The following is a 66,784-nucleotide window of genomic DNA, read 5'->3' as shown; positions in this document are numbered from 1 at the left end:
AGTCTGGGATCTGTGAGCTCCCACTTGCTCAGGTCAGCTGTTTCTGTGGGTTTCCCCAGCATGGCCTTAGCCCCTTTGCTCATTACTCCTCCCTCTCTACAATTGGATTCCAGGAGTTCTGCTCAGTGCTCAGCTGGCAGTGGAACCAGTATTTATCCCTAGTGCCACAAATAGGCTTTGGGAGCCCATTCCCTATGAAGGGATATTCTTTCAGCCTAGATACATGGGGTGGGGGGATTGGGGAGCTAGATCCTGCACCAAATGATGTGACAGACTTTGATGATCCTCATGGGAGGCCTCACCCTCCCTGAGGAGTGGATGAGGGGTGGGATGGGAGGATGGGAAGGAGAGGGAACTGGGATTGGTATGCAAAATAAGATTGTTTTTAATTTAAATAAGAATTACTTAAAAAAATGGCGTGCCAGTGAGTGTGTACTGGGTCACCAGCAGGGGGAGCCAGAGAATGTGTTCTGGCTCATCAGCAGGGGGAGCTAGAGAGTGTATACTGGGCCACCAGCAAGGGATCTTGAGGCCACAAGGTCTTGAGTCACTTGCTTTTTCTTCTCTGCTTGAGTTGGTCTTGCCACTCTTGTCCTTCTGCCCCTGTGACAGCTCCATGGCCTGAGTTACACAGACTGAGTTTAACATCAACGGCCAGAAACAAGGGCTAAGTAGGACCTTTGTGGAGGGAATGGGCTCTGAAAACGTCATAGTGCTGGCAGACCATGGGGAGAATCCCAGAATGTGCAGAAGGAATGGTGTCCATTCAGACCCAGTCTGAAGGAATCTGTCAGCCATACCAGCAGCTCACCCTCTTTCTGAGCCCCTGAGAGGAACCAGGTTTTCCCTGTGACTTCAGACGACCCCCCCCCCTGCTTTGGCTGAACTGTATGTACTGTGGAAAAGTCATACATTGAAGCCATAGCTTCTAACACCTCTGAGCAACTGTTTAGAAAGAAGGTCCTTTTCTTTGGAATTTGTTTTTTATTTTATGTGTTTGAGTGTTTTGCCTGCATGTAAGTATGAGTACTACATGCATGCCCGGTGCCCTCAGAAGTCAGAAGAGGACACCAAATTCCCCAGAACTGGAGTTACAGATAGTTATGAGCCACCATGTGTGTGATAGGAACGGAACCACTGATCCTCTGTAAGGACAAGTGCTCTTAACCATTGAGCCATGTATCCCTCCACCGAAGACGTCTTTGAAAAGACAATTAAATCACAATGAGGTTGTTATGATGGGGCTTAATCTAACTGGCTAAGGATTAAGAGGAGTTCAGGACATGGGCACACAGTATGACCACATAAGAACACTGTAAGCCAAGGAGAGACGCTTCAGGAAAGGCCAGCCCCGTGACTCTGCACCCTGGCTGGTGCTTTGTCATAGTGTCCTGAGCTAATGAACCACACCCTCAGCTGTTTGGGGCAGGGAACCCAGGAGCATGGAGCATGGCCCCCAGAAGCCACGGATATGCCTAACTGATGTGGTCAGCATTCCTCTAGTGAAAATGCAAGGGCAACAGGAGTGGTCTTTAGAAGGGAGACCGTATCTACATCTTATGCCGACGGCATGACTCTCAAAGCCTCCACTGCTTTCTCAGGCACAGTGCCCAGGGGGTTGTCACAGCTGAAAGGCTGGATGAGACCTTGGCACTGAGCTAGAAGATAGCTGGGACCACCTGACCACCCTGGCTCAGAGCCCCTATTGTTACTCCAAAGGCCTCATGGTCCTGGAAGCCCCGGGTGTGTTGTGAAAGCCTATGGTGTTACTCTGCTGTTCTTAGCTTTAGATTGGCCCTTGGTCTTTGGGACATCCAGATAGCTTGGTGTTGTCCCTTCCGCATCTCAAAGATGAGGTTGTGATCGGAACCATGCCCACCTCATGAATCTGGGGGTCATTTCACTGTGTCAGACCCAAAGCCAAGTCTGACCCTGGCATGTCTTGGCATGGAGGCCCTTTCCACACAACCTCTTTCTCTCCACAGGCTTATGTACCAGGGCCCAACAACATGGCTTCCATTGCCCATTGTTGAAAAGTGTCTTTTTGGTGGCAAGGCTGGTGACATCCTCTCATCTCAGGGGCTGTAACCAGGATACAAAATACTGGTTATCAGGACTTGGCAGTTTTCTGGGCCAGTGAGTCACCTAATTGTCCTCATACTTCCTGTGCAGGTGAGGGTGGCTCCTACCAGCCAAGGGATACAGATAATGGCTTGGCTGTCATTCTGCACCTGTGATCTTTGCTCTTCAACTTAGGGGTCTCCAGGGTTCCAAGGTCATTTGACCCCTTGGTTCTGGGTTCTGTGCCTTGCTCCTGGCCTAAGGCAGTTGTAACCAGGGCCCCTTCCTTCACTGTTGACTCTGTTGATCTAGCTTCAGCCTCTGGGTAGAGGGACAGGGATAAAATTGGTCAGTTTTGGTGCCTCTGACAACTGTTCCTTCACAGAAGCTGAGGCAGGCTCTGAACATGGACAATGGGAACTGCAGTCACAGGACGGGTGTGTGGCCAGTCCTGCAGGAGGAGACCTGAGACCAGTTTAGACCAGGTTAACAGAGGGAAGATAGGGCCTTCCTTCTGCCCTATCTGGTTGGCCATGGTGACCTTCCTGCCTTGCACTGGTCACTGCTGGATACACTGGCCCTCACTGGCCACTCTGCTTATATGCCACATCTTCACCTCAGAGGGGCTCCCATTTCATAGAAAGTCCTAGGGAAATTTGGACCATGGCCTTGTCAACAACCCTATGCTGCCCAGACTGTCCCCACTCTGTCAGGACAGAGGGCCCCAGTGCAGGCTGAACTTGAGTCTGCTTGCAGAGCCTGTACTGTGGTTCTCCTTCGTGGTGTGCCTTTGAGACCAGATCATGGGTGGCAGGCAGAGGCACAAGCTGTACTGGACAGCAGCACCCCAGAGACTCCTGTCTATGAGGCCAGAGCCTCAATAGAACCCAGATCTAAAACAGCAGAACTCAGGCAAACTACAGGACTTCAGAGCTTTGGCCAGGTGCAAGTGTGTGTGTGTAGCGGGCCATGCTCCAGGCCACAGAAGTTTTCCTAAGAATGGAGAGGGCTTCCTGTCCCCACTCCTGTGGTCAAGCCTTTGTGAAGGCTAGTGATAAGCTAGATCAGAGTCCAAAGGGAGGACCCAGGGTGCCTGTTTCACTCTTGGAGCCCACAAGTCCCTCTCCCGGGGCCAGTCATGCCCTTCTGACTTGAGAGAGGTGAGACCATCACCTACTCCACAGAGGACCAGTGGTACCCTCACACACAGATGGGGTGGAGAGTCACAAGGACTGGATATGTGTCCCACCTGCAGCAGCCAAAGAAGTATGGGGACAGCACGTTGCTTTCTTCCCTTGAAAGAAGTGTTCCAACCCCTCTGACACATTCTTCTTGTCTCTGCAAAGCTGATGCATCATGAGTTCTGATTTTGGCTCCCCCAGGTCTCCCTTTTGTTGGGGAGTGGCAGCAGGTTGTGGAGGTATCTTCTGTATTTTACATGCTACATGTCTGCAAGGTGTCGTGGCATGCTCTGCACTGACCCCTTCATCACATGGCTCTTTAACTCTCTGCTAAGCCCTCCTCAGCCTCAGAGACAAGGGGTCAGCTTTGTGTCTTGTGGTGAGCACAGTTAGGCTGATGTGTGATGAATGTGACATGTCTCTCACAGTCTCTCAAAGACTAAGGACTTTGGTCCTTAGTTTGTGGTGCTATTTTAGGATGTCGAGGAGCTTTAGGGACCTACCAGAAGTGACTCACTGTGGGTGGGTGTTGAGGTGAATCCTCTTCTGGCTCCTGCACGCTCTACTTCCCCAATATGTGAACAAGCTGAGCTGTGAGCCTGTGCCAGCACGAATGGAGCTATCCCAACTACCATACCTTCCCTGCCACAACGAGATATGTCCTTGAAACTGCAAAAAACCCAAAAAAACCAAAAACAAAAAAACCCCTCCTCACCCCTTAAGTTATTTCTGTCAGGCATTTTGTCACAACAATGAGAAAAAATAAACAATTCATCTGACTTTAGAATGCTAATATCAGCTTCTTTCCTTTCAGTACTTGAAAAACATTGTCTCTTGTCTCCACCAGCCATCGAGACCCTGAGTTGACCATGTTGATAGGTCTCTGAGGTGGTTGGTTTCAACTGTCAATGAAACACAACATAGGGTCACCTGAGAAAAGACTTTTAATGAGAGATTATCTAAACTGGATTGGCCTGTGGGCACGTCTGTGGGTGGTTGTCTTAATTGGTGTGGGAAGACTCAGCCCCCTGTGGGTGGCACCACTCCCTAGGTAGGGGATCATGAAGTTTATTGAGTGAGGAAATGAAGCTGAGCACAGGCAAGTGAGCACATGTGGATTCTCGACTCTTGACTGCGGATGTGACATGACCATCGGTTTGAAGTTCCTGCCTTGGTTTTCTCAGTTGTGGACTGTAACTTGAGATTATAAGTGGAAAAGAACCATTTCATCCCCTAAATCACTTTTTGTTAGGGTATTTCTTTTATCACAGCAACAGAAATGATGCTAGAATAGTCCCTCTGAGTTAAGTTGAGCCCAGTAGTTCACAGGCATCCGAGGTGCATGGCCTGGTGAGTATTCACACAGCTACACACTTGTGATCAGCTCCAGTGAGACCCAGAACATCCCCAGCACCAGATGCCTGCTGAGGTCACCCTGGTTCTTTTCCTTTTGTATTCCCTCTTTCCAGAATCTTAAGTGCAGGCCCCTGTGGTGTCATGACTGGGATCGTGCACACATGGTGGCCTTTGGAGCCGCCTCCCCATTCTTGTTGTTGCTGGTGGTGTCACACTGTTTGTCCATACCATAGTGATTTATTCTTTCAACTAGTGACACCCAAACTGTTTCCTTTCCCCACACTCGTACATTGGTGTGGGAATCCTCAGGACCCCAGAATGTGACTGTATTTGGAAATAGATCTTTATGGAGGTCCTAATCCTGTTTGTCTATGTGTTAACTCTTTTTTTTTTGTTCATTTGACATAAGCTAGAGTCATCTGAGATGAGGGAACCATAACTGAGAAAATGCCTCTATGAGATCAGATGTATGCAAGCCTGTGGAGTGTTTTATTAATTAGACATTTATCTAATTCATTTCTTAATTGGACCATTATGTGTGGTGTTCCCTCTCTCCCCGTAGTTGGTCCTGGGGTGCATAAGAAAGCAGGCAGAGTGAGCCATGAGCAAGCCAGTAAGCACTTTTCCATGACCTCTGAGTCTGCTCCTGCCTCCAGGCTCCTGCCTTGAGTTCTTCCCCTTACTTCCCTGGACTACAAGCTGTAAGATGAAATAAACCCCTTTCTCCCTAAGTTGCTTGTTTTGTCACAGCAATAGGAACCCTAAGACAGCCTGGTATCTTCATAGAAAGGGGAAATGATGCAATCATGTTCAAGGAGAGTGCATGGGAAGCGGAAGGCAGAGGACAGCTGTGTTTCCATGACAAGGATGGCTGGCAGCTACAAGAGCTGGCATAGGTTGGACATACTCCCTCACAGTCTTGGAAGGACCAACCCCACCCATCAGGAGCTCAGGTTCCTGCCTGTTGCCCGAGAGCATGCATTTCTATGGTTGAAGGCATGTGTCTGAGGCACTGTGTCCCATGGCCTTTGGAGATAGACATGCACAGTTCTTGGTTGTTACTGTCATGCTGGCTATAACATCCACATATGTGGTTTGGATGGAGCAGACTGCTTCCTCAAGGAAATCAGGAGTGAGGGGTAGGGTCCTATGCAGGCCAAATGCTTTTACGAGCAGCTGTGCACACACATTTGTACACACACATTTGTCTGGGCTGCTGGTAGGGGCCACTCTCCTGTGTCCTGGAGTCTCAGTGTGGTGTCAAGCATGGGTGTCTCTCATGCTTACATCTCTGAACCCCTCATTGGAGCACTTTTGCCCTTATTGTGGGAAAGTTATCTCCATTAGGACTTTAATATTCCATTAAAACCAGAAATGTAAAACTTCAGTAAAGGTGTAATGGAAGTTCCCATTGCCACTATTTGGGGAAAACCATGCTGTGTGAGGTTAACATATCTTTCCCAGAACCCTGTTCATCTTACAGAACTCCAGGAGAGACACAGCTCTTCTCTCAATTGCTTCTTCCTGCTGGACTCTGCCAGTGATGTTGGTGTGACTGGAGGGGATCAGCTGTCATGTCTTGGTCTATATTTCTGTGTCTCTTTCTTTGACTTTGTTTGTCTGTCTGCCTCTGTGTCTGTGTGCTCTGGCCTCTCAGATGCAGGAGATGCCAGGGTGGAAATCAGTTGTCTGTGATCTCACACTAATATCTACATGGAACCATGGGAGAGACAAACAGTGTGAGTCACATTTAAGGGAGTCACCAGGGTGATACCTGCATGGCTGGCACAGGAGCTCTCCATCTTTGGCTTCGCCTAGCACTATGTGCTCTTCTGGATGGTGGGTGAAACTGTAGTAATGGGCAGGATGTCAGATGTGCCACAGGCCCCTTCAGTGCCAAGTGTGCATGTCTCTCACACTTGCCTTGCAAGGGAATAACCTAGACACAAGATCTGTGTTGGGGGTTTTGGGCATAGGTCAGTGTCTTCAACCTATTTTTATCCCTTACAGACACTTCATGGGAAAATCCCCTCCCAGGCTAATCCCAGATTAGCACAAACAGCCTAGCCACTCACCCCTGCCAATGGCTCCGACTGCAAGATAATGATGTGTGGTGGCTGAGGAGCAAGGCTCCAGTCTGCAGTTGTCACTGGTCTGATCAGAGTCCTCTTGCCTCTCTTGGTGGGCAGCCCTGCAGGATCGGGGAGGGCTTACTGGACAGCCCCCAGGTATGGGCCTGGGTTGGACCTTGCCAGGGGAGCATAGGGTTGGGACTGGAGAAGGCGGGTGGTGAAATTCATGGAAGGAGGAAGATGGGCATCAGGGTGAGGGTCACTGGCTGTGCATCTGGGTTAGGCCAGATGAAGGGTCAATTAGTGAGGTGGAAGAGGGGCATGTTTCTGGGAGAATCTTCCAGAAGCTGAGAGAAGGTGAATGGCGGATGGGAGGTGTGCGTGTTGGCAGAAGAGGGCTAGAACCTGGAAGCTTTGAAAGGCTCTTCTGACTAGCACTTGGGAGACTTTCCAGGGGTGAAAGATACTGTGGGTCCAGGTTTGGTTCTAGGGGGCTAGAATCTTGAGACATGGAGGCTTGCTGGGTGGGCGCTTGGAGTTTTCAGGGAATGTGGGATCACCCCACCTCCATCATGCTGAGCATCTAGTGGTGATGGCACCATTACACATGACTTAATTAAAAGCTGACAAGTCTTACAGCTAAACACGGCAGCTGGTCTAGCCCTGAGTACAAACATGGTACATCCGTGTAACCTAACCCTGGTGTTTGTGGAAACACAGGCTCTCCCCTCCTTTCTGGACTGTCTCAGTCCCTAGAATTCTGATACTTCAAGTCACGTGCTGACAGCCTTTGGTTCTAAGAGTCCTTTCAGAATAAAAGAATGACAGTGTCCCTTAACACTAGCTCATAGCTGCTTTGCCAGGCTAGGAGAGGGTCTGTGTCACCAAATGTATTAACTAATCAAAGAGAATGAAAGGCAGCTGTGGGAGGCGACTGGGTTCAGGGCTTAAGAAGCCCCAAAGAGGATGTGAGTCTGTGGGTTCCACAGCAGGGTCACACACTCTGACCTGCACTGTGATTTCAGGTCCTTGGCTGGGGCCTGGCCATGGCTGTTAGGAGTCCTATCTTCAGGTTGTGATTCTGCTCCTATTTGGTTATAAATCCAGAGAGCACACCTTGGTAACTTGACTTAATGGTGTGGCAGTCACACAGGGTGACAAGTGGTGTGAGTGGACAAACAGCCTGGAGAGATGGATTTATGGCAAGCCAGGTGTGGTGTGTAGCCCAAGTGGCTCTGGAGTGAGCGCTGTAGACCACTGTGAGACAGCTGTAAACCATCAGCTCATGTAGCCTTTGACACGGCCCCAGCCAGAGCCCCAGAGGTGAGGGGTCAGTCTCGGCCCCCAGGTAGGCTCCTGTCTGTGGCCCAGGACCTGCCTCTGCTCGGGTGTCTCAGCTGGTCCACATTTCCTGCTGTCCATACTTGGCCTTCTTCTCTGACACTGAGGTGGACACAGTTATGTCCTCCACCTCCCAGGACCAGGAAGAGTCCCCTCCACCCTCCATTTCATTCTCACACTCCTCACCCCCTGTGGTCACTAGACTTGCTGGCCAGCTCCTCCTGTGAACTGAGGTCTGGTCTGACTCTCAAACCTATGTCCCCCCACACCTCAAGTTCAGGCACAGTCCTGGCAGTGCAGCATGTCTAGGGCAGGCAGATGTTAATGATACCAGAGTGTCCACAGGCAGTCAATCAGAGCCACCCAATCTCCAGCCCAGGAGACAGCTGAAGAGGACCCTATGTCTGGTCCACACTCTCTAGCCCGAGGGTGGTGGCCACTGTCCTCCCAGGCTTTGGCTGGCATTGCTAAGAGACTGTGAGTACTCTCTCTCTTTCCTGGGTTCAGAAGAGGCCTAAGATTCCCCAGAGGCTCTGGGTAAGGAACTGCGGCTGTGTACCATTTCTCCTGGAGTTCACTTCATGAAGGAACTGGATTGAGGAGGCCTCATGGCTGGTCCCGATGTCACTCTGGAGCGTGTCCATCAGTGGGGTCTTCTACTGCCCTCTGCTATCCCCTTACCTTCCCTCTTGGCCTGAAGTGGGATTAGGGGCTGAGCATGGCTGCAGAGTCACCTGGTCCACCTAGTGGCAGGTGTTATTCTTGTTCTGTCCTTGCTCTGAGCCAGCCTGTCTTTTGTCTGAGGAATAGGCTCTCCACCCAATGCTGGTTCTCATGCCCTAAGAGAAGATAACCCCAAAGTTTGTTTTCTGAAGGAGGAGGGTGGCAGGAGAAGATATTTTCCTTTATTTCTACAAATGAAAGTGTCTTTTGCTAGTATGCACGCCAAGATACATGGCTCATAGGCCCCGGAACCTGGCTGGCCTGTAGCCCATGACTCAGGCTTCCCTGGGGAACCTAGGACCACCCATCTCAGCCAGAAGAAATCCCATGCTAGCTCCAACAGCAGCCCATACACCTTTATCACCCCCGGGGTGCCTTCCGAGTACCTGATGAACTGCCAGCAACTAACAAGCCATGGCTTGATGGCATGAGCTAGTCTTCCTCCAGGGACCCCATGTTAAGCTGTTCAGACAGGGCTTGAACAGACCATAGCCTGGTCAGAAGGGTCTTTCCATGGTCAATGAACTTTGCAGGGGCTCAGTGGTCAGTGGCCCAAGGTTATGGCTTGACCAATATTTGCTGAATCAGAGGAAGAATGACTAGCCATCTGTACGTGTGTCCACTACAGGCCTACAGTGGCCTCTGGTGGAGTCCTTCTGTGGTGAAGAGTGGCCTGGACCAATAAGTCTCAGAGACCCTGTCTCATTCCCTATGCCCTCTCCTTATCCTTTTCCTCTCTCCTCCCCTCTTCCCTCTTCTCCCCTTTCCATCAGTTCTTTACTGGTCTCTTATTGGAAGTGCGTTTGGAACAATGTCAGGCAAGAGGATGATGTTTCTGTCTGTCTCCCAACTCAATCCTTCCACACCTTTGAAAAGTGGACATTTTTATCCTGTGCTGACTGTGGCCCAAATCCAGCCTCAGTCTTCACTTTGGGAACACAAGAAAACTCTGTAGATAAATGTGTGACAGTGTGACTGTCCTCAGTGCCACAGAATTATGCACTTAACATGGTCACGAGAATGTATTTCATACTTCTCCACATTACAGAGCATGCTATTAGAAAAAAAGGAGCCTGGGGCAGCAGCTTTCCATTGTACCCAGGTTTAAGCACACACTCCAGTGCCATAAATCCCGTTCACGAAGTTGTGCAACTGTCACCACCATCCATTTCCAGAACTTTCCATGTTTTTAAGTTGAAACCCTGTTCCTATCAAGCATGGATACTCCGGCGCCCAACACCCTGATTTTTTTCTGTTTCTATGATTCTGACAACAGGGACTTTCAAGATGTGGAATCCTTCTAGATTCAGTGCAGCATCCTTGGTGGTCATCCCTGGTGAACGTCCTTCTTCTAAAGACTGAGTAATGTCCTCCCATGGGGATGACCACATATGGGACAAGAGGATTGCTTTGCTTGTCCAGTTATCTGTTGGATACTTGGTTATCCACCTCATGGATCTTGGAAGTAAAGCCACATGAACTTGGGTGTGCAAAAAGCTGGCTTGTTAGAATTGTGTGTGTGTGTGTGTGTGTGTGTGTGTGTGTGTGTGTGTGTGTGTTGCCCACCAGGCAGGTAAGCTGACTAAGGCAGAATTCTCCAGATGTCTGTATCCAAGGCATCTGGAACAAACCAAAGCTCTGGTAGGGAAACTAAGCTGTCCTGACTCCAGTCATCCTGGCCCTGCTCATAAGCAGGATGGTGCAATCATCATCCCATGTGGCTAGTTCCCTGGCTCTTCTGCGTGCCATGCTGTGTATCGGGATCAGGGTCACGGCTCTAAGTGTCCAGTTTACTGCAGACCCCATTATCAGGTACATCTCGAAGGGAGGCATATGAGGTATATAATTGGTCCCCCACTTCTGAGGCCTGGCTGCTGAGGCCCTTGGCATCATAGGTCTGCATAAGGCTGGGATGAGGCATCCCCATGGTGATCGTAAACATTGATGCTGAATTGATAGGAGTTAAAATCCCCTAGGATACAAACCCCTGGGCATGTCTGTGAGGAGTTTCTAGATTAAATCAACTGAGGTGGGACAGCCTACTTGAATGTGGGGGGCACCACTCCAAGGGCTGGGGTCCTAGACTGAAAAAGGAGAAAGTGAGCTGAGCGCCAGTATTCATCTCTGTCTTTTTCCTAGCTGCAGATGCAATGTGACCAGCCACCTCATGCCCCTGCTGCTATGTCTTCTCCGCCATGATGGACTGTACACTTAAACTGTCAGCCCAGATGAACCTTTCCTCAAGTTGCTTTTGTCATAGCAATGGAAGAGCAATCATGTTCAGGAACCTCTGTCCAGCTTCCTGCCCTTTGCAGGATGAACATGCAGTGAGGACCCTTGTCAGCCTCATGCTCCACGTAGGGGAGCAGCCTGCAGAGCCACCCAGCGGTCCTCTCCCCTGTGCCCTAGCCCCTCAGATCTTGTTGTGCCTGCCCCGTTCACAGAGTGTACCTCCTCACAGCCTGGCTACATCTCACAGCCCCTTGTCGGGCCAGTGGGAGAGATGCCAGAACGAAAGTGACAGTTTTACAGATTCTAAGCCCAGGAACACTTCAAGTCTTCCACATGAAGGGAGAAAGGGGTGACTGAGGGGACAAGCCAGAACAACATGGAAAGACAAATGTCAAGCAGAACCCAAATCAAGTCAACGAGGTGTGTAATTTACCAAATGCCCTTAGGAGGTCGGAGGAGGGGAGGTGTGAGGCTGGGCAGGGACATGAGTATGACTGCGTACATGAGCATGTTCCTGAGTACAGGGGAGGCTGGGGTGTCTGGTTCCCCCACCTCATCCTCCCATTGTAGGCCTCAGAGGAGTGAGCCCAGACCTTCTGCCTCATGGTCCACTCCCTCAGTCAAGGCCACTATCCACCAGGCCCTCCTTCAGACAAAGGCTTCTTACATGGTCCGCCTGTGCCTGTCCAGGCACCAAGGGCACCAGGGCGGAGCTCAGATCAGAGGAGTCTCATGCATCATATATTCTCCCTACAGCAGCATAATATCCCACTCTCCATAGCATCTGAGGGGTAGGACGATGAAGTTTGTGGGCAGGGTTCATAGGACACTTTCAGGCTGTTAGGCTTGGAACAAGGTATAAGATAAGCTGTAGAATTCCAAAGAGTCCAGCACTGACCTTGTGCCTTTCTTCCAGCAGGCTGCTGAAGACAGAATACGACCTTGGACGGGGCAGGTCCCAGGGAGAGTCAGCCCTACCACTGGCAGCAATAGACCTTGATCCTGGTGGAGGCTGAGTAGTATCCACTATGCAAGCCATTGGTAGCCATGGAAACCCTCCTTCTCCAGCATGCTCTCTCTCTCTCTCTCTCTCTCTCTCTCTCTCTCTCTCTCTCTCTCTCTCTCTCTCTCTCTCTCTCTCTCCTGTTGCTACTGTCTCAAGTTCATGCTGGCTTGGGTGTGTGGGTGGTGGTGGTGGTGGTGATGGTGGTGGTGGTGGTGACACTCCCTGGCCTTGAGGGGACATCAGAGGACTTTATGGTGATACCTCAACATCATCGTTGTGGCTGGGGAAACCAAGGCCTAAAGACACCTAGCAAATCCTGGCAGAGCTGGACTCATACTCACCACCTCAGTGCCCTGCTTAAAGCCATTGGCCTGTTGTGGCTTGGCCAGGGAGCACAGACAGGTGAAAGTCTCAAGAAGGCATTCAAGACATTTTTGATTCCCTCTGGCAGATGGGTACCCCTAGGCTCAGCCACTGCCCTGAGTGGTGGGCCATCCCTACAGGTGTGGGGTGCAAGGAAAGGAGGGGTTAACCTGAGGTTTTCTCCCCCAGGGCAGCAGAGGGACCTGCCAGGCTCTGGCACTGGCCTTGATGGATATCTGGGAACACCACCCACCGACTTGTCCCCTTATCTACCCTCTATGTGTCTCCTCTTGGGTGCGGTTGCCTTGTGGTAGATAAGCTGCTTAGCTTGGCGTGTGCCCTTAGGCTTTATCGAGGCCAGGATGTTGTCTCAGGTGGAGTTGGGCAGGCCCAGGGGAAAGGTGTTCCCAGGCTACAGAGAGGCAGCACTGCCCAGCTCCCACCAAGAAGGGGGGGGGGTTGGGGAGGCCAGATCAGGGGCTGACTGCTGCAGGAGCCAAGGTGGATGGGAGCCAAGGTTGGCAGTTTCAGCTTTTGTTTTGTCCTCAGAGGCAGCTTTCCTCATCACATGTGCCCCCCCTGGGTGTGGAGCATGAAGGCCAGTGAGGAGGGGGACTAGCCTCAAACACTAGGATTTGTGGCTGGGTCTGGGCACCCGTGGGACCAAATACATCCCTGTGTTGCCTCAGATCAGTTCTTGAGACTGCATCCATGGTCAGGGAACTGGAATTGGGGGATATCACTGACTCTTTTCAGTCAGATCTCATCCCAAGACAGGTCTGAGCATCTTCCAGTGATCCATGACCAAACCCAAAGTAAAGCCAGCATGGAGACTGCACACGAGAAACACAGATGTGGGGATCAGGTAGCATCTGGCAGGCTGGACGCTTGGCTCATAGGTGTCAGGGATGGTGAGAGAAGGGCCAGATGAGGTGAGGGCCCAGCCTTGCCCCAGACAGCCTGGCTTCCCATCTGAGGCCTCCTATCACCAGGTTCTATCTCGTCACATCCTGCATGTCTCTTCTGAGCCTGTGCCCGGGACACACACCACACTCCCCCCCCTCATCTAACACGATGCCCCCCCCCAGGCCCCGCATTCGCTTATCTAAATGCTGTATGCACAAGACCCCTTCACAAAGCCCCTGTCGTCCCCCCCCCCCCCCCCGGCAGGAAATGCAGCCTCTAGAGTCTGTCCCTACCTACCCTTCATTCTCAAGCCAATGAGCAACAGCCACCTCCAGCTGGTGGGCCTGGGGCCCCATGGTTGGCTCCCAGCCCAAGTATTGTTCTAGAGCTGGGGGAAAGGCAAACAGCCCTTTGTGTGGGGCCTCCTCTTCTATTCCAAGCACTCTGGGGACAAGAGCTGGGGGCTGAGGAGCCCCACAGTCTAGACAACCTGGCCCCACCCAGTGGGCACCTGGGTGAAGCGGAAGCAGTCTGAGAGGAGCTTGGGTGTCCCTGAGATTGCGGGTCCCTAGTCCAGAGCAGGGAGGGCAAGGGTCCCAGAAGGAAGGTGCTTCTGTGCAGCCCTGTGCAGGGCTCTCAGCCTCTCTGGACCTCTGCAACCTGGGAGCTGCCAGAAGGGCCAGAGGAAGGACAGCTGAGGCCAAGCTGGGCTCTGTTGCCTGGCCTCTCTCTTCCTGAAGTGAGAGCCTCTGGGCCCTGTGTGGGCATCATGGTCTGGACAGGGATGGCCTGGGCTCTGCACAAGGTTCTTCTCTTCTTCCCTGCCTCCTTGTCCCCTCCCTCTGTCCCTGCCACTACCACTGTGGAGTCACCATATGTGACCCTGATTCCAGAAGGTCCATTCCAGAAACCTCAGCCAAGGCTTTCCAGCCTGAGGATTTCTCCATCACTCCCCCCACCCCCGTGGGATTCCACACACTTCTTCATTTATTCAGGCTTATGACCCCTGCCTGGGGAATATAAAGTGATGGGAAATTAGCACTTCTTACAATGCTCTTGGGCAGATTTGCAGTTGCCATTGGGTCTGCACTCTGCTATGGTGTCCAAAGGTCCTCGTGGTCCTCCATCAGCAGGGGAGAGGCCCAGTGAGCCCACAGCGTGCACACTGGGAGTACTGTTTGGCTCTTTAAACCACAGGTTTTTATGACAACCAAATGATGAACCACAGGCCCTAGGGAGAGCTACAGAGGCTATGGAGGCCATGCCCATGTGAGCAACACACACACACTTAGCTGTGGTGGGGCCCGTGAAAAGTGTCCAGGAGGAAGAAACAGGTTATCAAATAGAGCAAGGCAGGTGGAGAGCATGGCGGGCTCCCTGTGAGTAGGGAGGAAAGGGTGGAGATAGTGGGGGCTCCTTCAGCTTTGAGGAGTGGCTCACAAGAGATGGACACATCTGCCACTCATAGTCACACATTTAGACAGTGTGGGGACACCAGACCTTGAGCAGAAACCCACTTCCCCTTCGGCCTGGGAGCAGGCATCTATGTAATGTTTACTGAAAACAATTCAGTGCTTTAAAGCTTGATAGGGCTCAGATAAGGGCTGGCTCACTGAAATACCATGACTGTCACACCCCCTATGGCTAGATGCCTCTTCCTGTCCCTGCCCCCTGTGGTGTCTCCCCGATTCTGGGGCCGGAGATTAAACCACCAGCCAGGAGGGTGAGAAGTGGAAAGAATGGTATGTAAATGGATGGCAAAAGTCCTTAAAAAGGGAAGCTCTTTTTTCTTGGAGAGACTTCTCCAGAGATTTCGCCAGAGACTTCTCCTGAGACTTCTCCTGAGAGCTCTCCTAAGCGGACTGGGGTCTCCTCCTAAGCTGACTTGGGAAGCATAAAGTTTTCTTAAAGCAACCGACCGGTCTCTGTGTCATCTATCCCGACCACCTCGCTACATTCTTGGATGCAGGCCGCACAGCAGGTGCGACAAGACAGCATAGACAGGACCCTATGTTAAAGACCGGGGAGTGGAGACGTGGACAGTATCAGAGGGGATACAAACCAGCACAAGGAAGTAGATGAGTGTGAGCGTTCGACAGCACAGTGGCTGCTTTCTTCATTGCTGTGATAAAGTACCTGGTGTAACCAACCTGAGGGAGGTGGGACTGATTTCGGCTCATGTTTCCAGAGGGTCCATTAAGTCTATGGCCACTTGGACCATCACGACAGCAGAAGCTTGCAGCAGAGGAAGCTCTTGCTCTCATGGCAGACAGGAAGCAGAGGGGCAAAGGCAGTGACCTCCTTTCAACAGCTAGGCTCCAGCTAATGTTTCCAGATCTTCCCAAGGTGAAGTGCATGTGTTCAACACATGAGCCAGGGAGTAGGGCATTTCATATTAAACGATGGCAGCTGGCTCCCCTGAAGGAGCGTCTCCAGTTTCCAGGGAGAGGAAGAGCGCAAGCTAAAGGCCTCAAATGGTGCTGCCAGCTGGATCCGCGGGTTTAACGTGTGAGCCTGCAGCGGGAGGGGGTGGTTTCTCATTCAGACTGTGGTGCTTCTATCTACAGCCTGCAGACTCACGACAGGGAGAGCTCAGGATGATGGCAGCAGCTCGCTAGACTGAACAGACTGAGACCCAAGCACGACGCTGTGAGGCCTTGAGTTAGGAATCTGGGGGACGCCACAGAGAGGAGCTGTGGATCAAACACACTGACTCTTCATTCTGACTCACTTCTGCAGCTTAAAAACCTCCTTTCCATCTACTGAAATGTAAAACCAGTCAAGATCCTTGCTCTCATAGGGGTGAGTCTCCTGGGACTGTGTTTTGGTGGGACAGTGACCTCAGCATGTGGTCTTCCATGTCCCAGCCACGGGGCTGAGGTTAGCAGAGTGGGTTACCATCAGAAGAGAAGCAACAGGCCGGGAACAAACTCTGCTTTCTAGAGCTGAGGTGATGAGGAAAAGGGGGCACCTTAGAAAAAATAGAGAACTAGCCAGGCACAGTGGCTCATGTCTGTTTCCAGCTCTTGACAGGATGAGGTATTTCCACATGTTCAAGGCCAGTCTACACAGTAAGTACCAGGGCAGCCACGGCTATATAGCAAGACCTTGTGTCAATCCTCTCCCTTCAACCCCTACTCCCCAAATAAATAAGAACACAAACACACACCCAGAGAGAGAGGGGGGGAGGGAGAGGGAGAGGGAGAGAGAGAGAAGAGAGAGAGAGAGAGAGAGAGAGAGGGAGAGAGAGAGACACAGAGAGAGAGAGGGAGAGAGAGAGAGAGAGAGAGAGAGAGAGGGAGAGAGGGGGAGAGGGAGGGAGGGAGGGAGAATTGCTCTAGTACAGCCAAAGAAAACTGTAGAAAAAACAGTGCACAAAGGACAGTAGAAGCCGGTGGAGTTAAGAAACCCCAGCTGGGTTTTGTCTCAGTTAGGCACTTCCCTTTAGACAACTGAGATTTCAGCGAAGGCTGTATGGATACAAGGATCCCCCCTCTTCCCCCCACAGTATCAGCAATGAAGCACACATCTCTCCCTCTTGGCTTCACCTCACTGGTAACCAAGTCTCTGCAGTGTCAGTGGAGGCCTTGTGAAGATGTCTAGTCAGCAAGAATCAGACCCATGTGAGCAATGAGCAGAGACACCTTGGGCATTCAAGATACCTTCAGGGACTGTGAGCATCTGCTTCCTCCTGGTAAATCAGTGTTAAACGAAGCCAACTGAAAGAGTTTTAAGACCCAGAGTCTCCTAACAGAACCTGTAAAAATGCAGGCTTTGATGAAAATTCAGTACAAGAACCAGGAAGATCTCAGGCTGAAGTCAAAGATGATCTGGGGGGGCAAACCTGAGGCAACATAGTCTGATTATTCAGCCAAGACTGTAACATAGTCACTGTAAAAAGGCTTCCATGGGGCAACACAGAGGCAAGCTTAAAACACACACAGAGGCTCAACAGAGAACAGAGAATGCAAACAAAAATATGAAAAATACTAAGGGCTGGAGAGATGGCTCAGAGGTTAAGGGCATTGGCTGCTCCCCCAAAGGACTCCAGTTGGATTCCCAGCACACACATGGCATCTCAAAACCACTTGTAGCCCCAGTTCCAGGGGATCCAATGCCTTCTTCCGGCACAGTGCTCTCCAGGCACCAGACATGCAAGTGGTACACAGACATATATGCAGGCAAAACACACACACGCATAAAATAAAATAAAAAATATATATATTAAGGAGAACCAAATGGAGATGTTTTAGGACTGAAAACTCCAATAATGGAAAGGATAAAAAAAAAAGACAAAAGCTCAGCATATGCACACGCGTGTGTGTGTGTGTGTGTGTGTGTGTGTGTGTGTGTGTGTGTGTGGATGTGAAATGTACTTCGCAGGCTCATCTGTTTCAACCCTTGGTCTTCTACTGAGGGTATTGTTTGGGGAGGGTGTGGAACTTTTAGGAGCTGGGGCTTTGCTGGAAGAAGTGAGTCACTGAGGGATGGGCCTTGAGGGTTGTAACCCAGCCCTTGCTCTACCTAAGTCTCTCTGATTTTGGTCCACTGGGATGTACAACCACTGGCTACAGAGTGGCCCGTCACTGTACCTACCCCACCATGATGGACTGCATATTTGCAAACCATGAGCCAAAATGAGCCTTTCATCCCTGAGTTTGTTTCTTGTATCTGGTCACAGCAATGAGAAAAGTAGCTACTATAGTGAACTTAAGTGGCAGAAGGAAGGGGAAAGATCCTGTGAGAGGATGACACACTGAACTGAAAAATGTAAGTCAATGAAGATGATCCAGGCTAGAGAAGAGACAGACTGACAGAGGCTGGGAAGGCACTTGCGCGCACACACACACACACACACACAGAGCCCTAGTAATCCAAAGGACTGTATCAGAACTCTCACATTGGTGCCTTCCATGGTGTGTTAGTTACTCTGCACATGACCAAATACCCAACAAAAGCAGCTTAGGGAAAAGTTTGTTCTGACTCACAGTTTGGGGTTACAGTCCATTGTGGTGGGGAAGGCATGAAGCAGGAGCACAGGGCAGCTGGTCATGCATGGTACAGCCATAGGAAGGAGAGACAGATGAATGGTGGCACCCAGCTTGCTTTTTTCTTTCTATTCAGCCAAGCACTTGGGAGGCAGAGGCAGGAGGATCTCTGTGAGTTCAAGACCAGCCTGGTCTATAGAGCGAGTTCCAGGACAGGCTCCAAAATAATACAGAGAAACCCTGTCTCAGCACACACACACACACACACACACACACACACACACACACACACACACACAAACCCCCACAAACCAAAAACAAAAACAGAGTGGGCATTTACACCTCAGTCAGCCCAATCCAGAAAGCCCCTTACATGTCCAAGGTTTTGTCTTCTAGGTTCTAGATCATGTCAAGTTGACAGTCAATGTAACCATCTTAGACAGTTGACCCGAAGGATCCACGTGTTGAAGGCTTGGTTCCCAGGGTGGGCTACGGGGGAGGTGGTAGAATCTTTATGGAATGCGTTCTGGTAAGAGATGTTGGGTCATTGGGAGCTTTTAAAGGGGCTGTTGAGATATGCCCTTTCCCTTTTCTTTCTATTGCTTCTCACCCATGAGGCTAGAGGTTTTGCTTTACTACACACTCCTGCTTTGAGCATGAGCCCAATGGGACTAGAACCTCCAAAACATAAGCTCCAAATCCCAAACCAACTCTATTATTTGTCCATTATCATCCTAAGATGACTATCTTAGGTATTTGTATTTAATTATAGTAACCAAAGCTGATTCACAAAGCCGTGGGAATCATGGAAGAAGAGGCAGAGGGTGTAGCAGGAAATAGAAGTACCAAAGAGGGTGAAAACTCCTGAGTAGAGGTGGGAAGATGGCTCAACAGTTGAGAGCACTTGCTGCTCCTGCAGAAGACCTGAGTTGGGTTCCCAGCAGCAGTGCTGAAGCTCACAATGGCCTGTAACTTCAAATCTGGGGGATCTGACTCCCTCTGTGGCCTTCAGAGGTACCTGGCCTCAAATGCACAGACACACAGTCACGCACATAATTAAAAATAAAAATAAAATCTCCCGAGTATGGCCAAGCACATGAATGTTCAATAAACCAGGGTAACCTCAAGCAGGACCAATCCTAAGAACCTACATGGAGGCCTTGGCGCCAAACTTCTGAAAACCAAAGAGAACAGTAGAAAGAAACGTGTTACCTACAGAGAGCACCAACTCGACTGACAGCAGATTCTTCATCAGAAACCAAGTGTGGGAAGAGCTGTTCCCCAGCCCAGAATGCCACTCCTGCGAGGGCAACTCTGAGAAACAGAGGAGTCAGGACCTTCTTAGTGGAGGGGACTAAGAGCCGAAGCTGATAGGAACAAAAGAAGAAACACAAATTTACAGTTATAGTTAGAGATGCTGACAACCCTCTCTAAACAATTGTAAGAACAATGAGACCGAAAGCCAACAAGGATGTAGTACAGCTTAATGCTATCAGCCAACAGGACCTAGCCTTCATCCGGAGGCACCCCACCCTGGGCACACACCCTCCTCTCAAATGCCCAGGGACCATTGCTGAACAGCTGCTTCCTCCAAGCTGTGTGACCCTCGTCTGGAAGCAGAGCTGCTGTGGTGACCTACAGAAGACCTTAGCCTGCAGTCATGGCAAGGAACTAAGCAGAATACAGCTGATAGCATGGTCTGGGGCAATGAGGCTGTTAACAGTCTTACACTGAGAGAGAATCATGGGATACTGGGGCTCTGGTCACTGTTCTCTTCTGCCTCAGCTGGGCCTGCAAGGGATCTTGTCCCAGGTATATGTGCTCTTGAGGAGTCCGGGAGTATACAAGAAGTGGAAGGTTGACTGGAGTTTACAAGAGGTAGAAGGTGCTAGTATTCAGGCATCTGTACTGGCCTGTCCTTGGGGTTCTGACAGGATACACCCTCAGCTGCAGCCACTAAGAGCACCACCTGTGCACATTCACTATGTTCCCTCTTAAAAGGGCCCTGCCCACCCCCATCCTCTTTCTTTCCTTCTCTCCCTCTGTCTGTTCCCTCCTCTCCCTCCCTCCCTCGCTCCTTCCCTCCCTCCCCCCCTCTCTTTCTGCCTCCCCTTTTTTTTTATCACCTGCTGCTCCTGTTCCTGGAGGCTGGTCTCCCCCACCCCTCTCTCCCTTTTATGATCCCTTTCCCTAATTAAAAAAATCCCTCTGTTTGAACCCTGTCCCATGGCATCTTTCTCTCTTGCACTGCTTTTCTTAAATTACAACAGAAGATTGGCTGGAGTATACAGGAGGTGGACGGTTGGTTGGGGTTGGGGCTTTATAGTGACATAGCTGTCTGAGAGTCACCCAGACTCCTGCCAGTAATTTCTTTTTTTTTTTTTTTTGGTTTTTTTTTATGAGACAGGGTTTCTCTGTATTGTTTCGGAGGCTATCGGTCTCCTGCCAGTAATTTCAATAAACTCACTGGTTTACTGTTGTGGCTTGAAGTGCAATGCTTCAGGGAAGCTCCTGTGCTTGAACTTGGCCACCAGCTGGTGGTGTTATTTTTGGAGGCTGTGGGACATTTCAGAGGTGGGTTTTAGTAGGAGGAAGTGGGTCACTGGGGGTGGGCCATGAGGTTTACAGTCTAGCTCTGCTTCCTGTCCCAGCGATATGTGAGCAAGGTCCCACTGCCACTGCCTTGAGTTGCTCCCGTCTCTGTGCCTTCCCTGGACTGTACTCTCTTAAACCACAACCAGACTAAAGCCATTCTCCCTTGAGATGCTTCTTTCCAGATACTTGGTAATAGATATGAAAATCATAACTACTGTATATTCATCAACCAGACTCGGACAGGCTCTTTTCGGTCTAGGGTACCTTCCTTGTCTGGGATGAATGAATGTTTCTTTAGGTTTCTGCAGAAAAAGGCATGCAACAGGCATGTGCTCTTCATGTCCTGGTATCCCAAACAAACCTGCAAGTACTAAATCTGATGACAGGAGAGTCAAATCAGAATCAGCACAGAAGACAGCAGGGGAACCTTCACACCCTTGATAACCATGACCAAGTGGCTGTGTAACCCACGTCCAGAAAGGAGTGCATTTGGGAGTTCAACAGTCATTCCTGGTAAACTTACACAGAGAAAACACCTCAGGGAAATGAAAAAAATCTATAAAAACCCTGCTGCGGGGAAGAAGAGATGACCCAATTGCTAAGATGCATCCTCTGGGGGTAGGGAGAATCCTGGAGTGGTGACATGCCCTTGTCACAGGACTGGGGAGACAAAGACAGCAAAATCCCTGGGGCTCACAGGCCAGTCAGCCTAATCTAGTTGGTGAGTTTAGGCCAATGAGAGACCCTGTTTCACATAAGTGGACAACTCCTAAGGAAATAGATTTGAGGTTATTCTCTAGTCTCCACATGTATATGCACACACACACACACACCACATGAATACATATATGCACACACATGTACAAATATATATACATGTACATACACACACGAGAGAGAGAGAGAGAGAGAGAGAGAGAGACAGAGAGAGAGAGAGAGAGAGACACTAACAACCTGGTAATGCTTTCTCAATGGTAAAGGTCAAAGCTTTCTGTTTCCTCCTCGGAAGGGATGAGGATACCTGTCACCACCATAAAATTCCTGTTCTAGGTCTCAGATACTGTCTGATGACATTTTTAGCTTTTGATCTGGCAGAAGCTATCCATTTTCTAAGTCAATGCATTCCAAAGGCTCAATCTGACAGCTGAAAGGACATTTGATTATATCTGACCCTGGTAAATGCCTGTCTTGGGACTAAGGACAGCTCAAGGTAATTTTGCTCTCTAACTGCCACTTTCCAGCTCTCCACATTCACACAGTTCTCTCCAGTCAACAAATCTTCAACGCTGGGAACTTCACAATATTCACAGGCCCAGGGACCTAAAGCAACACAGATGAACCACTACAGTCCTGGAGGCTAGAGGTCATAGTGAGTCAACAGGACCCCATTTCTCCCAGAGGCTCTTGGGAGAACCCATTTTCTTCATGTTCCATCTTCCATGCCATTTGAACTCCTTGGCTGTTGTTCCCAAAGCCCTTCCCTTCTTCATCTATTGCTCTTTGAGGGTCACTGGGATCACTTTAGGGCCCCAGGAAGCCCAGGACACTCTCTCTATCCCAAGATCCTATCACAGTTGCACCTGCGACTTTCATCAAGGAAGGGAGTGTTCACGAGATCAGGGAGTTAATATTGCCAACCTGATAGGGTCTAGAATCTCAAAGTCTATGAGGTGGGAAGATTCACCCTAAGTGTGATCAGCATCATTCCATGGACAGGGGACCCCAACTGAATAAGAAAGAAAAAGACCAAGCTGGGCACCAACATTCACCTCTCATTCCTAGCTGCTGGTACAGTGTGACCAGATGCCCTGTGCTCTGGCCTTGACAACTTCTCTGCCAGGATGGATGAACTAAAACCCTTCCTTCCTTTAGTTGCTTTTATTGGGCCTTTTGTCACAACAAGAAACTAATATAAAAGTCGAGGGGACCATTACTGAGACAACACAGCTGGTGAACAACACCATATCTTCACTAGATCCTTACATCTGTAGACTATCAGCAGACTACTAGGAACGAGGAGTCCTCAGCCAACTCTTAAAACCCGAAATACCTACGAAGAAACTTAACAAACCACGCGTGAGACCTCTACGCTGAAAACTAGAGAAAGCAGAAGAAATTCAGAGACCAACATAAGGGGAGAACAGATGACACAGGGTTGTTGAGATGTTATTTTCTCCTCACCTTCCCCTTCACAGTTTTACAACTCTGAGGACTGTGTGCGTGAGTGTGCACTGCCCTTTGCGTGGTGCCCTCTCCTAGGGCTACTGCGAGCTGCTGGGCAGTCTTTTCTATATCCCTGGTGCTTCTGGGCGGACTCAGCCACTCTTGTCTACCTAGGATGAGTAAGTACATCAGGCCTAGTTAAACAAGGCAGGTCAGGGTTGCGCTGTGTGGGCTCTGACTGAAGGGTTGACTGGCTGACAGGGACCCACACAGGGTGGGGGAGGGCAGAGTCCAGCACCTTTGGGTCAGTAGTAGTGCTCCGCCTCAGGCCTGCTGGAACCCTGACCTGGCCTGGGAGTGACTCAGAGCTGTGCACTCAAGGCACCACGGATTGTTTACCTGTTCAGTCCTCAGAGACCAAGATGTGGGAGTAAGCCTCTGAACCGGCAGAGCTGGGTGTTAGGGTGATTCCCCTCACAAAGTGTGAGTGTCCATGATCTGGCTGCTCTTGGAGCTAGGCTTTGGGGGTGATTTCAGCCCCATTGTCCGATATTCCAGGAACAACAGCTGTAGTTGGTATGATCTGGGAAAACTGACCCTGCATCAGCTCCTCTGGGTGGGGGGTGGGGCTCAGGCAAGTAGCCCAAAGAGTCCAGTCACTGTCAGGGTTAGGAAGGCTTGGGAGAGTGCACACACAGATCTCAACCCGGAGAAACAACAATTGCTGTGATGTTCCCTCCCATTTAAAAAATCCCAGTGAAATATATACCACATAAGATCTGCTGCCTTAGTCATTGTCCTAAGTTCATTTCTGTTGCTATGACAAAACATTTTGACAAAAAGCAACTTAGGAGAAAGGGAGTTTATAACTTTGGGGAGAAAGGTTACATCTCATTGCAGAGAAACCAAGGCTCCGGCTGAATGAATTATTGGGTAAAATGTCCTACCAACTCTGTTGTGTAGAACACAATGTGAACTCATGGTCTTTTTCTGTCCAAAGGGTCAGAACTACTACCCATGTCCTAGTGGTCTGGTTGGGGCCCAGCCCTGGGGAGCCAGGAAGGGAATATTCCCTTCTCTCCCCTGAGGCTCAGTAAGAGGTGATCCAGAGAGGGTGAGCAACCTGGCCAGGCCCCTCAGGCCAGAGTGGGCAAACAGCACCATGGAGGGGTGATCAAGGGACAGTGCCAACAAAGTCAACTTGACTATCACAGACCCAGTGGTTCTAGGGTTGGGATGACTGGCTGAGTGATGGCCCAAAAGAGGTTTTGGGTCTGGAGTTCTGCCTCAGGGCCTTATCTTTCCTCAAAGTTATCTTCAGGTTCACATTCTCTAGGGGCTACATTGGAGCTGCCTGGGGCCCAGGAGGCGACAGGTGACCAGAGGTCAAGAGAGGAAGGAATGGAGTACCGTAGGGCAAGAGAGGTTCAACTTCCAGGGACAGTAGGAGGAAGCCCAATACATTCCCAGAATAGGTAAGAGGAAGTTGGTGTGGGGGAGCACCAGTCTTGTGGGGAGCTGTATTGGCCACTTTTAGCAGCCATCTCTGTGGTCCTTGCGTGGACACTGCCAAAGAACAGGCCCTTTGGCCAGTACCAGAACCAGAGGGGTTAGGACTTCCTTCAGCTGCCCAGCCAGATCTTGGGAGGAATTCTGTTTGCCTAATGATTCAGAGAAACAAACAAGCGCAGGAATGCTCCAAATCGGTAGCCCCGCCACAAAATCAAACTGACGCTATTCCTCTTACCTCTGATGCTGGGGTGCAGTCCCTGGCCCCAGGCAGGCTAGGCCAGCTCTCGGTTCCTTCTGGGCAGGGTGAAACAGCACTCCTGTGGTCATTGCTTCACCATGTCTCTCCCTTGGGCCCCCCCAAATAAACCTGGAGAAATTTAAGAAGCCTTTCTCCTTTATCAAGGAAGTTCCTGGCCTGGTAAAGGCCCACTGTGCAGCCTGCCCTTTCTGTCAACACCCGAGGCAATTCCTGAAAGTGGCAGCACTGCTCAATCACGCAAGGGCTGTCCCCTTCCACAGTTGGTGCCATTTCTTTCCTGCCTCTTCTGAAGAATGGACTATCAGTCTTTCGCACGAAGCACCCACAAGCCCAATCAAAAAGAACACGCAGTTTTCCCCAAAATGCCAGCTTTGCAATCAAAACTGGACTTGGCAGTAGGCTCAGCCTAGCCCCAGGCTCTCAGGACACCCATGCATCATGTAACTGTGGGATAGAACTGGATGAGAAGCCATCAGGATCATAAAACCTGTTGAATTTTTTTTTCGGTTTTACGAGACAGGGTTTCTCTGCATTGTTTTGGAGGCTGTCGGCCCAGCCCGGCCTCGAACTCACAGAGATCTGCCTGCCTCTGCCTCCCCAGTGCTGGGATTAAAGGCGTGTGCCACCACTGCCTGGCCACCTCTTGAATTTTTATGTATGGTGATTATGCATATGTGTCCAAAACAGGATAGGAAGTGTCTTTATTTTGTGTATGGGGAAGCAGGAACTGTTTTGAACTCCCTGATTAGCTGCAAGTCTCTGGAAAGTGGGGAGTGCCTCCTCCTTGGGAGGACAGTGATGGACTGCCACTGAGCCCCTTCCCAGATACCAGGAGCAAGTGCAGAGGCTCCCATGCTGACAGAGACTCAGATCATCATTGGGCTGGTAGCTCGCTGGGCAGCAGCCCCTACAGATGAGGACTCTGAGGCACAGAGAGGATAATGGGCTGGTCCAGGGCCACATAACTGTCAAGTACCATATGCAGGATGCTATCTTCTGCACAGGAAATAAACCCTGTGACAAAGTACACCCCTGGCTTCCCAGGGAGAGTCCTTAACCACTCACCTCTGGGAAGGAGCAAGAAGCCTGAGGGATCTCACGGCTGCACATTGTTGCTGGGGACATAGACTTCTCTGGATAGAGTCAGCTGATCTGAGGGCCTCAGGACTATGCCTAGAAACTGGAATGGGAAAGTGTGGGCAGTGGGGGAACGCCAGTCCCGGAGCTCCAGATGCTGAGATCTGAGACCCTACCCAGCTCATAAGAAGCCGTGACCGGGTGGGCCGTGAGTCAGGCTATGGCTGGGCTTCGGGAGGCAGGATGCCAGTGGAGTGGATCTGATACCTTAATGCTAAGTGGGTGCAGGCTTGAGGCCTTGCCTAAGAAACCCCTGGGCAGTTCTTGCTGCAGGTAGGGAGTGAGCTGGAGTGAGCATACTGTCCCGTGGAGAACTCAGGCATCTCCCGAGGCAAGCTAGACTTGCAGATGAGGGGTCTTTGTGTGAGGGTCACGGAGTCTTGGCACTTCCAGCCACACCTTCAATTGTCCAGGTTGTCCAAACTGGCTATTTCTTGCCTTACTGTGGGGCTGATCCCAAAGTGATCCAGCTGGCTAGGGCTTAATCTCCACTGAGTCACCAGGCTAGCCTGCCAGCATCAAGGGGCTATCAGATGCTGGCTTCCTGTCCCACATCGGGGAGGCAGAGGCGGGGCTGTAGTCAGACAACAGTGTGACAGTGATGCTCTGGAATGAAGCCATGGCCTCTGCCCTGTTCTGGTCCCTAACATTTCCCTAACTCCATGGCAACAACTGGGGTATCGTCCCAGCCCTTCCTTGCTGGACTACAGTGAGCCATTTACTTATCAGCTCCTGAAGGGAGGGCTGCAGCCCAGCCCATACCCAACCCTAGAACTGAGTAGCCTCAGGAGCTGAGCAAGGGAAGGCTTCTGGACCACTGCCCTGGTCCCGAGCCCCCTTTGCCTCCATGTGCACAGTGTCCTTACTGAATGCCATTTAGGACAGTGAGGCTCCAGCAGCTGAGAACAGTCTTCACCTGTGATCCATCCTGCAAGTCAGGCCTTGCTCGCAAACCCGTCCTGGATCAGTAGCTGAGCAGGCTCTATCCCCGGGTAGCAGGGGCAAGAAGTCAGCCAGACTGACTGGGGCCCATAGTCAGAGTGAGGCTGAAGGTGGGGGCGGGGAGAAGTCACTGGAACCCTACAGGGTGGATTTGTGAATCCTTAGTGTTGAGATGACTAAGTCTCAAGGAGAATATTGGGCCCTGACAAGTGGAATGGCCAACAAGCCTGGTAGCTGATGTCCAGTGACTGAAGTGCCCAGAACAGGGTACTAAAGGTAATTCATCATCCAAAGTGGCCATGACATGACTAGGTAGTCACACCGGCCTGGTTCCCAGAGCAGCCCTTAGAATTCTGTGTGCCATGGCCTAGAGATGGTCTTGTTTGTGAGCCGGTCAAGGGATCAACCCAGCCTCAGACACGGGGTGTGATATCCACTAGATGGTAACTCAGAATGGGTCAAGATGTGATTTGGGCATTTTTTTTGTGCTAGGGCCATGGACCCTGTTGGCCAGGGAGCCTCCTGCCTTGCTAAGGATGTGAGGAAGGCATAACCATGGTCATGCACCCCTCTCAGTCTGGGACTGGTCATCACCTGCAGCTCCTTATGGCCTCCTCAATAGAACTGGTTCCAAATCTCAAAGGCTACACATCCAGCCAGGGCTAGCTTTGCCCACTTAGCCTGCCCACAGCAAGGCTACCCTCCTCACCACTGACCCTTCTCCAAGCTCAGTGCTCAGCGGTAAGACCAGTCCCAGCTCTGTAACAGTTGGCAGTTGTGGCAGGGGGTTGTTGTGTAAACCCCAGTCTGCCTAACTCGGACATCCCATTACCACCCACACCTTTTTCCGTGTGCCCACTCATTCATTCATCCTTCAACTAATTCACTCATCTAGCCACTCTTCCCTCACTCATTTACTTCATTGTCTACTCACTTTTGCATTCGTTCATTCACTCATCTACTTTTGCCCTGATTGATTCATTCATTCACTTACTCACTTTTTCACATGAATCCATTCATTCACTGACTTATTTGCTCATTGATTTACTCATCCATAATTCCTCTGGGGCTCCACAGTCCTGTGATATGTGAAGTGCTCTCCCCTGCCCACAACACACACACACACACACCACACACCACACACACACACACACACCACACACACACACACCATACACACACACACAACACACACACACCACACACACACACCACATACACACACACACCACATACACACATACCACACACACACACACACCACACACACACCACACTCACACACCACACACACACACCATACACACACACACACCACACACACAACACACACACACACACCACATACACACACACACCACATACACACATACCACACACACACACACACACACCACACACACACCACACACACACACACCACATACACACACACCACACACACACACACACACCACACACACACACACACACACACACACACACACACACACATACACACACCAGGACCAAGGAATGTCCTGTAGAAAGGGCAGCACAGAGAACAGGCTTGGAACATGCCTCAAGGGGATCCAGAAGCAACCAGAAAGTTCAAGTGTATGTCTTTCTTTGACCTTTGACCTCTCTCTAGCCGGGAGGGGAGCAGCTTTTCTCCTTCTACTGCCATTCCTCCCCTGATAGCGTTTTTTACTCTGTCTACTTTGTGAGCAACAGAGCTACTGATATTGGCTGAGGGAGTATGGCCACCGGGGCTGTGTGTCCAGTTTAATTCCTGGTGGCCCAATGCCACACATCCTCGGTCTGGGCAAGGGCCCATGTATGATGTTTTCTCATGTGGGCATCAGGACAGTGAGAACGGGCTCCTCTAGGCAGGTCAGGAGCATCTCTCCCGCCCAGTGAGCACTAACTGCCTTGGCTTCTGGCATCCAGAGGCACCCACTGGGTAGATCTGGGCCTCTGCTGCAGCTGTCCCCTTGGGCCTGGAAGCCTGAAGTATAACCCAAGTTTTGGGGAGTATGAAGCTGGGGGTAGCCCTGGTATTTCTGTTGCTTGGTAGTTACTGCCCACAGAGTTCTTCTCCAAGGAAAAAGAGGATGACTGTCCACGACAGCCTTGGGGTAGTCTCAGAGGCAGCATTTGCTTAGCCTGAAAGATGTGTCTATTGAGGTAGCAGGAACTCATGGATTAGAAGGTGGCCTGGGAAAGTCTGGGTGGAGGCTGCTTGCGGAGGACTACACATGTAAGACCTGGGGGAGCCTCATGGAAACGAGGCTCCACCTGCAGACACACCCACCTCTGACTGCTGCCATTGACTGGCCTAAAGTGACTGAGTACCCACTGTTTACCTGGGTGAGGGGAACGATAGGCCTGCCCCACCCACCCATGGAAAGCCACTGGGGCTGGAGCCAGCTCTCAGACTACAAAAGGCAGCTAGTGACTTGAGTCCCTCCTCAGAGGCTGCCAGTGGGGACGTTTCCCCATGCTCCACAGCATGGGTGTCGGCCGGAGGAAGCTGGTCCCACTCTGGGTTCTAGCTCTGGCCCTGGCTTGCGGTCAACATACAGGTAAGATTCAAGTGTCCAGCTTTCCCAGGCCATTTGGAGAGACATTTTCATTTCCTTGTGTCCTGGATCCAGGTGGGCAGTGAAGTTCAGAGCCTTGTCTGGATCCTGACAAGCTAAAGACGTCTATGAGAGGGTCCTGCCCTGCAGCCCTTGTCTGTGGCCTGATAGCTTCAAACGGCCTTCAACTTAAGAGGCTGGGAAATAACTCTTATGTGCAGGGGATTGAGGTTCATCCAATGTGTGTGGGAGCAAAAGGCTGTGCCTCAGAGCCCCCCAACTGGTCATGGCAGGCTCTCAGCCCGCTCAGGTGTCCCATTTGTGACAATTACACCAGCTCCCAAGCCTCTCTAGACTGTCACAACCTCACAAGAAACCAAGCAGGGTGTTCTTGGGATATGACTTCTCCCAGCATGGCTTAGTATCAGATGCAGGCACCAGGAAACTAGACTTTGGGTGAAGGTCAGTCACAACTTTGCTCGAACCCTATTGTATGGGTACGGGGGTGAGTCATTTACCTGCCATCATGGGGACTCTGTGTATCAAGCCATTAGTGAGTGATAAATTATGTACCTCCCTACATCTGCACACTGGTGGCCAGCAGTCTGGGCTGCCTGAGGCACCTGTCCTGTCCTCAACACAGGCCCATTTCCTCTTCTGCAGGCCAGGCCCAGCAGGACTCTCTGAAATCTGACCATGCACATCATTCTGACTTCTCTCTCCTTCAAGGACGTGATGGTGAGTCCTAGCCTTTTGTCCCTGCTGTTCCTGCCATATCACACCCCCCAACTCTACTTTAATGTGACCTTGGGTCTCCCAGGTCTTCTTGCCTTAATGGATCCTCAGCTAGCACACTGAGGAGTGAGGACTTGGAGCTGAAGTATACTGTGTTATACATGGCTGCGGTCAGCTACCTCCTGTCTCTAACTTATCCAGCTCGTGGGGGCATCACAGGCATCCGTGCTCAGGCCCTGAGGGAGATGGAAAAAGTCTGTCAGGCTGAGTGGGCTATGCCCTCTGCAGCATGGGCTTATTGATTCACCCATATAGATCCTACCTCCATCTCTGTTGCTTTGATTTACCTGTTTCAATATCATATTCACTCTCTGGGCCTTGACCTAGGAGCTGGGGGATTGGCCACACATGCCAAAGCAAGGGGTCTTGTGAGGAGTTGGGGCCCTGTCCATGTCCCCAAACTGGTTAAAAAGAGGTTGAGCTGCTGACCTAGATTTGGGCATTTGTGAGGACCAGGACACAAGTCCCTATGTGCAAACAGAAGCTTCTGGTCTGTGGCCACTAAGGACTGATGGCTCCAGGGGCTTCCACGGGACAGTGAGGGGAGAATGCTGTGTAGACCTTAGGCTGGGCCATGCCCTACCTGGGCCTCAATAGACTGTAGAGCCCAAGCTGAACTGGAGACCTGGGAGTCTGTTTCCTCTGGGCCACAGTGACACTACCATCTCACTCAACACTGTGCATCCCATGACCCAAGCCTCTGTCTCCACAGCTGCCCCACTCCATGGGGTAACCATCATCCCACCTCTGAAGACCATCCCTGTGGTACGAGGTGAGTGAACCCCAAAGCCTGTCTGGGAAGGTGTTCCCACTTAGCTGGGGTCCTCGCCCTTAGACCTGAAGAGTTAGTTTAGAAGGGGCTCTTTGATTCCCGGGTAACCATAAGCATAGGGAAGGAAGGTCATTCAAAGCTGCTGTGAGCTGGTCCCAGGACTTCCTACACCAGATGGGATCTTAGATGCCCACTGTAGGCAGTATCCTGTCTGATCCCAGCGCCACATGGCAAAGATACCCAGTGTGAAAGGCAGAGCATGGAGACACATCAGGAACCAGAACAGTGCCTCCAAAGCCTGCCATTGCTCTGGTCCACAGCTCTGAACCCAGCACATACCGGGCGGGTGTGCAGCACATGGGGAGACTTCCACTACAAGACCTTTGATGGCCAAGTCTTCCGCTTCCCTGGCCTCTGCAACTATGTGTTCTCCGCACACTGTGGAGTTGCCTACGAGGACTTCAATATCCAGCTACGTCGTGCCCGGGAGTCTAATTCCACCACTCTGAGCAGGGTCACCATGAAGCTTGATGGCCTAGTTGTTGAGCTGACCAAGAGCTCCGTATTAGTCAATAACCACCCGTGAGTCTGGGGCAGTATTGGTTGGGTGACGGAGGTGTTGTATGGTGAGGGGGGGATTAGGACATCAGGGTTGTGGAAGACAGGGGTTGTTAGAAGACTTCACTGTCAGGAGAGAAGCTGAGCAGGTACCCCCCACACCCCCACCTCCCCCCCGTGCTCCAGCTGTCCCTTTAGCTTGTCCTTAATACTGGCATTCCAGGTCCCATGCCTCTGTCACACACATGGCTGCAGGGATCTTCTCTCCTGGGGTCTCTCTTGTCTCCTTGTCCCCCAGTGCCATCTCCCTACTCTCTTACAGGGTCCAGCTCCCCTTCAGCCAGTCTGGGGTCCTCATTGAACTCAGCAGTGGCTACCTGAAGGTGGTGGCCAGGCTGGGCCTGGTCTTCATGTGGAATGACGATGACAGTCTCCTGGTGAGAGGGAGTAGAATCTCTTGGTGGTGGGGAATGGGTGTGGCTGGGCAGAGCCTTCTGGTGAAATGGGGACAACGGGTGGAGTCTCCTAGTGGGATCAGGCAGTGGGTTAGGAGAGGGGCATAGGCTACACAGCTAGTGAAGGTGGGCACCCAGGCATACACAGGTCCTGTGTATGTGAGATGCTTGCTTCAGCCCTGCTGAGTCATGGCTTCCTTTGACTTATGGGGAGGGTCTTTTAGCTTGTGTCTCCTCTGGGAGCCCTCACCCCTTTTTCTGGGAGTCTACACATCATATCCTGGGTTATATATAGTAGGGTCAGGTGTCTGATGTGTCCTCCAATTTCAGCTGGAGTTGGACACCAAGTACGCCAACAAGACTTGTGGTCTCTGTGGAGACTTCAATGGCAGCCCAGAGTCAAGCGAGTTCCTTTCCCACAGTAAGTCCCAGGAAATGCCCAGGGTCCCAGGAGGTTTAGTCTCCCAGTATCTCATGTATCTCTATGTGCATACAAACAAATGCTCTCTCTCTCTCTCTCTCTCTCTCTCTCTCTCTCTCTCTCTCTCTCTCTCTCTCTCTCTCTCTCTCTCTCTCTCTCCTCTCCCTTTCCCTCTCCCACTCCCTCCCTCCTTGTCTCCCCCCTCCCTTCTACACATATACACACACATGCCCACACACATGCCTGCAGCTCACACAGGCACACATATACACACAGGCTTCTCTCTCCACAATTACAGCTCATGTGTAAGTGCACACATGCGCAGTTGCACACACCCACACTCATGTATACATGTACTCTCCTGGCACAGATACACCCCACAGGTGTAGGTAGGAAACAAGTTACCTGTCAGACCTCTGGCTCTTGGTACCCCTCTTCTGGTGACACAAACCCTCATGTGGAATTATACCTGCTGTTTTCACCCTGAGGGGATCATGTTTCTTTACCTCCAACCAGTGGCATCACAAATGTGGCTGCATCAGCCAGATACTCCAACATCCCTCCTCTGTCATTCCCCCAAAGTCCCACATAAGCTGTAGATGACAGAGCCTGCCTATGCATATGGCTACCCCTGTCAGATCAGCCTGTGTGCAGGGTCAGCCAGAGTCTGAGGGCTGGTGGACTGTTAAGTTCACTCTACAGTCCTCTCCACTCACTTCTGTTGCCATAGGAACTCCAAGCTCTTTCCGGGCTCCTCTTGTGGGTTCTAGATATCAGCATCCCAGGAAGTGAGCCTGGGGAAGTCAGGCAGGGATCACATGACCACATGGGTATTCTCAGTGGGGAGCCTTTTGGACTTGGCTGTTGGGATGATAGACTGGGGGCCTGGGTCCTGTAGACAGAGCTGCTCTGGGCTTCCTGCAGATGTTAGACTGACACCCCTTGAGTTTGGGAACCTCCAGAAGATGGATGGCCCCACAGAGCAGTGCCATGACCCCCTCCCTGTGCCCCAGAAGAACTGCTCCACCAGATCTGTGAGTCTTGAGAGAAACAGGCGGGCAGGGTAGGGAGGGGCCTTTGGGTTCTGGGATAACCCAGGTAGTTCTGGGAAGCCTGGGGTCTGAACTGAGCATGGGCCCTGCCCTCGTTCAGAGCATCTGTGAAGAGATCCTGAAAGGTCAGCTGTTCTCAGACTGTTCAGCCCTGGTGGATGTCAGCAGCTACCTGGAGGCTTGCCACCAGGACCTCTGTCTCTGTGAAAGCCCTGACCTGACCAGCTGCATCTGCCATACCCTGGCTGAGTACTCCCGGCAGTGTGCCCATGCTGGAGGACAGCCCCAGGACTGGCGGGGTCCCAACCTCTGCTGTGAGTGCCCTCAGTGCTCTTCCTCACCATCATAGCATCATCCAGCAGGTAAGTGGGACCCGGCTTGATATGATTTGTCCTTCTGGTCTCCCTGCAGCTCAGACATGTCCCCTCAACATGCAACATCAGGAATGTGGCTCGCCCTGTGTGGACACCTGTTCCAACCCCCAGCGCTCTCAGGCCTGTGAGGACCACTGTGTTTCTGGCTGCTTCTGTCCTAAGGGTAAGATGAAGTCTCTACCCCACCAGCCCAAACACAGGACCTCCAAAGCACAGAGCTGCATGGGAGGTCTTGATGCCATTGGTCAGCCTGGGTGAAAGCTCCCTGTGACCCTGGCCCAAAGTGTCTCTGTGCTGCCAAGGTTTACTGCGACTACAGGATGACACATAGTCACATGGATTTGCTTTCTACAGGGATGGTGCTTGATGACATCAACCAGACTGGATGTGTCCCTGTGTCCCAGTGTGCCTGTCTGTATAATGGGACATCTTATGCACCGGGTACCAATTACTCTACTGACTGCACCAAGTGGTAGGTCTTGGGATCTCCATCCAAGAGCCTGACATACGCCAGGGTTACTTCCCCAGGATGTGTGGACTGATGAGGTCCCAGGCTGCTGTGATCAATGCTCTATGTGCAGGAACCTTCAGTTTAGGTGGCAAAAGCATCAGAACTGTTGTTCCTGGAACTAGTATACAGTATGTCCTTCTTCCCACCCATAGCACATGCTCTGGAGGTCGGTGGAGCTGCCAGGAGGTCCCTTGCCCTGGCACCTGCTCAGTGTTGGGAGGTTCCCACTTCTCCACATTTGATGAAAGGCAGTACACAGTGCATGGGGACTGCAGCTATGTGCTGAGCAAGGTGAGACCTATGCTCTCCCGAGGCCTTTGGTTTTGCCGGGGGAAGGGGGGCGCTCTCCAAGTATCACTAGCATAGGCCTCCTATCACTACTACACCAGGGAGACCTCTAGTGATGAATGACCGATTCATGCTCATTGCTTTGGCCCTTCTGACCTTGTCTTTCTATGGAGACCTATTACTGTACTTATCTATTTTTGCTTATGTGTATGCATGTGTCTTTCTGTGTGTACATGTGCATGGTACCCATGGAGGCCTGAAGAGGCATCCGATTCCTTGGAGTTGGAGTTACAGGTGGTTGCGAGCAGCCCAATGTGGGTGCTAGGCACGGAACTTGGAGCCCTTTGCAAGAGCAGTACATACTTAGTCATTGGTCCATCTCCCCAGTCCCTGCCCTATTTTATATTTAGATCAGTTTTATGCCCACAGATAAATTAAATAGAAAGTCCAGCCGACTCCCAAGCCTCACCATCCCCAGCAGTCCCCCCGTACTAACACCTTGCTTTAGTGTGATCCATTGGTTACAACTGGAAGACCAGTCAGCTATTGCTGTCCACAGCAGTGTCCATCAGGGTCACTCATGAGCATGACCTAGGATTTGACAAATGTGAAATGTCCTGTATCTACTACCCTAGTGTCACTCAGTAATTCACCATGCTGGCTACCCTGGACTCCATGTGAGCATCTCCCTTCCCACCTGGAAACCACTGATTTTTTTTAAACAAAACAAAACAAAACAAAAACAAAAACCCTGTTTTTCTTTTAAAAATACTTTGGTTTTGAGAATTTCATCTATGTACTCAATGTATCATCCACCTCCTCCCCCCCCTTCTGACTCCCCTCAGTTTTCCTTTAGCACACACATCTCCCTCACAACTTCACTTTTAGAATTATTGCACACAGTAGGTGCATTAAGTCCCTTTGTTAGGGGCTAGGGAGACTCATGGCATGGGCTCCTAGGAGCCCTTCCTCCTAAAATCAAATGGCTGCCTCTTAGAGTCTATGACAGTGGTGGACCAGGAATTTGCTGCGAGGGGAGGCAGCATGGACTGGAGGAGAGGGGAGATGAGGTGGGAAGGGGTTTGGGTGGCATGCAAGGACCTGTGTCGCCCCCTGCAGCCCTGTGACAGCAATATCTTCACTGTGCTGGCCGAGCTTCGAAAGTGTGGACTGACAGACAGCGAGACTTGTCTGAAGAGTGTGACATTGAGCCTGGGTGGGGGCCAGACGGTGAGTATCGCAGGGAGGGCTGAGGGGAGCTTGGGCAGAGGCAGGTCCTGGGGTGGGGTTGGGCTAGAAAGAATATATTCATATGGCCGGTCACCTGGATTCACACCCCGGACAGTGAGTGCATCCACTGTGTGTGGATTCTTCTGGGGACTACCCGTAAGTGGAACATTGCAGGTGTTTGTACCAGTTGACCCCAGGAAAGAGGACTCAAGCATCTCTATCCAGTACAACTCCATTGCAGTTATATTTTATAAATTAACTTCTGTTTTTATATTACTTAAACTGTGGTTCTTTGGAAAGCTTAGAAAATCAGGGTAATTTTCTTGGGACATTAGTTTACCACACGGAGACTACATCTTTGTAGGCCAGGGTCTTCCAGACCTAGCAAGCACACTTTACAGTCTGTGCGGACTACCAGGACACAGTTGGAGATATGTTGCTTCAGTCCCATACTGACCCCAGTTGACTCTGGAATTGCTTCTAGGTGGTCATGGTGAAAGCCACTGGAGAGGTCTTTGTGAACCAGATTTATACCCAATTGCCAGTGTCTACAGGTGAGGGCTGCTTGTGAATCTAAATGGTGTATCTCCACATATGGGACATCCCCACACTGAAACCCTCATCTTCTGCCCACAGCCAATGTTACCCTCTTCCGGCCTTCAACCTTCTTCATCATTGCCCAAACCAATCTGGGTCTGCAGCTTGAGGTCCAGCTGGTGCCCATCATGCAGGTGTTTGTGCGGCTGGCACCTGAGCTCCGGGGTCTGACCTGCGGTAAGAAGCACTGGCTCTGGGCCTGAGCCCATTCCTTTCTAAGAACCTACATGGGCCTCAACCTGCTCTCCTGTCCCCAGGGCTCTGTGGGAATTTCAACAGTATCCAGGCTGATGACTTCCAGACCATCAGTGGGGTTGTGGAGGGCACAGCAGCTGCCTTCTTCAACACCTTCAAGACTCAGGCAGCTTGTCCTAATGTCAGGAATATTTTCGAGGACCCCTGTTCGCTCAGCGTGGAGAACGGTGAGTGTAGCTGTTGGTCTTTGTTCTGTTGAATGCTTAGGGGTTGGTTTACTTGCTTACATTTCTGAGCTGGTTACTCTCCCGAGAAGCATTTTCTTAGCAAACTCTGACCTGGCCTGGTGTCCAGCTGTCCACCCTGAAGTGGTGAACAGGCAAGTTAGTGTGTAGTGTATTGTGTCAGTCACACATTAAAGAAACCCCAGGGAGGGCACCAACATGCGTAGATGTCGTATTAAGGAATGAAAAAGAAAGCCTCCTCTTGGAATAGTTTGACTAAAAGTGAGCCCAAATTTGAATCTTCCATTTCTCTGCTGGTGTTTTTCACTGTTTGTAGTCAGTGGCCTGTCTGTTGTATTTGCTCTGTCTTTGTTGCCTGTTTGTAACAAAGGGTTTAGCCCCATATTATGGAGCAGCAGGAAAATATGGCATGGGGAAGGAATGAGGGATTCTTTTCCATAGAAATTTTTAGCAGAGTTTTACAAAGAAAAAAGTAGAGTCACAGATAGTTAGGAACCTCATCTGCTTCACTATGTACACAGGACATTGGATATTAGGGGCCCTGCTGGAGGGTAAAAGAAAGGATACAACCCTCTAATACAGTTGTGACATTGTCCAGCCCACTGAGTAGGGTTGAGGAGGTGGGGTTCGGTATCAGCTGGTACTTCCCCCTTTCCCTCTGTCTTTTGGTCCAGAAGTCTTGACTATTGTCTGTGGTAATGGCCATTCATGTTCCTAGAAGGTGAGAGCTCTGGGGACATAGGAAAGGAGAGACACAACGACTATAGCTTTTCCATACCTCATGTATGTTGCAATGACACCTGTGGTACCACCTGCAGTATGGTTCTTAACCCACGCCCATGATGTCTGCACAGAGATGCAAGATGTTGCAAACCCCAAGCTGGGGAAACCCAGGGTCTTGGGTGAATAAGTAGCTGATTGGTTCTCTTCTATTTACAGAGAAGTATGCCCAGCACTGGTGTTCTCAGCTGACTGATGCCAGTGGCCCATTTTCCCAGTGCCACACCACCGTGAACCCCAGCACCTACTTCTCGGTAATGCCCACTCCGAGCTTCTTTGGCTAGCTAGGACCCCAGCACTGCATTGTGTGTCCCCTCTTGGGAGGACCAGAAGACCCTAGAGGGAAGCAATTGACAGGCAGTAGGTGGCAGGGATATTCCCCCAGTATGTCTCTCTGGTTCCGTTCCTGACATCCATGTTCCTTCACTTACTCACTCATCACTTGTTCACTGAGCTTAGATCAAGCCTCTGGTCTACACTAGGAACAGGGCTAAGCATGATGCTTTTGAGCAATGTGAGTAATAGGACAGTAAGGAAGTCGAAGTGTTCCAGGGCTGGACCTGGTGGGCCACAGAGATAAAGGGCCAGGGTCTTCCCAGAATCCATGTCCTAGAGGGAAGGTTGGGTACATGTGAGGTATCAACATTAAAATGAACTACAGAGGAATGGGGGATGGGGCAGTGTCCGGAGGAAGGTAAGGAAGGTGGGACTATGTTGGGGTGTGTGTGTAGGGAGGATGCAGTCAGATGCCAGGCTCCTGGATGTGAGGCTGGGTCCCTAATGCTCTGGTGTTCCCATCCCCAGAACTGCATGTTTGACACGTGCAACTGTGAGAAGAGTGAGGACTGCATGTGCGCGGCCCTGTCCTCCTATGTGCATGCTTGTGCCGCCAAAGGCGTGCTGCTCAGTGGCTGGAGGGATGGCGTCTGCAGTGAGTGTTCTGTGGGCAAGCTGGGCTCTCTTTCTCTACAGGCACAGGCCAGGGCTCCCACCTATTGCCTAACAGCTGATTGGATGCTCCAACGGCCCTATCACTATACCAGTCTCTGAAACTAAGGGAGACCCAAGCCATTGTGATCAAGATATTGTCTGGGGGAGCTGGAAAGGCCTTGAACTGCTAGGCCCTCTCTTGTTGATTGCTAGGATATGTGTCCACCAGTGTCCTAAGTGCCCCTTCCTTCTGCTCCCACACAGCAAAGGCTACAACTACCTGCCCCAAGTCGATGACCTACCAATACCACATCAGCACCTGCCAGCCCACCTGTCGTGCTCTGAATGAGGAAGATGTCACCTGCCATGTCAACTTCGTCCCTGTAGATGGTTGCACCTGCCCTGCAGGCACCTTCTTGGATGATTCAGGAAAATGTGTGCAGGCCACCAGCTGTCCCTGCTATCACAGGGGATCCACAGTCCCCAACGGCGAGTCTGTGCATGACAGTGGGGCCATTTGGTAAGACTCTTAGGCCTGGCAGACATTGTTCCCAGAGGACCTCTAGTCACCCTGCTCCATGCACCTGTAATCATGCAGACAAGGAGGACATGGTAGGGATTCATGGGGCCCAGAGCAGATGATGTTCTAACAGTTCTCTGCTTACAGCACCTGCACCCAAGGAACACTGACCTGCATCGGAGGTCCTGCCCCGACTCCAGGTGAGGCTGTGAGGGAGCCCATCAGCTCTGGGAGGATACTTGCAAAGACATGTCAGGGTTGATGCCCATCCCAAGGGAACAGAACTGGGGTTAACATTAAGTTTCACTATGTCTGGTGTAGTCTGGGCCTTGAGCTCAGGAACAGGGGAGATGAGAGTGCAGATACTGTGCATACGTAACCATGAAAGCACTCACTGTGCACACACACACACACACACACACACACACACACACACTCCAGCATGCATAACACACATATGCATGCACCCTGCCCTCCCATTACAGAGCAGTCACATGCTTGGCTGCCTGTATGGAAAGGCTTAGATGTCACACAGCACTGACCTCCCTCAGGGAAAGCTTGGCAGGGTTGGACACAATCACCTCACTGGTCCCCTTCCTTCTCTAGTGTGTGATGCACCCATGATCTATTTTGACTGCCGCAATGCTACACCTGGGGACACTGGAGCTGGATGTCAGAAGAGCTGTCACACCCTGGACATGACCTGTGTAAGTGACTTTGCCACTCCCTAATAACTCTCCCTAGGAACTTCTTGATGGTCCCCTTACTTCCTTGACCTCTCCTGCTAAGTTATCTTTGGAGACCATTAGGTCCCCTCATGGAGGCTCTTGGAGCAGAGCAGCAGGGCTCTCCAATGCTGAAGGCCTTCTGGGCAGCCTGGCTAGTCTGTGTTCCCAGAGCACCCCTGAGTACCCTGAGGTTGGGCTCCCTGGTCCCATGGCACCTGCAGTCCTACAGACAAAGAGGACATGTCAGGCCTAGACATCCATCCACATCCAGTCCCACTCACCTTGTCCATACGTCCTACAGTACAACTCCGAATGCGTGCCTGGCTGTGTGTGCCCGGACGGGTTGGTGGCAGATGGTAATGGAGGTTGTATTGTTGCTGAGGACTGTCCCTGTGTGCACAATGAGGCCACTTACAGGCCTGGAGACACCATCCGAGTGGGCTGCAACAACTGGTATGTGAGGGTCACAGCAGGAGAGGTGGGTATCCAAGCTGTCACCAGGCAGAGGTCCTTATTAGGAATGGGCTAAACTCCAGCCTGGCCTCTGATGGACACACACGGCAGGGAATCTCAAGGCCTCTGGCTCTGTGCTTTGGGTTCCCATAAGGCATCCCCACAGAGTCTCTGGGAGGGTTCCCATTCCCGTGGGAGCCCTCAGCTGACTCCACCTTCTATGCAGCACCTGTGAGAACAGGATGTGGAGGTGCACAGACGAGCCCTGCCTGGCCACCTGTGCTGTGTACGGGGACGGCCACTACCTCACTTTCGATGGGCAGCGCTACAGCTTCAGTGGGAACTGCGAATACACACTGCTGCAGGTATGCCTGGATGACAGCCTCACCTGTGGCCGCCACAACCACAGGTACTCACCGCCCTTCCCTGGTCCCTAATGACCTTCTGTTCCTCCAGGACAACTGTGGTGGGAACGGCAGCTCCCAGGATGCCTTTCGTGTTGTCACCGAGAACATCCCCTGTGGTACTACAGGAACCACCTGCTCCAAGGACATCAAGATCTTCCTGGGGGTGAGTGGAATGGAGCTGGCAGAACACCCTGGGGGTTCCACAGTGGTGCAAGGGTGCCCAGGTGGGGGTGTGGTCCTGGATAGGCCCTGAGGACCCCTTGTCATGCAGAACTATGAGCTGAAGCTGAGTGATGGCAAGGTGGAGGTGGTCCAGAAGGGCGTGGGGCAGGAGCCCCCCTACTATGTCCACCAGATGGGCATCTACCTGGTGGTGGAGACCGACGTTGGCCTGGTGCTTCTGTGGGACAGGAAGACCAGCATCCTTCTCAGACTCAGCCCTGAGTTCAAGGTGAGGCTGAGCCAGGAAGCACTGCTGTTACTCCTCTCAGGGGCTCGGGCATACATGGGACTGGGGACATGACAGAGAGAGGCAGAAACACACGCAGAGCTAGAGGGGGTGGGGAGAGACAGAGACAGAGACAGAGACAGAGCTAGTCAGAGATGGACAGAGGGTGAGATCGAGACACACAGAGAGAGGTAAAGGAAGACAGAGAAAGGCAGTCCCGGGAGACAGCTCAGTGGGGAAAGGTGCTTGTTGACAAGCTTGATGGCCTCAGGCTCACGGTCCAATCCCCAGGACTCACACGGTAGAAGAGGCAACTTCCACGAGCTGTTTTCTGAATTCAACAAGAGCTCTGTGGCACACACATCCCTCATAAATACATACACAATAAAATTAAAATGATAAGTTTTTGAGAGAGAGGTGAGTTGGAGGACCTTTAGAAGAGCAGTGAGGAGATCTCCTGCTGTGTGTGTTTCTGTTTTTGTAGCATAAGCTGGGTGGCCAGTTTTCTCTTGTATCTGGACTCTAGGAGCCCAAGTGGTGTGTCAATAGGACTGCAGCCCCTCTGGAGGCTCAGGAGGGTCTTTATTGCCTTTTTAGCCGCTGGGGATCCAGGTATCCTTGGATTGTGGCTTCATTATCGCAGCCTCCATGTCTGCTGTTGCATGGTTGACTGCGTGTAGCTGTCTATATTTTTCTCCTTTAATAAGGACAGTAGACAGGAGATGCAGGACTCACCCTGCCTTAGTGAGACCTCATCTCACTGGACCACATCTTCCCAGGGTCTATTTCTAAGAAGACCCTACTCCCAAGCCCCAAGGTTAGAGAGGGACAAATGTGGGGCCGCCGTTCCCCTCACTACAGTGTTTTGGACTGCAATTCAAGTTAGACTCTAAGCTGAGTGCCACGGCTCCATACTCACACTATAAAGTCACCGTCTGGGTGGAGGGAAGGACAAAGCAGTCTCATGGGAAGAATGGAGAATGAGGTGCCTGGGCTGCCAAGCTGGGGCACTCACAGGTCTCCTGGGATGTCATGAGCAGGGGGTGTGGTATGAAGACAGATAAAGATGGGCACAAATCCCATGCATCATCACTAGATACCAAAGGGCCTTATAAACTCATACTTGCTCCTCTTCCAGGGCTCATCCTTCAGGACATTGGTGGTAACAGAGCGAAGTGGGTATCAGGGTCCAGGAATGGGGCTCTGGCCCATATCTCTAATCTCTGTGCTTCTATAGGGCAAGGTCTGTGGCCTGTGTGGGAATTTTGATGACAATGCCATCAATGACTTCACCACGCGCAGCCAGTCTGTAGTCGGTGACATGCTGGAGTTTGGAAATAGCTGGAAGTTCTCTCCATCCTGCCCGGATGCCCTGGTGCCCAAGGACCCCTGCTCTGCCAACCCTTACCGCAAGTCCTGGGCCCAAAAGCAATGCAGCATCATCAACAGTGAAACCTTCACCGCCTGCCATGCCCATGTACGGCAGTGGGGCTGGGTGGTCTCTGGATTTTAAGATGGAGAAACCACCAGTCAAGGGTGTGGGTGTCTGGGGGTCAGGAAACCACATGCATATACCAGCATGGGTTATGCTTTGGGAACTATTAATTCTGAACATGGACTTAGGAAGCTTCAGGTAGTTGTCAGAGCTTGAAGACTTTGTCTCTTTCAGGTGGAGCCCACCAAGTACTATGAAGCCTGTGTGAGTGACGCATGTGCCTGTGACTCAGGAGGTGACTGCGAGTGTTTCTGCACTGCTGTGGCTGCCTATGCCCAGGCCTGCCACGAAGTGGGAGTGTGCTTGTCCTGGAGGACACCAGACATCTGCCGTGAGTGGGGCTCTGTCTGTGTTGCTGAAGGGTGGAACTTGGCATGAGGTGGGTGATGGCCTTTCCTGCTTCTCCTGGCTTGGTTCTGGTCAGCACACACACACACACACACACACACACACACACACACACACACCTCCCTCCAGTGTGTATGGTGTATGTGTGCATCTGCGTGTGTCCTGCACATCCAAGTGCACAAACACTGTTGTCACTCAACAGATGGCTCTAACATGAGCAGCTCCAAGGGCTGAGGACTGCAGGGGTTGAGCTAGGATGTCTGCTATGAGTGCTCTGGGAGGGACTGTGGTCCCAGGCAGGAGAGGCCAACTCTGTGTGTCCATCAGGATACAGTGAAGGGCCAATAGTTTCCTGAGGAAAATGAACTGAGGGTGAGCATCTGTAGGAGGAAGCTTGGCCTCAGAGCACGTTCTGCATTGGAGGCATCGGTACACCTTCTTATGCACGGTCCATGTGAAGCCCTGAGGGAGCAGTGTGACTGGGGGCAGCTGCTGTGGCTGGAGAGCCCCATTCGATGTTTGCCTTTCTGGAACCTCTATTAGTCTGAAACCCATATCTGAATTCCCTTTTCTCAGGGTGGGGTAGAAAATGGTTTAGCAGACCCTAGGTCCGCTAAAGGTTTACCCCAGTAAATCTCCCCCCTTTCCAGCACTATTCTGTGACTACTACAACCCAGAGGGTCAGTGTGAATGGCACTACCAGCCATGTGGGGCCCCCTGCATGCGCACCTGCCAGAACCCTAGTGGACATTGCCTCCATGATCTGCATGGCCTTGAAGGTAGGTTGGAGGCTGAGCTGGAAGGAGCAGGAACTGTTGGATTCCTAGGATCTGGACTGGGGTATAACCTGGAATCTGAGGCCTAGAGCCTTCTTTTGGGACCCTTGGTTGGGATAAATTCTGCCTGATCCCTCTAGGAGCCTTTATGGCTTCAACCTCAACCACTAGTGTGGATGAGGCTGGACACTGGGACAGACCTGGGCCCTGGTGTGAGAGGGCTTGTTGGGAGACTGTCTGGAACTCAGGTCTTCTTGGTCCACAGGCTGCTACCCCAAGTGCCCACCAACAGCCCCCATCTTTGACGAGAGTACGATGCAGTGTGTATCCAACTGCACAGCCGTTCCCTCGCCTCCACCGCCGCGTCCCTGCCGCATCAATGGAAAGTTGTACCGGCCAGGTGCGAAAGTACCTTCAGACAAGAACTGCTATTCCTGGTAAGTCATTCACCCAGAGTGACATAGGACCTGGAACGCCATGGGGAATCCAAGCCAACCTTATCCACAGCATCAGCCTGGGGTCTAGAAGTACCCTCAACCCAAGGTTGCATGTACCGAGGGGAAAGAGTCACACTACCAGCCCGTGGGGCCCCTTGCATACACACCTGCCAGAACCCCCGTGGTCTGATCTTCATCTAGGAGGGAGAACACTCTTGTCTTAGGCTCAGTTGAGAGGAAGGATACCTTGGCTTGCAGCTGAGCTGGGAAGAAGGATGCCTTTGGCCTAAGGCTCATGTGAAAAGGGAGGATGCCCTTGACCTAAAATCCAGTTGTGTGTGAATGCAGTGGTGTCCTCAGTCAAGATGTCCTCTTAGGGATGAGGGGACAATGCCCATCAAAGTCCACCTTATTCCTATTGGCTATTGACAGGGGTGATGTTTGAGAGAGTGTGACCTTAGCCTCCAGCTAAGGGCTATAACTGGCTGCTTCATCACCAACACTGAGCACACTGGGTTCAGAACATTCCAGTTCCCACACACTCAGTCCCACGTCTTTCTCTTGACAGCATTTGCAAGGAGAACGGTGTGAGCTGTAGTCATGACGCTTCTGGTGAGTACCTGCATTCATCTCTGAGCTGGAGACAGAGTGGGAGGAGTCACTGCCGGTGTCATAGCACCCCCTGACAGGCTAAATGTCTATTCCCCACAGCCTGTGTCTGTACCTACAATGGGCAACACTTCCATCCTGGGGACATCATTTACCACACGACAGATGGCACGGGAGGCTGCATCTCTGCATATTGCAGGGCCAACGGCACAATTGAAAGGAATGTCGACACCTGCAGCTCCACCACTCCCATGCCCCCGACCACTTTCTCCTTCTCCACACCAGTAGGTAAGGCGGGTGTTACTGGTGGCAGAAAATGCTAGGCTTAGAGGGGGTGTCTCTCTTCCTGCTGATTGGTACTGTTTCTCTTGCAGAATGTTAGGCAATGGCTAGCTCTGGGTGTTGGTGGCAGGCCCTGAGGCTAGAGAAGGGGCCCAGGAGTTGGGCACCAGGAGCATGGGTACCCTGTTTTTATCTCACAGCAGTAAGGGGTCAATCTGCCTGACCCACTCTGGCAGGCCTGGTGTCCATGGCACCATTTTCTGTAGCTACTGGAGTCGATCTCTAATTGTGGGCCTTGGCTTAGAGGTTCTAAGCACATGTGACCTCAGGCCAGTACTTGGATGAACATGAGAGTTTTCCTGGAATTCATAGCTGCCTGCTTGTCTTATGCTACATGGGCCTTTATATCCCTGATGTCTCACCCTGCTGGGGGTTTGTCAGAGCCCCCTCAGCTAGTTTTGAGGGGTTATAAGCATGTAGATTCTGCTCAGGGGATGGCCAGGAGAGCAGGTTCTCTTTAGAGGCGATTAATTTGTCTGTTCATGGATCCATTATACTTTCCTTCTGTCCACCAAGAGGTAGGTTCTGAGTGATATGGCTCTGATGTTCAGTTTTCAAGGTTAGTATGACCATAGTGCTGGGACCCAAGGCAGCTGATGTATGAGGAGGAAGATGTGACCAGGGACCGGGTAGACAGCCCCAAGGCTCTAACGCTCACTCCTGTGACTTTTGTCCACAGTCATGACTTCAATGGCACCCTCCAGCACATATCCCAGCTCTGCCCCGAGTGTAGTGTACACAGGGTCCCCAGGCACAGCTGCATGGACAACAAGCAGCATGGTGTCTGTGAAGACACCTGCCACAGCCTCCACTTTGACCCCTTCTGCTATGGCCTCCACTGCGACCATGCTGGGGTGCCAGGAGGAGTGCGTCTGGTCTCCCTGGATGGATGTCAGCCGTCCTGGACGTGGTATTGACAGTGGTGACTTTGACACTCTGGAGAACCTCCGTGCCCACGGCTACCATATCTGCCAAGCACCAAGGGCAGTGGAGTGCCGTGCAGAGGACACCCCTGAGGTCCCACTTCATGCAATAGGGCAGCGTGTGGAGTGCAGTACAACTGTTGGACTGACCTGTCACAACAGAGACCAGGTGTCAGAGCTCTGTGACAACTACCAGATCAGAATTCAGTGCTGTACCCCCATCAGCTGTCCAGCCTCTAGTGGTCCAACCCAGACCACCCAATTGATAACCTCTAGGACAACTACAAAGGGGCCCAAAACCTCTGTAGCCCCTGTCACCTCCACTGACCTTGCAGATAGCACAGTTATCTCAGGCCCCTCAACCCATGCTCCACGTCCTCTCCCCTCTTCATCACACCCCTCCTCATCAGCTTCAAGTCCATCTCCTCCTGCCACAGTTAGTTCTACCACTGTGAAAACAACTCTGTCCACCACTAGTCCAATTCCAGAGCCAACTTCAGCCACATCATCTGTGTCCATTGCAACCTCAGGGTCTACCATAGCCTCTCTTGAGACTACCCATGAATGCAAACGGGAGGTCTGCAATTGGACTGATTGGATAGATGGCAGCTACCCTGGACCTGACAGAAACAGTGGAGATTTTGACACTTTTGCAAACCTGAGATCCAAAGGATACAAGTTCTGTGAGAAGCCTCAAAATGTTGAGTGTAGAGCTCAGTTCTTTCCCAATACACCTCTGGAGGAGCTGGGGCAGGATGTGACCTGCAATCGAGATGAAGGTTTGATCTGTTTGAACAAGAACCAGCTCCCACCCATTTGTTATAACTATGAGATCCGCATAGAGTGCTGCACAATAGTGGATACCTGTTCCACGGCTTCAACTACCACACATCCTACATCACATGAAGTAAGTACAGAAACAAAGACCACTTGGACCACAAGCTCCCATTCCTCTTCCAGCAAGGACACCAGTACTCTCTCAGCAACCATACACACAAGGAACCGGGCCACAGACAGTCCACACACAATCAGCACACCAGTGACCACCCACTGCCAGCCACAGTGCACCTGGACCCAGTGGTTTGACACCGACTTCCCGGTGCCCGGTCCACATGGAGGGGACCTGGAAACCTACAGCAACATCCTGAGGAAGGGAGAGAAGATGTGTCACCGGCCAGAGGAGATCACACAGCTGGAATGCAGGGCTGAGAACCACCCTGAGCTGAGGGTGGAGGACCTGGGTCAGGTGGTGCTGTGTGACCCCACTGTGGGCCTGGTGTGCAGGAATCGGGACCAGCAGGACACGTCTGGGATGTGTCTCAACTACGAGGTGCGGGTGCTGTGCTGTCGCCTTCCTGAAGACTGCCACACCACCACACGAGCCTCTCTTTCCAGCAGCCCAAGTGACACTGTCACCAGCTCATCTCCTGGCATGACCTCTGTGCATACAGCAACCAGTACATCCATGCACTCGACCAGGACCACCTCTGTGCAGACAGGCAGCACAACATCCATGCCTAATTCCAGACAAACCTCTGGGCAGTCAGCCAGCACCATCTCCCAACCCCAAACCAGATCAACACCTATAGGAAAATCTGTCACCACCTCTGGACAGACAGTCGGCACCACTTCCATTAGGCGCACCAGAACCCCGTCTGTGCAGACAGCCAGCACTACATCCCCCAGGCGCACCAGGACCACATCTGCGCAGACAGCCAGCACCACGTCCCCCAGGCGCACCAGGACCACATCTGCGCAGACAGCCAGCACCACGTCCCCCAGGCGCACCAGGACCACATCTGCGCAGACAGCCAGCACCACATCCCCCAGGCGCACCAGACCCATATCTGCGCAGACAGCCAGCACCACGTCCCCCAGGCGCACCAGGACCACATCTGCGCAGACAGCCAGCACCACGTCCCCCAGGCGCACCAGGACGACATCTGCGCAGACAGCCAGCACCACGTCCCCCAGGCGCACCAGGACCACATCTGCTCAGACAGCCAGCACCACGTCCCCCAGGCGCACCAGGACCACATCTGCGCAGACAGCCAGCACCACGTCCCCCAGGCGCACCAGACCCATATCTGCGCAGACAGCCAGCACCACATCCCCCAGGCGCACCAGACCCATATCTGCGCAGACAGCCAGCACCACGTCCCCCAGGCGCACCAGGACCACATCTGCGCAGACAGCCAGCACCACGTCCCCCAGGCGCACCAGGACGACATCTGCGCAGACAGCCAGCACCACGTCCCCCAGGCGCACCAGACCCATATCTGCGCAAACAGCCAGCACCACGTCCCCCAGGGAGGGGAGGACTACATTTGCGCAGACAGCCAGCACCACATCCACCACCGGCACCAGCACCATCTCTGAGAAGGCAGCTAGTACTACCTACATACCACAAACTAGCTCACCCTCTACCAGAACGTTGAGCACCACCCTCAAAACCCAGACCAGATCATCCTCTACAGAAAAGTATGGAACCACCCCTGTGCAGACAGCCAGCACCACGTCCCCCAGGGAGGGGAGGACCACATCTGCGAAAACAGCCAGCACCATGTCTACCAGTGGCACCAGCACCATCTCTGAGAAGACAGCCAGTACCACCTACATACCCCAAACTAGCTCACCGTCTACAGAAAAGTCCGGAACCACCCCTGTGCAGACAGCCAGCACCACATTCATGGGAAAAACCATCTCTGTGCCTGGGACCACAGTCACCTCTCCTCCTCTCAGCACCACAGGCCCCTGGTCTCATTCCGGGATGAGTTCCTCCCCAGTGACCACCCACTGCCAGCCACAGTGCACCTGGACCCAGTGGTTTGACACCGACTTCCCGGTGCCCGGTCCACATGGAGGGGACCTGGAAACCTACAGCAACATCCTGAGGAGGGAGAGAAGATGTGTCACCGGCCAGAGGAGATCACACAGCTGGAATGCAGGGCTGAGAACCACCCTGAGCTGAGGGTGGAGGACCTGGGTCAGGTGGTGCTGTGTGACCCCACTGTGGGCCTGGTGTGCAGGAACAGGGACCAGCAGGACACGTCTGGGATGTGTCTCAACTACGAGGTGCGGGTGCTGTGCTGTCGCCTTCCTGAAGACTGCCACACCACCACACGAGCCTCTCTTTCCAGCAGCCCAAGTGACACTGTCACCAGCTCATCTCCTGGCATGACCTCTGTGCATACAGCAACCAGTACATCCATGCACTCGACCAGGACCACCTCTGTGCAGACAGGCAGCACAACATCCATGCCTAATTCCAGACAAACCTCTGGGCAGTCAGCCAGCACCATCTCCAAGCCCCAAACCAGATCAACACCTATAGGAAAATCTGTCACCACCTCTGGACACACGATTAGTACCACGTCCACCAGAGACACCAGGACCACCTCTGGGCAGACAGCCAGGGACACCAGGACCACCTCTGGGCAGACAGCCAGCACCACGTCCCCCAGGGAGGGGAGGACCACATCTGCGCAGACAGCCAGCACCACGTCCGCCAGGCACACCAGAACCACATCTGCGCAGACAGCCAGCACCACGTCCCCCAGGCACACCAGAACCACATCTGCGCAGACAGCCAGCACCATGTCTACCAGTGGCACCGGCACCATCTCTGAGAAGACAGCAGGTACCACCTACATACCCCAAACTAGCTCACCGTCTACAGAAAAGTCCGGAACCACCCCTGTGCAGACAGCCAGCACCACATTCATGGGAAAAACCATCTCTGTGCCTGGGACCACAGTCACCTCTCCTCCTCTCAGCACCACAGGCCCCTGGTCTCATTCCGGGATGAGTTCCTCCCCAGTGACCACCCACTGCCAGCCACAGTGCACCTGGACCCAGTGGTTTGACACCGACTTCCCGGTGCCCGGTCCACATGGAGGGGACCTGGAAACCTACAGCAACATCCTGAGGAGGGGAGAGAAGATGTGTCACCGGCCAGAGGAGATCACACAGCTGGAATGCAGGGCTGAGAACCACCCTGAGCTGAGGGTGGAGGACCTGGGTCAGGTGGTGCTGTGTGACCCCACTGTGGGCCTGGTGTGCAGGAACAGGGACCAGCAGGACACGTCTGGGATGTGTCTCAACTACGAGGTGCGGGTGCTGTGCTGTCGCCTTCCTGAAGACTGCCACACCACCACACGAGCCTCTCTTTCCAGCAGCCCAAGTGACACTGTCACCAGCTCATCTCCTGGCATGACCTCTGTGCATACAGCAACCAGTACATCCATGCACTCGACCAGGACCACCTCTGTGCAGACAGGCAGCACAACATCCATGCCTAATTCCAGACAAACCTCTGGGCAGTCAGCCAGCACCATCTCCAAGCCCCAAACCAGATCAACACCTATAGGAAAATCTGTCACCACCTCTGGACACACGATTAGTTCCACGTCCACCAGAGACACCAGGACCACCTCTGGGCAGACAGCCAGGGACACCAGGACCACCTCTGGGCAGACAGCCAGCACCACGTCCCCCAGGGAGGGGAGAACCACATCTGCGCAGACAGCCAGCACCACGTCCCCCAGGCACACCAGAACCACATCTGCGCAGACAGCCAGCACCATGTCTACCAGTGGCACCGGCACCATCTCTGAGAAGACAGCCAGTACCACCTACATACCCCAAACTAGCTCACCGTCTACAGAAAAGTCCGGAACCACCCCTGTGCAGACAGCCAGCACCACATTCATGGGAAAAACCATCTCTGTGCCTGGGACCACAGTCACCTCTCCTCCTCTCAGCACCACAGGCCCCTGGTCTCATTCCGGGATGAGTTCCTCCCCAGTGACCACCCACTGCCAGCCACAGTGCACCTGGACCCAGTGGTTTGACACCGACTTCCCGGTGCCCGGTCCACATGGAGGGGACCTGGAAACCTACAGCAACATCCTGAGGAGGGGAGAGAAGATGTGTCACCGGCCAGAGGAGATCACACAGCTGGAATGCAGGGCTGAGAACCACCCTGAGCTGAGGGTGGAGGACCTGGGTCAGGTGGTGCTGTGTGACCCCACTGTGGGCCTGGTGTGCAGGAACAGGGACCAGCAGGACACGTCTGGGATGTGTCTCAACTACGAGGTGCGGGTGCTGTGCTGTCGCCTTCCTGAAGACTGCCACACCACCACACGAGCCTCTCTTTCCAGCAGCCCAAGTGACACTGTCACCAGCTCATCTCCTGGCATGACCTCTGTGCATACAGCAACCAGTACATCCATGCACTCGACCAGGACCACCTCTGTGCAGACAGGCAGCACAACATCCATGCCTAATTCCAGACAAACCTCTGGGCAGTCAGCCAGCACCATCTCCAAGCCCCAAACCAGATCAACACCTATAGGAAAATCTGTCACCACCTCTGGACACACGATTAGTACCACGTCCACCAGAGACACCAGGACCACCTCTGGGCAGACAGCCAGGGACACCAGGACCACCTCTGGGCAGACAGCCAGCACCACGTCCCCCAGGGAGGGGAGGACCACCTCTGGGCAGACAGCCAGCACCACGTCCCCCAGGCACACCAGAACCACATCTGCGCAGACAGCCAGCACCACGTCTACCAGTGGCACCAGCACCATCTCTGAGAAGACAGCCAGTACCACCTACATACCCCAAACTAGCTCACCGTCTACAGAAAAGTCCGGAACCACCCCTGTGCAGACAGCCAGCTCGACATTCATGGGAAAAACCATCTCTGTGCCTGGGACCACAGTCACCTCTCCTCCTCTCAGCACCACAGGCCCCTGGTCTCATTCCGGGATGAGTTCCTCCCCAGTGACCACCCACTGCCAGCCACAGTGCACCTGGACCCAGTGGTTTGACACCGACTTCCCGGTACCTGGTCCACATGGAGGGGACCTGGAAACCTACAGCAACATCCTGAGGAGGGGAGAGAAGATCTGTCACCGGCCAGAGGAGATCACACAGCTGGAATGCAGGGCTGAGAACCACCCTGAGCTGAGGGTGGAGGACCTGGGTCAGGTGGTGCTGTGTGACCCCACTGTGGGCCTGGTGTGCAGGAACCGGGACCAGCAGGACACGTCTGGGATGTGTCTCAACTATGAGGTGCGGGTGCTGTGCTGTCGCCTTCCTGAAGGCTGCCCTGTGACCCCTGGGCCTCTCCCTGTGACATCATCTCACAAGCCCTCATTTCCAATTGTTTCGACCTCCTCTGTGCCGCCATCCTCATTGTCCAGCCCTTGGGTACACTCTGCCATTCCTTGCTTGTGCAACGTGTCAGGCCTTTTATACCCTATTGGTAAGTGAGATATCTTTATGTAGTTTCCTATGGCACTCTGTTCCCTAATTTTCTTTTGTGAAAATCCTTGGGTTTGGCAGATGGTGCTATAATTGCCTTCAGACATTTCTAGTCTCATCTTTCTTTCATTGCATGGGAAGTCTTGAGGCTGGCAACCCCCTATCTGAGGAGCAGAGTTTTCTCCCACGACCTCCCCAGTCTCTGCATAACTCTTGATCTTGCAGGATCCATCATCTACAACCGGACAGATCTTGATGGCCACTGTTACTATGCATTGTGCAGCCAGGACTGCCAAGTGGTTAGAGGGGTTAGTCAGGACTGCCCCTCCACCATGCCACCGCCTACCCCAGCTCTATCCACCTCTGCCTCTACTGTCACACCTGTCACTGAGCGGGATACGTGCAATGTGTTCCCTCCAAGAATGGTAAGCCTATCTGCTGTCTTTTCTGGAGACTCATGGCCACTATGGAGACCTTGATGTATTTGCAATTATACCTCAGCTTAAGTTCTCACAAAGATCACCAGCCTCTGCTTGACACAGGATGAGCTTTGGGCTGGGTTTTTTTTTTATGACTTTGTATGTCTGGTCTACGGGTGCTACACTAATAGTTGGGTAGTTGGGTGTCAGGGCTGGAGGTTGAAATCCCCCCACCCTCCGTGAGAGTGATGGTGGCAGAGGTGTTGGTACATCCCATGGATGTAGTGGCACATGGAAGGGGCTGACATTCAGCCGTGGGGCATTTCCACATTGTGAACCCTTGTAACCACTTCCATACTTTGGTAGGGATGAGGTGAGGACAGGGCCTGGAATTGGGGTACGGAACCCGGGGAAGTGAGGTGATACCATGGCCTAGGACTTAGACCCACAGCTGACTTTGTTTCTGCAGAAAGGGGAGACCTGGCCTATGCCTAATTGCTCCCAAGCCACCTGTGAGGGCAACAATGTCATCTCCCTGAGCCCACGCCAGTGCCCAGAGGTGAAGGCCCCATCTTGTGCCAACGGCTACCCACCCCTGAAGGTGGATGACCAGGACGGTTGCTGCCAGCACTACCAGTGCCAGTGTGAGTGGGGATAGGGTTCATCAGGGGGAGGCATGGCAGAGGAGGAGAGAATGAGGTAGGCACCAGGGAAGACCTTCCCTTATCAAGTAAGAGATGGGGATGCTAAGTGAAGGGAACTGAACCCTGGAGCCATAGGGCCCAGTGGGAGGAGAATCCCAGAAGCTTATGAAGGACCTGCCAGGCAGAGTCTGAAGGGACCATTTATGTGTGTCACAATAGTACAACAGTCTCAAGAGTTCCTGCTTTGGAGGCAGTGGGGAGGGAGGTTGGACCAGCCTGATGAAAGCCAGGCTCTAAGGTAAGCTCCCGGCACCCACAGGTGTTTGCAGCGGCTGGGGTGATCCCCACTACATCACCTTTGATGGCACCTATTACACTTTTCTGGATAACTGCACATATGTGCTGGTGCAGCAGATCGTGCCTGTGTTTGGACACTTCCGTGTGCTCATTGACAACTACTTCTGTGATCTGGGAGACAGTGTTTCCTGCCCGCAGTCCATCATTGTGGAGTACCACCAGGACCGTGTGGTGCTGACCCGCAGGCCAGTTGGCGGGATCATGACCAACCAGGTGGACATGTCTTCACGGGCGTGCGCACGTTCGTGTGTGTGTGTGTGTGTGTGTGTGTGTGTGTGTGTGTGTGTGTGTGTGTGTGTGTGTGTGGTGTGCGTAGGGGGTTGTGGCAGGCTTGGTCTGGGTTGTGGACCCTAACTCTAAACTCCCTACTACCATCTGTATTCAGATCATCTTCAACAACAAGGTAGTCAGTCCCGGATTCCAGCAGAATGGCATTGTTGTCTCCCGTGTGGGTATCAAGATGTACGTTACCATCCAGGAGATTGGCGTTCAGGTCATGTTCTCAGGCCTCATCTTCTCTGTCGAGGTGCCCTTCAACCTCTTCGCCAACAACACAGAGGGCCAGTGTGGTAAGCTCCACTCTGGATATTGTTTGGGTATCAGGAGCAGCCTCTCCATGGGCCTAGAGGGGTTTCTGATTGTGCACACATGTGGCTTACATCTGTGTATCATCGTGGTTTCTCTGTACACTGGGAACCAAGCTGGCTTCTGGGGAAGTCAGGTGCACAGGAGAGTATATGAGACAAGATGCCAATTCTGACCCTCAGCAAGAGTGCACCAGGCATAGCTCTGCTGCTCAGCTGGCTGACCCTTGTCTCACCTGCAGGTACTTGCACCAATGACCAGAAGGATGAGTGCCGCCTTCCTGGAGGGGCAATAACCTCTTGTTCTGATATGGCTCCCCATTGGAAGGTGCCCAACCAGCCTTCATGCCAAGGGCCTCCTCCAACATCAACTTCAGTGGTACCCAGTCCTTCACCGACCCCGTGCCCACCATCACCAATCTGTGAGCTCATCCTAAGCAAGTAAGATTCCAAAAGGTGGGGGTAGCCTTGCTGGTCCCATCTGCCAAAAGATACCAGGTCCTCAAAAGGCTCCTAAGAAAAATGGGATCAGCCTTGTTCTAGGATCTGGGCACTGTCTCTAGAGATCTTATCAGTCAGTGATTGCTGCTGGAATGCTACTGCAAGGCTGGTGGTGACCATGTTGGCTCATCTCTGGAGTCCTCTGCCAGTTCCTCTCACTGATATGAGCATCAGTCATTGTCTGTACCTGTGCAGGATGCAGAGTTGCAGAATAAGGAAGGCTGAGGGGAGAGACATTTGCAGGAAGTGGTGCTCTGGCTGTTACCTTTCCTGGCATGCACACACAGGCGCATGATGCCCCTTGATTTAGAAGACAGGCTCATAGGTGCTGAGTCCTTGTCCAGGGCCTCATCTCCCAGGGGAAATCGCAGGTCTGGAAGCCCCCACCGTGACTGGTAACCCAAGTAGTATGGATGCACACACTACCATGTCTGTCTTTGTCCTCCCACAGAGTCTTTCAGTCTTGCCACGATGTCATCCCTCCACTGCCATTCTATGAAGGATGCTTGTTTGACTACTGTCACGGCATGGGCTGGGAAGTCGTGTGCTCAGGCCTAGAGCTCTATGCATCACTCTGTGCGGCCCACGGCCGGTGCATCCCCTGGAGAAGCCAGACCAACAACACCTGTTGTGAGTGTCCAGCCAGGCCACCTTCCTGTCCTCTGTTATGAGAATTTAGAGGTGCTAGGCAGATAGTCTGGAAAAGGACACAAAACCTCAAGGCTAGTCTTTCCTGGAGGGAAAAGCTCCAGGCTTTGCGTTTGTTTTTGGGAAAGGGAAGTTATCCAAATTGAGGTAACTGTGGATTTAGGGCCTGGGCTGCCAGCTATATTGGCCAAGCTATAGAGCTAAATGCCTGGGGGAGGGGGACAGGTTGTAGACAGCTAGTGAAGGTTTCTGAGTGGGTGTCGGCACTCAGCAGTGGCTGGGGTCTGGAGGATCCCAGAAGCAGGGCCTTGAATTGGCTTCTCAGGGGTGGCTCTCTCTCCACACAGCATTCACCTGCCCTGCTAACAAAGTGTACCAGCCATGTGGCCCAACCAACCCTTACTACTGCTATGGGAATGATGACCTCAGCACCAGCTTGTAAGTGTCAGCACTCTGCTCACAGGGCTGACAAACCCTGGGCATTCAGTCTTGGCACTTGGCTTTCCTAGTCTGGGTTCTCTCTTACTTGGGGGTGAAGGATCCACCAATTCTCTGTTTCTCACAGGACTCTTCAAGAAGCTGGCCCCTTCACAGAGGGCTGCTTCTGTCCAGATGACATGACACTTTTCAGTACTAATGATTCAATCTGCGTGCCTTCCTGCCAATGTATGTCCCCAGCGGCATGGAGTTGGGGGTTTGGAGGGGCAGATTGTGACTTGACCCCTGATCCCACTATGGTGCCCAACATGGGTCCTGTTCCTGCCCCACCCCTGTGGCCACTCTCAAGTGACAAAACCTCTCTCTACAGGGTGTCTGGGGCCTCATGGAGAACCTGTGGAGGTAGGTATGAATGGTGGTGGTTCCTGGGGGGGGCAGAGCACCAAGACAAAAGCAGTGCAGGGTTGGGGTGAGGTTTTCTTAGTATGCCAAAGGCCAAATGAAGGCAGGAAGAGTGCCAGTGTCCCAACAGGATCCAGGAATGTCTTGTTCTCTGAGGATGACCTGCCTGTGTTCTGGAGCTGCTGGGCATCTCATGAGGACTGGTTAGACCTGTTCTTCCCCGGTACTCTTTCTTTCCTGAGGAGACATGTGATGGGGTGGAGGGGAAGGCTGCTCGCCAAACAAAGCCTTTCTCCCACCTCTGCTGCCACCTCTGCACCTGGACATCAGGCCTTCCCTCCTGAATCCCTCTCCCCACAGCACAACCCCTCAGCACACGTGGCTGCAGCTGTCCTTGGGATGAGCAGCTCACTCACAGGTCAGGTTCATGTATCATTCCCCACAGCCGGGCCACACCATCAGCTTCGACTGCCAGGACTGCATCTGCAAGGAGGCCACGCTGACCTGCCAAAGGAAGCGCTGTCCCCAGACCACCTGCCCAGAGCCTGGCTTTGTGCCGGTGCCTGAAGCCCTGGAGGCTGGCCAGTGTTGTCCCCAGTTCAGCTGTGGTGAGCCTCTGCTACTGTTCCCACACCCGTAGGTAGTACTATCTCCTGGGGAGCCATAGGTATACAGGGTCGGCAGCCAGCTCTGCTCTGCATACATGGTCCCAGGAGGAAAGGAGTAGAAGATATCCATTCTCAGGCTCTGCACACTGCTTGAGTATAGGGACCCTGCTGTGTCCCGATTTGGTAATGTCCTAGCAGGTGATCTTTAGGTGTGTGTGATTGGAGATTCCCCTGTCCAGCCTGACCAGAGCCTGCTCCTGGGGTCCTGGGAACTGTCATGACATCCTGTGGTGGGGTAGATCCTTGGAGCAGAAAAGAAGCAAGCATAGGGCAAGCCCAGTCCCTGACAGCTTCCTCTACCCACAGTCTGCAACTCTAGCCACTGCCCTCCTCCTCTGCACTGCCCGGAGAACTCCAGCCTGATGGTCACATACAAGGAGGGAGCTTGCTGCCCAAGCCAAAACTGCAGTGAGTGTCCCTGATCCTTGCACCAAGCCACACTGGGACCTAGAACTTCCCAGGGGACAAACCAGATGAAGCTACTGATGGTTGGAGATGGGTTGTTGCTTGGTGTGGAGCTCTTGGTTGGAAGGAAGTCCAAGGTTCTCCAGTATCTAACAGCAGAGCCTATTGATGTTAAGAGTCAGTCTGTGCCCTTGCAAGGCCAAGGCTACAGCCAGTATGTCTCTTGAACAGGTCGAAAGGGCTGTGAATTCAACAGGACTCTCTATCAGGTAGGAACCACTGGTGCTCAGGCCTTACAGCCTACAAGGACTGAGCTTTCCATTTGGGGATCTCCACCAGCCCTTTGGAGCTCAGGTGGTGATCTGAGAAGCTGAGGAGTTCTTGAGTCACTGCAGACCCTGGCACAGAGCTCCTGTCCAGACCAACAACAGAAGCCCCAGTGGCTGTAGCTCAGATCAGTGCAGTTAAGGTTGGCCCCAGGATCCTTGAGGCTGCCAATGCCTGGTGTCTGAGCCCATCAGGGTTCTAGCAGCTCTCTGCTCCCTGAAATCATACTGGGTATGCCAGCACCTCATTTCCCCCAGCTGTGCTCTCCCCACACCAGTTCCCAGGTGTGTAGTATCTTGGGTCCCCTGACACAGAGACATAGTATTGACAGCTCTGCCCTGTGACAGCACCTGAATTATGGCCTCTTTACAATAAGGTAACATTAAGGATCATCTCCTCGAGAATGCGTCAGCTTGGTGGGCAGCCAGGGCAAGGCCAGCCAGAGTATAGGGCAGGTCTCTTCCCAGCTTGAGTCCACTAATGGCCAGCCCTGACTCTTTCCAGCCTGGTGATGTGGTCTCCTCCAGCCTATGTGAAACATGTGTGTGTCAAGCACCCAGCAATCCCCATTCAGATGTCTTTGTGATCAGCTGTGAGACTGAGCTTTGCAACACCCTGTGCCCTACGGTGAGCACTGACCCCATCCCTGCTCTCATCACCCTGTGCTGATGGCCTGAACTCAGGCAGAGTACCATTCTTCCTGCAGGGCTTTGAGTACCAGGCCAAACCAGGACAGTGTTGTGGCAGGTGTGTGCAGAAGGGCTGCACCTTTAAAAACAGCAACAGCTCTACTGTCTACTACTACCCTGTGAGTACCTGGGACTATGCTAGGTGACCTCAGAAAGGGGACTAGATGAAACAGCAGACCACAGGCTCTGAAAAGCCACCATAATCTCTAAGGAACCACTCAAAGCCCCAGGCCCAGGTATAAAAAGCATGAAGAAGACAGCATTTGAACTGAACAATCAGGGTCCTGGGGGCACTAGACTCTGAGTGGCCTAAATCCTGGAGGCTCAGGGATGATCAGGCAGGGTCCTAGGGACTCCGGTTGAATATGCAGGGTCCTGGAACCTCGGGGGCACTTGGGAAGCCATCTCCGGCAGACATAGGCCTGGTTTATGCCACTGTCTTCTGGAAGATAATAGGCTGTGGGAGACAGAGGTTGGGCACTCACTATGCAGGCTGGGCCTCCTTTCAGCCTGGTGAGTCCTGGTCAGAATCTGGGGACCCCTGTGTGACTCATAAGTGTGAGCAGCTCCAAGACGTATTCATAGTTGTGACAACGAAGAGGGAGTGTCCCAAGGTCAACTGTCCACAGGTAAGTCTGGACTTTCCCACCCCAGCCAAGGAGGCAGCTTGCCTGGAGATGAGGGGAGGCCAGTGCCACATGGCCACCAGCTTGTCCCCTTCCCAGTCTTGTTTGCATTCGGCCCCATGTCTCATTCCTCCCTTTCTGGATGCCTCGTTGCCCCTGGCGTTCACAATGACCCATTGTTGGCACAGGGCCAGGTTCAGCTGAGAGAAGATGGTTGCTGCCATGACTGTCTCAGTCTCGTCCCCCAGCAGAGTAAGTGGGGGCTTGACAAGGAAGGGCTTGATCCCAGCTTGGGGCACTCAGGAAACGACCTAGCAGATACTGACCCTCTGTCTCACTTCCTGTCCTCCCAGAATGCACAGTACACCAAAGACAGCAGATCATCCGTCAGCAGAACTGCAGCTCTGAGGGACCAGTGAGCCTCTCCTACTGCCAGGGCAACTGCGGGGACAGCACCTCCATGTACGAGCCCTGGGGAGCCTCAGGAGACAGCGATCAGAGATGCAATCAGAGTGGGGATGGGGTGGAGTGTGTGGTGCCCTCGGGTCCAGGAGCAGAGCAGGGAGGGGCAGAACCAGGAGGGGGAGAAAGAGGGTGCAGGGCTACTGGAGGAGACTGTTATGATAACTTGAGCATCCCAAGCTGGCATCAGCAGGGTTCCAAGGCGCTTGTGCTATGGTGACCACTTTTGAAGCAGGATTTCTGTTTGTGGAAGTATCTCAAAGGTACAAATCCCAGTCCCACAGCAATGAGCTGCTGTGCATCTGGCTGCAGATTTAGGACACCTGGTGGTCAAGGGCGGCTGTGGCAGAAACATTTGCCTCAGGGCAATTGGCAAGTGAGAGCAGCAGGGTTTTGAACACAGGGTGACAAAGACCTCAGGAGCTTGGCACTGTGCCCACTGGACACACAGCCTGTGGCAGGTGTGGGCAGCTCCTGGCAGGTCTGGGTGCTGAGCAGGTCTACCCACAGGTACTCCCTGGAGGCCAACGCAGTGGAACACAAGTGCGAGTGCTGCCAGGAGCTGCAAACCTCGCAGAGGACTGTGACTCTGCACTGTGACGATGGCTCGAGTCGCACCTACAGCTACACCCAGGTTGAAAAGTGCGGCTGCCTGGGCCAGCGGTGCCATGCTCTAGGTGACACAAGCTACTCAGAATCCTCAGAATCGGAGTTCAGGCCCAAGGAAAGTAAAGAACATGGCCAGCTGTCCGCATCTGGGGCCAGCAAGGAGGTGCCTGGGCCTTCCCAGTAAATTGAACAGCATAGCTGTCCCAGCACACCACCCAAAGGTCCTCCTGAGGCCAGCAGGACATGTGCTGCGTGTTCAAGTGGCTTGAACTCCAGACTTACCTACCCACCACTTCCTCTTCAAGAGGGACATCAACCCCAGCTGTCCTTGGAGGAGGGAGAGGTCCTTTCCACCATTTAGGAGCCTGGGGGCCACTGGACTCCTTTGGAAAGAACTTCAGTATCAACGAAGGAGTCAGTTGCATGCGGATGTCATCTGCTTGACTTCACCTCAGTCCTGCACCTGTGCCCCTTTCAGGAAATGGCCAATTTGATTTATAAATACACTCAGAGCATTTGTGGATTCTGTGTGTGTGTGTGTGTGTATTATTTTTTAAACATGTCCATATATATAGGAACTGAATAAGTGCAGGCTTGGACTTCAGTGGGATTATACTTCAGGCTGTTCACTAGGGGCTTGGCAGACTGGTGAAGGCCACTGGGGAGCTCTCTGCCTCTATTTGCTGGGAGGATATGTCCCAAAGGTGACAATCACTACATAGAAGTAAACTAGAGTCTGGTTGATGCTCAGAGTCAGAAGCATCCTGGAAGAGGATGATGAGGGGGAGAATGAATGAGTGAGTGAATTAGTGAATGAGAAAGTGATTAAATGAGTGAATAAATGAGGGAGTGACTGAGTGAATAAGTGAATTAGTGAGTGGATGAATGAGTGCGTGAGTGAATGAACTAGTGACTGAGGAGATTAGTGAATGAATGAATGAATAAGTGAGTGACTGATAGAATTAGTGAGTGAGTAAGGCCATGGATAATGACATGCTTGAAAGATGGAGGAATGGAATGGGTATACAAGTGATTGAGTGGATAGATGAGTGAACCAGGGAGCAAGTGGATGGATGATTGAACAAATGAGTGGATGAATTAGTGAGTACATGGAAGAACAGATGAATGAATAAGTGGATTGGTGTATGAGTGGATGAAGGCATGGGTGGTCACGTGGTTAAACAAATGAGTGAATGAATGAGTAAGTGCATGAATGTATGAATGAAAGAAGGGACCTGATGGTGGCCAGGCTGAGCCAAGCACGTCTAGATATCTTACTGTTCAGAGAGAGAGAGAGGCCTGAAGTGGCAGCTGAGTAGCCCCTGGGAGCCCATGATCATGCACTTACCACACTCCAGTGCTTAGGGGTTCCAGCTTCATCAACAGTGGGCACATGGAGGGCAGGAGGATGAGTATCCCTAGAGAAGACACTGCAGGGGGAGTGAGATGTCAGCCTTTTGGAGCCAGAAATTTGCTAGGAGGTTGGAGGATAGGGTAGGAGATAAACAGCTAGACTTTGTTGGATGCCTGGAGGCAGCCTGGGACTCGGGCTAGGGTTCTTAGACATGTGGTCACTGGGCAGGTATGGGGTGAATGGAGCGGGGTATAGTCAGACTGTCTAAAAGTCTCTGGTGTGGCATGAGGGGAGGAACACAGTTCTCATGCCCAGGTCTTTGTCTCACCCAGCAAGGCAGCATGCTGGTGGCCAGCACAGTGTACATGGGAATCCAGACTCGTGTATACAAGCCCAGCCTTCAGGAGTTCAATGTCCATTGCTTCTGTTGTACGCTGCCTCAGATATAAGAACCAGGGTCAGCTGGGTCTGGCTTGAGGTCCAGGGGCCTGCAACTTTTTCATGACCTGTTTGGAGTTCAGTTGTTTTCCTCAATGTTGCCATAAAGTGATGCAAGCCCAGCTCTGCACCTTTGTAGTGTTCTGAATCTGGGCTTTTGTTCTTGGATGGTCTGTCCCTTGAGGATAGCCCAAGGCTGAACTGAAGCCCTAGGGGTGCAAGAATTTCTCTGGGGTCTTAGGGCTGCAGGTTCCAAGGGAGAGTGTAAGGACAGCCCTTCAGTTCTTCCCAAGCATCCCCACTGCACAGACAAGCTTTGGGTTCAGCTGAAGAACTAAAGTCCTTATCCTTTCATCTGTCTGCCTCCCAAGTCAGTCATGGCTTGGACTGGTCCTTAAGTCACCTTCGGGTCCATTCTGCCTGAATGTAGTCTTCAAGCTTAGGAAATTAGGGCTCACCTAAGATATATCCAGTTCTTATGGGGTCCCTAGGTCTGAAAGCTTTTGTCCTAATGGCAGGTCTCCTGGTATTTGGGTTTCAGACAGACAAGTCCTGCCTGCGTGATATTAGGGGTTCCAGACTTCTAGGTGAGTCCTACAGCTGCCCTGCTTCCTTGAGGGTATTTACTTCCAGTGGTTTGGGCTGCCTCAAAGCTTGAGTATCCCTATAGTGCTGAGAGGGTCACTTCCTGGCTGAGACCCTGTGACCTTTTGCACAGGCAGGAAGTGTAAGCTGTGAACCCTGAGGCTGGCTGGCTCTGCAGGTCTGCTCTGCTGCCTGGCTCACCCCACTGACCTCTTAGTGGCTGCCAGTCCCTAATCAGTGTCATTGCCCCCGGAGAGGATCAGGTATCCCAGAGAGCCGCCTCTTCCTCTCTGAGTGGGGCAGTGCGGTGGTGACTAATCCCCTAGCTCTTGGAATACCCACAGATTGAGGTCCCCCTGTGCGTCATTTCTGCCTAGAACCATGGCAGGTGTGCTGGCAGGAAGCAACCGGATCGCATGCCCCTGGGTGGGAGTGGCTACCTTCCTCACCTGCACACCCTGCCCACCACAGCCTCAGCCAAATTGTGCAATGCATTGTTTCTGGAAAGAGCTGAAGAGTGGGGCAGGGGCCCACACATACCATGGTGGTAGTCTCCACCCTGACCACAGGGGTAGCCCCTTGACCCCACACCCTGGACTTCGGGACTTCGCATAGAATGGGGCAAGAACATTTTATTGCTGAAATATCTGAATGAGGCCCAGTAGACCCGGGCTGGCCCCCATTGCTCCAGAGGGCACAAGGTCTTGAGAAAGACTAACTTGAGGAGCTTTGTAGGAAGCACAAAGCTCCACGGCTTGGGAGTTTCCAAAGTTAAGAACTGGATAAACAGGGCAGGGTAGGCTCCCGATCCCTCACACAGCACTCCAGTGCTTTGCTCACAGTGGGAAGCCTGCTTGATCTGAGGCCAGAGCCAGCTCCTTGTGACTGCCCTGGGAAGGCAGAGTGGAAAGGGAACCCTTGTCTATCAGTCTGCGGACAAGAGGAGGGCAGGGTAGTCTACCAGGGCTCGGAGGTGAGAGGCCTCCTCAGGTCCCATTGCCTAACTCCAATTGACCTGTGGTTTTCCAAAGGTTAAGACAATGATGGCTTGGCACTTGAGGTTGTGCTGATGTCCAGAAGTGGGGAGAGACCCCTCAGTGCTTCTACATGCAAGCAAAAAGTACTTCTGTCCACAGTCCCAAGATAAGATGACCAGAGAGGACACTAGCGCAGACATGTACACACATGCTCAGCCACCACAGTGGCTGCCATAGTTGCCCTACCCCCACCTCAAGGAGGCTGTTCAGATCCCCAACCCAATGGTCTGCCCCTGAGGTCTCATTGCTGAGTGCTGGATTTCTGGGCCCTGATAGGAATGTTAGGTAGAGTACAGGCATTTAACTGTCCCTAAGACAGATCACATCTGACACAGCCAACCATAAATCCATCTTCCTTCAAGGCAAACAGCTTGGGGCTCTGTGACACTCCAGTCAACTGCCAGCAAGCAGTGACGAAGCCCACTTTACCATCAGCAGGTCCCCAGGACTGTGCCTAGTTCAGGCCCATCTGACAATACCATTTCCCCATGTAAGAGTACAAAGGGTTCCCCCTTAGAGGTGCAGACTCCAGTGATCCTAGTCTGAGCAGGGGACTCTGGACTCCAGTGATCCTAGTCTGAGCAGGAGACACTGACTGGGACAGAAGTGTCTAAGGGCACCTGCCAGGACAGCCTCACTGAACCCACACCCTGGCTTCATTCTCATCTTCCCACCCAGAGGAGCCCTCAGAGGGTCCAAAGAACACCTCAGCTGTGCTTCAGAGTGGGGTAGCCCCCAAGGAGACCACACCTCTGATATTTCCCAGGAAAGAGGGACAGACACCTTACCTCACATACTGTAACACAGCCCAGGGGGGTCAGATGTTTCTGTCATTCCTGGAATCGAATTTCTTCCTGCACCCCCAGCCAGTTCCACCAGGATAGGGGTTGCTTCCTCCCACACAGCCTTGCTCAGCATGAAGCCAGGTCAGGGGTTCCCTCTGCAAGTAGATCATTTTCTGACTGGTCACTGTTCAACAAGCTCCCACAGCCTGAGGCTGTGCCCAGCTTCAGCAGGCAGCTCCTGAGCCTCAAGGTTCCACAAAAGATGGGCACCCCTGAGACTCCCTTTCCTGCTGCGAGCCCTGGGGGACCTGGGAAGAAGGACCCCCAGTATAGAAATCATATAATCAGAATGTGCTCTGAGCCCTTGTTCCTGGTATCCTGCTAAAGTAGCCATGCTGGGACCAGAGCCTGTGTTAGCTTAGGAAGTCCCTGGCCACTCTCTGAGACCTGGGATGCTGTCCTGAGATTGTATCCAAATGTCTCTGCGGTGATGATTAGGCTGGTTTGCAAACTCTGCTTATAGAGAGCTCAGTGCCATTGCTCCCTTGTTTGCATGTGGGGGTGTGTCCAGGCATACCTGCAGGTCCCAGGTTGATGTGGATGTGGACACTTAGGCTCATCTGGACAGTCTTGGCCCTGTAGGCAGGAACTCTCTCCACTCCTTAGACAGTAACACATTTACTCCTCTTCTTAAGGAGGGATGTGACAGTAGCTCCGAGCTGACCATCTCTGGGCCTCGGGTAGCAGCCCCTCTCCAGACATGAACTGAATGGGCAAGAGACCCTGCAACTAAGTCATCCCTTTAGGTATCCATTGGTCTTTCTTATGGCAATGCTGGTGGCAACTCAGAACATACTGGCCTCAGGCAGCTCTGACCCTTTTTCCTCCTGGAGCATGGACTTACAGCTAATGCACTTCCTCCTTGTTCTTTTCTAAACACTGTCCCTGTCCCTGCTGTGGGGTGACACAAGAGGGTCCAGACACAGGAAGGTCTGAATGTGGAAAGTTTTCTGGGCCCATGTCTCCAACAAGAGACGAGTTGTGCAGGGCAGACTATGTCTTCCATTTCCCAGTGCCCAGATCTGCATGGGGTGTGTCCTTTGGCTAGGTTGGGGCTTCCATAGCTCAGCCACCACAGGGGCCCTGAGACTGGGTGATGTGAACTTGTTGGGGAGAGGCCAGTGCAGCCTGGGTGTGAGTATACAGTCGGCTTTTGTATCAGGCATCTCTCTCAGCACAGGGCAATGCGGGGAGGAGGCCACTGGCCTCTCAGCAAACCTCGCGGGTAGCAAGTCAACAACAGGGTTCCTGGAGGGGAGGGAAGGGCCTGTTTGTCCACTTGGCATCTCTGTTCAGGGACAGGACACTGAGGCCCTGCTCTTGTTTGCTCTCCTTCAATCTGTCTAATCCTGAGCAAACGCGGTGGCAGGGGGCTGCTTCTCACCTTTTCCTCTATACCAACCCCACACATGTCCCAATCTGCCCATCAGTGCCGGGGCTGGGTTGCCCAACTGTTGAGGGCCACCACAAGGCCTTGACCCTAGGTAGGCATGCTGGAAATGGGAAGGGGTACCAGGTCATGGCTGGGGTACCGGAAACACCTGCCCCATCAAGTAGCTGTCTCAAACTCCTGTGTCACCCACTCCTGGATTTCAGCCAGTAGACATAAACTCTTCTCTCCTGAACCCCTACTCTTCTGAAACCCTGCTTTCTCCCTGGCCCTTGTCTACACCTCATCTAGACACCCATAGCCAGGTGAGGTTTGTGGCTGCCCCTCTCTGCCCTTCTACCCACTTATTCTTCAAATCACAGCCAGAACAGGGCATTCTGAGGCACTTTTTAATCTTGATAAGATTTTGAGTTTCCAGGTAAGTTGCAAAAATAGAACCGAGAGCTCCCACGGGCTCCCTCCCTGGGTTCACCCATGTGTGCTCTGTTATGTGCGTCACCGTTTGCTTACATACGCACGCTGTATGTACATATTCCTTCTTTCTGAACCACCAGAGTTTAAGAAGTGTGCCCCTTCACCTTGTGGATATGGGTGTGTCTCCCTGGAAACAGGGCGGGGGGGGGTCACACCACAGGAGTTCACTTGGTCACAATGCCACCGTTCAGACCTGTTCGACTTCCACCGTGGCTCCATTTGTCGCCATAGCTGTTCACTTCCATGTTGAGCCTCTTAACTTGTCCTCTGTACCCTATACTCCAACCTGCTCATCCACGCTAGGGCCAGGCTACCCCATCACTGAGAGCCACTGCAAAGCTCCCCTCCCCTCCACCCTCAGCCATTGTGGCTACATTTGTCACAGCTATTGACTCATGACCAGAGTCACAGACGTTGTGTGTGTGTGTGTGTGTGTGTGTGTGTGTGTGTGTGTGTGTGTGCGTGTGTAGTTCCTTCCATCTGGGATCTGTCCTCAGTGCTACTTTGATTTTTCTTTCG

At 52.4% G+C, this 66,784-nt stretch overlaps 1 protein-coding gene across 1 annotated transcript; it reads left to right on the top strand.

The window, feature by feature from the left end:
- The first annotated feature begins 29,328 nt into the window (after positions 1 to 29,328).
- Positions 29,329 to 60,665, top strand: Muc5ac (mucin 5AC, oligomeric mucus/gel-forming). The gene is given in 50 exon segments (XM_040751380.1): positions 29,329 to 29,401; positions 30,062 to 30,136; positions 30,906 to 30,965; positions 31,286 to 31,547; positions 31,846 to 31,960; positions 32,309 to 32,399; positions 33,324 to 33,433; positions 33,552 to 33,765; positions 33,863 to 33,988; positions 34,180 to 34,294; positions 34,489 to 34,627; positions 35,744 to 35,854; positions 36,339 to 36,408; positions 36,491 to 36,628; positions 36,709 to 36,873; positions 37,831 to 37,925; positions 38,476 to 38,602; positions 38,866 to 39,121; positions 39,269 to 39,321; positions 39,728 to 39,828; positions 40,151 to 40,302; positions 40,529 to 40,667; positions 40,759 to 40,872; positions 40,981 to 41,160; positions 42,395 to 42,634; positions 42,827 to 42,983; positions 43,651 to 43,779; positions 44,042 to 44,213; positions 44,782 to 44,825; positions 44,925 to 45,110; positions 45,844 to 48,987; positions 48,990 to 52,364; positions 52,589 to 52,788; positions 53,252 to 53,426; positions 53,746 to 53,996; positions 54,169 to 54,352; positions 54,610 to 54,808; positions 55,320 to 55,498; positions 55,864 to 55,954; positions 56,082 to 56,182; positions 56,325 to 56,356; positions 56,802 to 56,964; positions 57,331 to 57,438; positions 57,661 to 57,698; positions 58,261 to 58,383; positions 58,463 to 58,564; positions 58,955 to 59,074; positions 59,260 to 59,323; positions 59,425 to 59,533; positions 60,044 to 60,665. Coding segments are annotated over 50 exon segments (13,050 nt in total). The 3' UTR covers positions 60,327 to 60,665.
- The last annotated feature ends 6,119 nt before the right edge of the window (positions 60,666 to 66,784 follow it).

Source organism: Mesocricetus auratus, unplaced genomic scaffold (genome assembly GCF_017639785.1).
Source record: "Mesocricetus auratus isolate SY011 unplaced genomic scaffold, BCM_Maur_2.0 Super-Scaffold_4256, whole genome shotgun sequence".
NCBI lineage: Eukaryota > Metazoa > Chordata > Mammalia > Rodentia > Cricetidae > Mesocricetus > Mesocricetus auratus.
Note: the sequence above shows the minus strand (reverse complement) of the source record. Positions and strands in the feature narration are given on the sequence as shown.